The sequence below is a fragment of the Haliotis cracherodii genome, unplaced genomic scaffold (genome assembly GCF_022045235.1).
Source record: "Haliotis cracherodii isolate W230 unplaced genomic scaffold, xgHalCrac1.p SCAF_2, whole genome shotgun sequence".
NCBI classification, from domain to species: domain Eukaryota; kingdom Metazoa; phylum Mollusca; class Gastropoda; order Lepetellida; family Haliotidae; genus Haliotis; species Haliotis cracherodii.
Genome location: NW_027266275.1, coordinates 54,286,026 through 54,349,194, shown reverse-complemented (window position 1 = coordinate 54,349,194; position 63,169 = coordinate 54,286,026). Strand labels below are relative to the sequence as shown.

At 40.8% G+C, this 63,169-nt stretch overlaps 4 protein-coding genes across 6 annotated transcripts in view; 2 read left to right on the top strand and 2 right to left on the bottom strand.

Moving 5' to 3' along the window:
- The window catches only part of LOC139469272 (ribosomal RNA-processing protein 7 homolog A-like), an 8,502-nt gene extending 90 nt beyond the window's left edge, over window positions 1–8,412 (top strand). The window contains exons 2-8 of the mRNA XM_071251415.1: window positions 701–837; window positions 3,214–3,339; window positions 4,158–4,284; window positions 5,519–5,616; window positions 6,546–6,695; window positions 8,131–8,179; window positions 8,327–8,412. Of these exons, the coding sequence (XP_071107516.1) occupies window positions 701–837; window positions 3,214–3,339; window positions 4,158–4,284; window positions 5,519–5,616; window positions 6,546–6,695; window positions 8,131–8,179; window positions 8,327–8,412 (773 nt within the window). The remainder of the gene's footprint in view (window positions 1–700; window positions 838–3,213; window positions 3,340–4,157; window positions 4,285–5,518; window positions 5,617–6,545; window positions 6,696–8,130; window positions 8,180–8,326) is intronic.
- A 724-nt stretch (window positions 8,413–9,136) lies between these two features.
- On the bottom strand, window positions 9,137–18,020 carry LOC139469270 (integrator complex subunit 15-like). Its single transcript, XM_071251414.1, has 7 exons — window positions 17,817–18,020; window positions 15,659–15,867; window positions 14,065–14,274; window positions 12,976–13,144; window positions 11,907–12,371; window positions 11,080–11,131; window positions 9,137–9,950 (listed from the first exon to the last, which is right to left on the bottom strand). The coding sequence occupies exons 2-7, from the start codon at window positions 15,848–15,850 to the stop codon at window positions 9,890–9,892; spliced, it is 1,149 nt and encodes a 382-aa protein (XP_071107515.1). The 5' UTR covers window positions 15,851–15,867; window positions 17,817–18,020; the 3' UTR covers window positions 9,137–9,889.
- A 2,540-nt stretch (window positions 18,021–20,560) lies between these two features.
- On the top strand, window positions 20,561–29,301 carry LOC139468247 (uncharacterized). Its single transcript, XM_071250090.1, has 2 exons — window positions 20,561–20,590; window positions 24,390–29,301. Exon 2 carries the CDS (start codon window positions 24,473–24,475, stop codon window positions 27,635–27,637), a length of 3,165 nt encoding a protein of 1,054 aa, XP_071106191.1. The 5' UTR covers window positions 20,561–20,590; window positions 24,390–24,472; the 3' UTR covers window positions 27,638–29,301.
- Window positions 29,302–31,377: 2,076 nt separating this feature from the next.
- LOC139468246 (LIM domain-binding protein 3-like) lies at window positions 31,378–62,271 on the bottom strand. 3 transcript variants are annotated; one of them, XM_071250087.1, is made up of 7 exons: window positions 61,979–62,271; window positions 38,843–38,991; window positions 37,746–37,766; window positions 36,130–36,163; window positions 34,733–35,303; window positions 33,712–34,210; window positions 31,378–32,578 (listed from the first exon to the last, which is right to left on the bottom strand). In XM_071250087.1, exons 1-7 carry the CDS (start codon window positions 62,090–62,092, stop codon window positions 32,290–32,292), a joined length of 1,677 nt encoding a protein of 558 aa, XP_071106188.1. In that variant the 5' UTR covers window positions 62,093–62,271; the 3' UTR covers window positions 31,378–32,289. The 3 variants fall into 3 exon arrangements, with proteins under 3 accessions (XP_071106188.1, XP_071106190.1, XP_071106189.1); XM_071250089.1 differs by having other exon boundaries at window positions 33,916–34,210; window positions 61,979–62,267; XM_071250088.1 differs by lacking the exon at window positions 37,746–37,766 and having other exon boundaries at window positions 61,979–62,268.
- Between the last annotated feature and the right edge of the window lie 898 nt (window positions 62,272–63,169).

Genomic DNA, 63,169 nt, shown 5'->3' with positions numbered 1-63,169 from the left:
CAGGCGGAGGAAAGAATGCATTATACCGGACACATTCCGCCATATTCTGCCTAGCACCAAAATATGCGATCATAATATCGGCACATCATCCATTCGTAGTCGATCTGTGAAGATCCAGGGTAGAACTAGAATAGCTCTTCAGCAACACCTGCCTGGCGTAAAATGCTTGTCGTCAGAGGTGACTAACGGGATCGGGTGGTCAGGCTCGTTGACTTGGTTGATGCATGCCATCGTATCCCAAATCAAATGTGTACATCGATGCTCATGGTGTCAATCACTGGTTTGTCTGGTCCAGACTCGATTGTTTACAGACCGTCGTCATATAGTTGGAATATTGCTGAGTGTGGCGTTTAACAACAAACAAACAATCATACTCTCAGATATCAAGGACACCACATTATCACAGTAATCGCATTATCCACACCTGTCGGCTGTTTACTATTGCAAAGATAAGCACAATACTTCATCGTGTGATGTAATACTGGACTGCTGTAGAATGTCCTGTACTTGTAAATAAACATGTATCTTAAATTGTTCATAATAGTTTCTGGAATATTTTTTTTTATATCTGACCCCGACACTACCCCTATATAGTGTCGTGTCTGTGGTATAATTGAAATACTGTTCAAAGTGGCATTAAACTCACTTACTCTCTCACACTCTCTCACTCATGCATTTAGAATACCCATTTGTTTTTCAGTTGTTCCCTTGAAGTTCAGTGAAGACAAAACTGCCCACTGCCTCTATCTGAAGGAACACAGTGTCAGAGAGAATGATTCATCACACCCACGGAATAGAACTCTTTTTGTGCTCAATGTGCCACCCTACTGCAATGAGGTAAATATGACCGGAACAACGTATGTTTACTACAATTGATTAAACCTACTGTACAACCTTGGAACCTGATGTACAACCCGTTGAAAGGAATAAATAATGTCAACAACAAAAAATAATATGACCAGAACTATATTTAGTGAAATTATTAGCAGAATATCTCTCACTCATGAGAGTAATTTCATTAGAAGGCAGTTTTTAGCATTGTGCCAATTTAATCAGACTCAAAGATATGGTGGCGTATGGGTCAAGTGTATATATAGAACAGAGATGTAATACACTGGTAGAGAATATAATCACTTCATTGTGAAATGTTATATATTGAATTAATTTACTTAAAGGGGCACTGATCTAATGCAATTCCCCGGGACTGGTTGTTGCCTTTGTTATTGTTTTTTCCCAGTGAGTACCTGGATGTATAGCAGAAATCTAGACTAGTTTGCAACCTCTGCTGCGCCATTCGTAAGCGCATTAGTCACTTTTATGGGTAGTAATAAGGGCGTATGGTCACATTGATCAACAAAATGAAATACAGTTTTCGAGATAATAAGGAAATGTAGGTATCTTTGCGGGTAGCATCGGTAATGGTGACGAAATTTTGATAAGTCACTTGCTTGGTAATTTTGCGATTTTTGTTTACACTATTTTGACTTGCAACACAAAGTACATATTTCACCTGAGCATTGTTTTTTTTTATAGTGTGTATATTTTTTTACTGTCAAAATGTGTAACATTTTCAAATTTATTAAACGCCTAAATATTCAGTTATTTTACAAAGTGACTGAAAAAACATTTCCATCTGTATTATTATGATAACGAATTCCAAACATTTTGATGTTTAATGTCATCACCAAGAGACTGAAAATGTTACGTTGAAAAGTACATTTCTATGTTGTTTGGCTTCTGATCCAACATAATAATCTGTTGTGATGTTGTTAGGCCCTTTTGATCGTCTTAATCAATTTTAGTCAATCTGAAGAATTTCCCAACCAAGACGTAGAGGAACAAGAATGAATCGGTTCAATGCTACAGCGAATGAAGGAAAACAAAATGCAAATACCATAATTACAACCTACCAAAGTTATGTGTATAAATTTTGGGCAGCTTCCTTGTTCGAGGAATGTATCCGTGAATATCCACACAAAGGAACAATATCCCACTCGTCTGCAGCTGTACAAAGAAACTTATTCGATGTCACGTGTCTCTGTAACAATCAAATATTTTTAAAGATATATATCGTTTCGGGATATCATAACCCGTGTTCCTTTCTCAACTGATCACTTAGATTGTTTCAGGTGTTTCACATAGGTGTCAAGTCTCAAGGGTCGGCTGAGAAAGCCCACGTGACAACTATTTTCATAACGTCCACGGTTCCTAAAAAATCCATTGAGTGATAGATAACAATGAGCAACCAATCAACATATCATTAGTTAACCCTTTGAACAAAGTATGTTGTTTTTACATCGACACTTCACGCCATGATATGAGTGTATTCCCTTTGTTTGAGTAAACCTAGACATGTAAACACTCCCTTTTGACATATCCGCTGTGCAAGATAACAGTGATTAATCAATCAACATATTTTCTGTTAATCCTTTGATGACTAGGAACGATCCGTTGATTTACAAAAAAAGTAAATGAACTGATCATTCATCTCTTGCTGGGCTGCCACGTGCATATTACATAACACACATTTCACTTCACTTCAAACCTGGATTTAGATTGAATAATTACCCCAGACACAATAAATGCAAAATGGGAACCTTTGTCAGGTAATCTAAGTGGTGCTACCACTAATTGTACCTGTAATACATTCATTAACAGAGCATCAAGTGAATGACGACAAATACACAAGTGTAGGGTTATACCAGAAAACGTGGATGACAACAAGTGAGTAGTAATCGTATTATCGACACAATCCGAAATCCGAAAATGCTTTCACTGCATGGATACTTTTTTTTTATTATTAAACTATAACCATCTGGGGTATTTCCAAATGATGACATACGATGAGCTCTGCCGTTCTGTTTGTCTGTTTTTTAGGCTGAAGAAATTAATTAACATGTCGAAATCTTTATAGATCACGGTTAAACTAATCAGTGTTCAAAAATGTGTAAAACAAATATTGCCTCCAGCCTCCAAGTTTATTTAGCTGTCCTTGCAGACGGTAGCCCAGTCTCTGGTCACACTCAGTTGCGTTGCGTATCATCCGGGTACTCTCGGGGAAAAAACAATAACAAAGGCAACAACCAGTCCGGGGAATTGCGTTTGATCAGTGCCCCTTTAATCATGTTAATTGTGATGGCCGAGAATGTTGTCATTTTAACCAAATCTCCTGACTCCTTCCACTGTTTTCATCTTTTGCTGTATTCGTTGTAGGACTGTGTGAAGCAGCTGTTTACACCTTGTGGGAAGATAGTGCAAGTGTACCTACATGACAAGCCCACATCAGCAGCTCCCCCTAGTGGTGGTTCTCGGTACTTCCCTGTCGGCCTCACTACCCCAGTATGTGTCCATGTGAATGTTGCATGCGTCCTACCAAGCACAGTGCAGTGTGTACAATGTAGCAATAATACTTAGGCAAAACAAAAAGATACTTGTGTTTCAAATAGGGTTCTTGGCTTAGGAAAGAAAATTGTTTTCAGTGTGTGGGTGCATTTGAAAATGTGTTTAATCAATAAAAAAGACTGGGCTCATTTTATTTGTAGTGGAGGTAGAAATAGTTACATGTACTAACATTTTTGTTTGAAGCATGTTTTTATATTGACCACTAGACAAATGTCAGTAAACGGTTAACGCAGTAATCTGGACCAGTAATGTTAAAATTAAGATGATTTGACTGATGGTGCAAAATACATGTAGTACAGGGATAAAAATACTCTTAACATTACTTCAACTATTAATTTGAAAAGTACTTTCAAATGCATAAGCTCTAATCATGCTCATTGTCATTAGGGCTAGGATGTAAAACACCAATTGTGCGATCCGATCCATATCACGATACTTGCATGTGCTCTTATTTGTGGTTCGTAAGCCTTTTCAATAGACAGGATGGCCAAATACCTGGCACACTAACGATTTACAGTTGGCAGTGTCAAGTATGACGCAATGGATGAAAATACTTACATTTTCACTACTAACTTTCACTACGAATTCATGTTTGTGTAACCGTTATTTAAGAACACATTGAAGATAAGAATCAAATTGTTTACTTAGTGTGTGACTGTGACAGATACATAAGGGGTATTGTTCCACTACTAATTGTCATACACCAAAGTTTGATTGACCTTGCAAGTACAGTTAGTACACCTTTCTTTCTCCAGGGATTCAAAGTAGCCTACATTGTGTTCAAGAATGCCTTAGCAGTCAAACATGCCTGCAAACTGTCCTATGAGACACCTTTAGTTCTCAACACACCAGAAAAAACAGTCAGCAGTACTGGACTTCACAGTGAGTATTCTATGATGTTAACAGTGAAGGGTTTCATGTCTTACCATCCCCATCTTCCCGAGGCAAGAGAGTTAAGTGACTTTAAAAGTCCAGTTTCCACCCTTGCCAAACTAGGCTTGGAATTCCTGGGCTCAATTGTAGGGCCACCAGTGGCTTTTACGAGAAAGTCCCTTCTAAGCCTCTCCTGTGGACCAATCAGATTCTACTTCTCGTATCACTTGCATTTGCTTCAAACAAAATGGCGGCACCTTGTGAGGACGATCTGATCGATAATCCAGATCTATATTGTGATAAAACGGGTCTTACATCGCAAAATGCATCAAATCATGTGAGCACCTTGATTTAAAACATGAAAAGATTTGGAAAAAATCTGTTGACAACAAGTTGGCGGTGCACATGCTTTGCAAATCCTGCAGTCGACTGAAATCTGCTCAACAGATAACGAACAGGATTTTGATTTCGATTGCACAGTTTTGATTGGACTATGCATAGACTCGTTATTCCAGTCAAAATGTAACTCCATAATACCAGCCTAGTTCGGCAAGGGTGGATACTGGACTTTTATAGTCAGTTAACTCCCTTGCCTCGGGAAGATGTACCATCCCTTGGGGATTCAGGTTAGAATGGGTCGTCAAAAACCTGTGACTTAGTGGATCGGGTGGTCAGACTCGGTGACTCGGCTCATTGCATGTCATCGTACCCCAACAGCATGGGATGTTTGTTCTAGTCCAGGCTTGGTAATTTATAGGCCACAGTCATATAGCTGGACTTTTTCCAAGTGTGACATTTCACAAAAACAAATCCTTCAGTTCCATCAACATTTGAACTGAGGTTCTTTACCCTCTCTATCATCTGATGTTTATTCCTTGTGTTTGTTCTTAGTAAGCGCCCCCTGTGTCAGATATCTTAATGCCCAGGATTCGTATTATGGAGAATGGTTCCTCGGTACATACATGGAGCCTCAGTGGGATCAACTTGTCTCTGGTGCTCCATGGTGAACCTCAGAGAAGTCATCAACTGGCCTAATGAACAGATCCACTAACCCCCCAAATATTGACTGGAATTAGGGAAAGTTCAATATGACGAGTGCAAACTAATATTTGGATATTGGATATGTTTCTTCATTTTCAGGTATGTTCCAAATGGTATGTTGCTATGATATGTTTATTGTGACGTATATTATGTACATATTAAAGTTGATAAGGTTTCACTATATGAGATTCTCTGTCAACAGAATGGTGCAGACAGTACGCAGCAAGGAGGGTGGACGTCAAGGAACTACAGGCAGAAATAGAAGACTACATGGCCAAGTTTGATACCAAACAAGAGGAGGTATGTTAATCTCTCTTCCAGTACTTTATGCTGATCGTAGGGGTAGCCTAGTGATCAAATCATTCAGTTTACCATGCCAATGGCCTGTGAAGCCCATTTCTTGTGATATTTTTTGGAACATTGCTTAGGCAATCCATATTATTTATCATCTCCAAACTCAACCAGCAAGAGAGCAGGCGGTTGAAAAGTTTTAAAAAATTCAAAAATTTAAATAGTGTTTTTCACTTAATGTGTAACTTATTTCGTGACATTTTAAAGTTTAGAACACTTTGTAACAGTCCTAAAAACATTGGTTGAGTTGCTTTGCTTTGGAAGCAAATTTTTAATAAATATAGCCGAAGAAAGATCAAGCTGACCTGGGGGGTTTTAATGTGCAATTGTAGGAGTAAGCAGAGAGGAAATATGAGATGAGAAATTCTTTTCATTATTTCTGTCAGAACGAAAATTTAGGGTGGGTGGGAGAAGGGAGGCAAAGAACAGCCTAAAACATGTTAAGGTGGTGTTAAATTCTAGTCAGTCCTCCATGATGGTCGTTCTTGTTTGTCCTTTCCAGGCATGGAGAGTACAATTATAGAATCGCTGTGCAACAAACTGCAAAACACCGAATTTGGGTGGAGTCATGAAAATTTGTGATCCAATGGGCATTCATCATTTGGGTCGTGTGTATTACAATTATATCCTGATTATGTACCCCAACACTTTTATGTCCGCTTCCCCTTCCTCTTTGTTCTTGCTGGTGTACCTACCTGTATATATGATATCCCTCACTGCAAATAGCAACAATATTCACTCACTCCTTAATATCTTGAAAGAGTACTGTCATGAGCCCTCCATTGCATAACATGGGAAATTGTTGATTAAACTTATGGATTAGACATATCCATCCCCTGAAGTTATTGATCAGCTGATGGATGATGTCCTTCTTTCAGGAAACACAACGTCTGAAAGACCAGGAGGGGGTTGCTGATGAGGAGGGCTGGGTCACTGTGACCCGAGTTGGCAAGAACAAAGGTACCCCACGTACAGAGGCCCGCAAGAAGCATCTCACAAAGAGGGAGACGAAGAGAAGGAAAGAGAAGGTGTGTACAATGACAAGGGCCTTACACTAACCCAGCCTTTCACACAATAACAAGGGCCAGGTTGTTGTCCCTTCCTCTTTGTTCTTGCTTTTGTACCTACCTGTATGTATCCGTCACCACAATTAGCGACAATATTCACTCCCCTTTCACACAATAACAAGGGCCAGGTTGTGGAGGTATGCTGACAGATATCTGTCAATGGCATTAAACACCATTCACAGGAATAGAAATTAACCAAGAACATCTACTAGCCCGAACAGTGATAACATAGAGCAATACCCCCCTCCCCCACCAAATGTTTGAAATTCTACTCACCTTTAGAATACCTTTAACATAAAGAAAAAGGTCCAGGCTAGAGCTAATTTCCATCCCTGATTTACTGAATGGCATCTTTCTGAGGCAAGGGAGTTAACTGACCATAAAAGTCCAGTTTTCACCCTTCGCTACAATTAGGTTATGTTTTGGTGAACTTATGAGTCTATGCATAGTCCAATAAAAACAAGACATCTGGTTCGTAATCAACATGGATTTCATCGTGCATATTTCGGTCGACTGCAGGATTTGCAAAGCATGTGTACCGCCAACTGGGCATCGACAGATTTTCATGCTTTTAATCAAGGTGCTCACGTGATTTGATGCACTTCGCGGGGTAAGACCCGTTTTATTACAGTGTAGATCTTGATTATTGAGCAGATCGTCTTGACTGGGCGCCGCCATTTTGTTTGAAGCAAATGCAAGTGATATGAGAGATGGAATCTGATTAGTCAATAGGAGGCACATAGAAGGGACAAAACTCATAATAGCCACTGGTGGCGCTACGATTGAGCTGTGAAATTCCAGCCTCACTTTTACCCATGTTTGCCATAAAAGGCGACTATGTTTGTCGTAAAAGGCGACTAACGGGATCGGGTGGTCAGGCTCGCTGACTTGGTTGATGCACTGTCATCGATCCCAAGTGCTTGGATTGATGCTCATGATATCAATCACTGGATTGTCTGGTCCAGACTCGATTATTTACAGACCCCTGTCATATAGCTGGAATATTGCTGAGTGTGGCGTTAAACAACAAACCAACCAAGCAATCCAGCCTCGTTCACCAAGGGTGGAAAGTGGACTTTTATATGCCTGAGGATGGCTATGAATGGTCATTTCTTCAAATGTTTTGTACCCATAAGAATTCATTTTATCTGTAGGTGGCATAATCGTTGAAGACACTGCAGTTCTCAATACAGAGTTGTGTCCCTTTTGTGGCCAGAACTCCAAGCACTGTACCCATCCATGCACATGGGTTTCATTAAAGTGGCCAACATTTAAGGCCTGCATAGATTTGAGCGTCCTCCCACCTCAAGCTGACACATTGTGATATGACTGAAATACTGTTCAACGCAGCATTAATCCAAACTCACTCTCTCACTCATTTCTTTTATTTTCACAGGAGCTGCTGAATTTCTATGCCTTTCAGTTCAAAGAGACAAAGAAAGACCGTAAGCATACTTCAAATCTAAAACCCTGTTATCGTGTACTATGGGTGAATGAAAGAAATTTCCCATATCATTGACATGATTTAAATAATATAAACTCTCTCTGTGTCTCAACATCTAGAATTTAACATCTTGCTTGTATCTTTACAGAGATTGCTACTTTGAGGAAGAAATTTGAAGAGGACAAACAGAAAATATCTGTGATGAAAGCTGCAAGAAAGTTCAAACCCTACTAGTGTATAGTGTTTGTAAATAATATGTTCATAAAATGAAAAACATCTTATTACTTGAGGTTTGTTTGTTTGTTGATCTGTGAATAATCAAGTCAGGACCAGACAATCCAGTGATTGTTTTTATGAGGATCGATCGACTCTAGGCGATTTGCTGTGGGGAGTTGTTGAGGTTAGACATGCCGTGATCCATTATTTGAATCCCAGATTCGCCTTCATAATGATGACAGACTTGTCTGTACAATATATGTGTTCCTTTCCTTCAACAAGCTTACAGGTCATGACATAAATGAAATCCTGTTCAAAGCGGCTTTAAACCCATCTTCCCGAGGCAAGGGAGTTAACTGACTGCAAAAGTCCAGTTTCCACCCTTGCTGAACCAGGATTGAATTTCATAGTTCGATGGTAGGGCCACCAGTGGCTATTACGAGTTATGCCCCTTCCTGGACTTATATAGTCAGTAAACCCCTTACCTCTCTCACTCACTGCTATACCACATCTTTGATGTCATAGCACAGGAAAAAGAAATACTTGCGGGTTATCCCAGGAGCACAAAGGTGTGACCTTGACCCTGCTGTGTGACACTGCTCTGTAAAGGCTCATCAGATATTTATCATATGCAGTGGAATAATGACGGGAAATATGACTTTATACACCTTTATCAATGGTTACCTTCTAACAGCTTACCGGAAAAACAGATCTTGAATTATTTCCGCTTTCATTTCCTGTAAAATGTTAGATTCCTGTAATCAGGTAGTAGATCACAAACACTCCAATTTGACAATGAGTTTATATGAAAATAATGAACGCAATTACATCTCTGACGACGTAGCAATTTGATTGCTATTTCATAGCAATGTATCAAAGGTGTTAATTAACAGTACTCAGAAATAAATATTCCTGACCAAAGCTTTTCCTCAAAACATCAGGGAAAAGATCCATCTTTTCTGTGTAAATCCTGAAATACTTATGACAGTCGAAGCCTGCTCTTCCACCTATTGCTGTTGAATGCACAAGTTTATACACTCTCAAGAAAATGATATGCCTTTAAATGATACATCTCCAGATTTTGAAAGTACTGTGTACATCATAAAATCCATGATCAAGTTGCAGTGAGACTAATGAGTTGGTCACATGATCATAAGACACATGATCACACGATATCAAGAGTCCCTTCAACGCAAAGATCTTGTAGAACATGACAAGACTGTAACATAATCCACTGCAGTCTCTTCTCCTGCAAGATGATATCGAATGTGGTCACAAGGTCATCACAAGACCATCATATGATCACCTGATATCCATCGGAGTCTCTTCTTCAAGATGATACCAAACATGGTCACAAGGTCATCACATGATCGAGAGACCGTCACATGATCATGAGACCGTCACATGATCACCTGATATCCATCGGAGTCTCTTCTTCAAGATGATACCAAACATGGTCACAAGGGCATCACATGATCACTAGACCGTCACATGATCACCTGATATCCATCGGAGTCTCATCTCCTCCAAGATGATGTAGAACCATGTGAAGCAATCTGCAACAGACAGGAGAGTTATTAGTTCACTATACACCAGATCTTGATTCTCATCAACAGGAAGTCAATTGGTTCTACTATTACAGCAGATTGTTGAGTTTCAGGTATCATTTGACAGTATGTAAAAACTGCTAAGACCAACAAACTTTCACTGAGACGTGTTTGACTAACCAGTGTATTATATCTCCATACTGTTGATATGATAACGGCCTTGAAACTATTTGCTACAAAAGCTTAATTTGTTTGGGAAGTGATTTCATCATCTCAATCACCCTCAAATATTCTCTAGCATATAGGTGGGGGGCACGGGGGGCCCAGTTCTCTAAGGCGCTGCGATTCGCTGTGCAGAAACCTATGATTGTGGGTTCAAATCACGGTTCACCCCGATTAAGTTTCTAGGTTTGTCAGCACCATACCCGTGCTTGTGGGTTTCACCGAAGTGGTTAATGTCTGAAACCTGCATCACTTCAGGCTTTCCTCCCACATTAAGCTGACACGCCGTGGTATAACTGGAATACTGTTAGAAGCGGCGTTAACTCAACTCACTCACTTACTCACTAGCATATTGGTGTAATTTGACTGGATAACAATTATTAGCATCATGTCATTTAAAGCAGACGTGAGTTGAGGTGAGGTGAGGTGAAATGGTGTTTAATGTGGTGTTCAAGATTATTGCACTAATGTCACATGTGTGACTCTGTGTCTGTCTGCTTGTACAAGTGCAGACCTATGCCCTTTTAATAGTGCTTGCCATGCCACAGTTTCACATGGATACCCGTCTCAGACAGAGTATACCAATTCCCAGCCAACCAGTCCTTGTTTAAGGCCAGGCAGTGTACAACAAGTCTCTTGGTAACCCATGACCTTCTGCTCTCTGGGAGGATGCTCTATCCATAAGACCACAAAGGTGGTCTGACACACATTAAAGCTATGGTAGCAATGTGTTCAGGGTTTATGTATATTAAGAAAGGAATACAACACTATATGACGGTGAATTGCATAATTAAGCATGCCTTAGAATTTTACAGGCAGTTAATGGCATCATTTATCAGTTTCCTGTTAGTTCAGACTGCCTGTGTGGTCAATGATGGTGGCAAACTCCTGGCACTTGACACAACTTTCAACTCACCGGTTTGGGGGAAGATATGTGGACACTATAGATCTCAGTTCTTGGAAGTTACCTGTAAAAAAAGAAAATCAGTTTATATGATAATATCAATGACAGCTTAAAATATTTCATAAACATGATAAATAGGTTGATCAAATGTAACAAGGACAATCTTGTTTGATATGTTTAAATAACTGCATGTTTTTATTTCTTATAAATCCAGCATATACCAACCAGGCAGTGCACATAGGCAGTTGATGTAAAACTGTGGCACTATGTTGTTGTAAGTAAACTGATCTAATAGTGGTTTTACCTCATTATCACAGCAGCATGTAAAGTAACTGCACCTTCACAGCCTAGTGGTCAATAGAGTGAGCAGACACTTCATTAGACATAGCCTCATTCCAGCAAGGTGAGGTTGGTTGAGATGAAATGGGGTTTAACCTTCAAGATTATTGCATTTATATAGCAACAAGCATGCACAAGTGTGTGGATGCTTGTACTAGTCTAGGCTAGTGCCAGTTTTAAAGTGCTAGCCCACTGAGTTATACTGCATGAATACCCAACTGAGGCACAGTATACAAACTCTGAGACGGCAGGCAGGGTAACAAGAAGTACCACCTTTTTTACGTCTCCTGGTATGACGAAACCAGGGATCGAACTCCCAACCTTCCGCTCTCTGGACAGATGCTATATCTACTAGACCACGGAGGCTGTAGCATTGGCCTCTGAAAAACCTAGATAAATCCCTGCTATTTTACTTGGAAACCTCAAACTGTCCATCGTTGGATAAAATTGTCAATTGCAAACTTTCCCTAAAATATAGGAAGCTGACCATGCTGACTTACCTCTATCCATTCTGAGACAGCCACTAACAATAGCAACCTGCATCACTTGTGCCAATCTCTCAATGGCAGTGTGAAGGTCAGGGTCATCAGCTGCAAGCCCCGCCTTCTTCTGCAGGTACACCACCGAGTTGAGAATATTCATCACATCTCCTACTGTCAACAGATACTGAGACATATGTGTGTTTTCACAGAACTGCAGACTCTGAAGCAGCCCCAGATGCAGTTTGGAAAGTATGCTCAATGTTTTGGTAATATTCTCCTGCGAGATGTTGCGTGGTTTACAGTCACGCAGCATGTTGAAGATGATTGGACCCCGCACACACCAGCCTGTGAGTCCTGGGATCGGGGAACAGTAGGTGTTGTGGATGCTGACTTGTCGCACCGACTCGCAACACAGCGTGCAGTCCTCCGTGATCCACTCCGTGACATGTTCCAGCAACATCTGGGGTAGGATCTTGGTCTTGTCTGAAAACAGAGGAGTCCTGGTCAGTTCATTGTGCTTAGAAAATAACAGCCACAACACAGGAGCTATGCATATGTTTTGGTTTGGTTTGTTGTTTAATGGTCTGTAAATAATCGAATCTGGACCAGACAATCCAGTGATTGACATCATGAGCATTGATCCACACAATTGTGATACGATGACTTTCATCAACCAAGTCAGCGAGCCTGACCACCCGATCCCCTTTAGACGGATTATTGTAACGGTAGGTCAATTATCAGTAGAAACAATCAATTAGATATAGGGGTGACATGAAAAATATCAACATAATTTTAATACTATTTCCTGCTTGAAGAAAGACAAGTTCTATGGATGAACAACTTCTTTATTACAATTAGTGCGACGTTTCGGTGTAGATCCTAACACCTTTATCAAGCAAGTGCTTGTTGGAATCTACACGGAAACGTCGCACTAATTGTAATAAAGAAGTTGTTCATCCATAGAACTTGTCTTTCTTCATCACACCAACTTCTAAATGCCACTGAAAGAAGTTATTTCCTGCTTGTAAGAACAATAGGGTCAAGCCGCTGTCATCAGATCCTCAAGAGTAGACAGTACAGTACTTACCTACAAGGGTGTGTATGGAAGTCACTGATGCTATGAAGTTACAGACAAACAGCGGGGAGACTGACGGGAGTTTGAGGAAGACTTGAGAGGGACTAGGGAAGAGAAGACAGTAATCCTCCACAACCCTCTGACTTAGGTCCAGCACACAGGGGCTGTCTGCGCCTCTCTCCTGCAATCACAGACAGGGTCATCAGAACTTCACAGATTTGTCTTGATGAACTAACAATGAACAAATACAATACCTAGAATACAGAGAATTTGATGTAACTATTGACTCGCTGACAGATCTATTCTTGTTTTAAAGATGGGTCTGACCTAAAACATAACCCAAAAAAATTAAATTTAAAAAAATGCTACTGAATCAACATTTTTAATTTTTTTACATGATTATTAATAAAGTGCAACATCACATTACAAGAGACAAAATAAATAACTTAGGATCATATTAATTCCAATAGTTAACCTTAAACTATATTGTATCCTCAACAATGCTCCAGAGATTCACACAGCACTGAAGGCTGTGCACTAACAAGTGCTTGTTCTCTCGCAGTCGAGATCTGACAAACTCTTCATAGGAAGTCATGTCAGGTGAATCCTGTGTCAACCATCCCCAATGAAGTCCATGGGTTTATGAGTCGATCAAATGTCAGCTTTCTAGACCAATGGTTCATTTCTTTAACCACCTATTTCTGATTCAGAAAGTCTGGTCAGTACAAAAGAAACCAACATGAAATACACCCTATTTCGTGTAGAGGTCATGGTCCTCATGTCCACCACAAAGTCAGCCATTATTATTCTCCACATTCAGAACTGCCTGACTACATTCATTTTTGGAGAAATCTGATATATGCTGCTCCTAATGCTTTAACCTTGCTTTTCCCAAATGCTTATCTAGCTTGTCACAATAATTTAGAAGCCTCAAGCATGTAGGACTGATTTGAAAGCTAACCTTTAGTGATTTCACAGAGAGATCTATCAAATTGGGGTAAAAAGATTTGATTTGATTGAGACCGACCAAGGTGAGGTTCTTGAATCACCAGAACTGTCTATTGGTCACCAATCTATTTACAAGTAGAAGGAAGACCTTACCTGCATCCAGATAGCAGCACAATCCAACACAGGGCTACAGCTTACAGATAGAGCCATAGAAACCAGCTTTGTCAGCAAAGTGTTGCTGGAGTTGTCACCCCTACCCCCGAAGATCAAATTGAAAATATGATATTTGCTCTTCGTTGGAGTTTCTTTGAAGCATGTACACAGCATCTCTAACAACTGGAGTTCCTGAATGGCACTTAATTTCTGAAATTTAAATATTCATTCATTAGAAAATCTACCATGAATTTTGAAAATACTCCATTAGCACAATAACCACTTGTCATTTACAGAAACTGATTTGATGGCCACATAGTCATGTAAGCTAATATTCATAGAAAGCTACTTCTTTCTCAATGATTGTCCATATGTACAATTACAGGTTACAAGAAGAGTTGTAGTCTCTACAATTCAGAATATCTAGGGCAGCACATTTTCAGTGTGCCATTATATCATGAGCATAAAAAATGAGCGGTGTGACAGCACAATGATTTTGTGCGGTGTAGAACTAAATCATGTAGGGCCTGTTTGTTTTCTTTAGGGGTGGCCACTTCATGTTGGCCTGTGAAGTAGCTGTGCTACACACCTTCAATGTCTATCACTGGAGTATAACAATGGAAGGTACAAGGATGGAAAAATATATTTGAGCATATAATATCCTATATTTTGTTGTTTGTATTTTAATGCAGTAGACAGCAATATGACCACAGCCTGAAAATAATCTGGACCTGACAATCCAGTGATTGATATACGGACCAACTAACTGTGATTTAATAGCGCTAAACCTTACGTTCGATCCCCATGGCATGTTTATCTCCAAATTATTATCAGTATTTAAAACCTAACTGAAAACATCAAGCAATCATAAAAATTTCAACATGTTCAATAATAATGAAATATTTACATGAATGGAGTAAGTGTTAACACATTTACTGTAAAGAATGACAATGCTAAACTTATCAACACATTAAGACATGAAAGGTTTTCATTCAGACCCGAAAGGCTGTACTGAGCAGTCTCTTAATCTTTTATATGGTTTTTATCTTAATAATATCCATGAAAATCACCCTCAGGCCTTTGTTTCAAGTCAAAACCTATTTCGTTTGCCTGCAGTCAAAAATTGAAGAAATGGGAAGCCAACACTGTTTATTACACACAGGCAATTTCATTTCACATATGGCTCATTACAATACCTAGTGGGTGAGTGAGTTGGGTTTAACACCGCTTTGCACAGTATTCCAGTTATATCATGGGGTGTCAGCTTAATGTGGGAGGCAAGCCCCAAATGATGCAGGTTTTAGACGTTTCGGTAAAAACCAAAGGGGGTAGTATGGTACTGAAAAACACAATCGGGGCAAAGTGGAATTCGAACCCATGATCAAAGGTTTCTGGCATGCCCAAGAGACAACTCTGCACAGCCAACTGCTGCACATTAGACAACTGGGTCACCCATGTCCCCTACAAAACCTAATCTACTAACTGAGCACAAGCATCTCTCTGAAACAGTACCAACACTTTGACCATGTGTCTGGTTATCACAAATCCTACACATGATTAACAGATTTTTAATCAATTAAAACAAAATATGAACCTTTTTCTTCTTCCTCGTCCTGAAGAGTATGTATTCATTGCAAACATCAGCAGCGAAGTTCTCGGCCCCGCCCCCGAGGCCGGGTATAGCAGCCCCCTCCTGGGAGGAGAAGCATGTGGCCAGGTAGGACAGTGCTTCACGAGTACAGTCGGGGAACTCCAGGTACTTCAGCTTCTTCATTATTGTCGACATGTTGGAAGAACATTAAGCTGAAAAACAAGCACTCATGTGAAGTAATAGGCATTTAGAAGTTGGAGTGAGTGAGTTGGGTTATTCCCCAATCATCTTCCTGAGGCAAGTTAAGTAAGTTACATGAAGTACAGGTTCCACTCCAACCGAACTAGACTGGAATTTCGTACAGCCACCAGTGGCCATTTTCTGCTTTAGTATTTGAATCAAGGGATCCCGTAAACATTAAAATAAATGACAAGGGCCCTTTCACTTCATTTCAAACACTGATTACCATGTTGAGATCCCGCCAAGTCAGATCCATTTAGTTGCCTCTTGCAACCAGTATCAGTTGCTTTTCTAATCCAGAATCCCTTGGTTTTCCCAATATGTATTGTATTTACCTTTTCTTAACAATAGCATCAGTAATTGCAATGAGTATTGATAAATAATGTAAAATGAGGTACTCTGTTAATTCTGCATGTATTTTTCAAGCTGCTTTTAGCAATATTCCAGTATTATCATGGTGTGGGGACACCAGAAATAGGCTTCACACATAGTAACCATTTGGGGAATCGAACCTGGACCTTCGAGATGATGAGCGAAATGCCTTAACCAGTAGGCTGCCCCACTCCCCTAAACTCCACCAGTATAGACACTTACCACAGTACAGATGTACCCATGTGAGTGAGTTGATGTTATTTTATGCTGTAGTCAGTAATTATTCTGACATAAAGTCCACCCAAGCAACTTCTAGACAAATCTGTAGAAGCTCCAAATACTAAGACCAAAAATTTACATGACAGCTCCTACATGCATTTTACAGAATTTATTCTACAGAAAACAGCAGTGTAGAAGGGGGCATATAATTGCCTAATAACTATAGTTGAAAACATTTCAGTTTCAGCTACATTTGAACTAACTTTTTAAAATATTATCCGATCTCTGAAAATAAAACTAACTCGTGTAGGGTTTAATAAGTGCCCTCCTTGACTTGTTAATTTCTTAAGCACCCAGTGTGCTTATTATGGCGAATACAGAATATCATGGTAGACTGTAAATAACTAAGTTGAGTATTCAGTGACACGTAATCAGACAGTTCTCACATTGTGACCACCTGATTATATGATTCCATGTTTTGTTAACTGAGTTCACGACAAGCATTGGGTACTAAAAGAAAGACTAAGTTTGTACAAAGTTTCCATCCAAGCCAAGTCATTCAAACACTTTATATGCCTGCTAAATCAAATTGTATGACATATATTTAACCTAACAGTAACAGAATACCAAGGGTCATAATCTCAGTTTCTCAAAGGGCAAATATTTCAACATTAACACCTCAACTGCAATTCACCATAATGATAAAACTAATCTGGACAGACAATCCAGTGATTGACCTCATGAGCATCAATCTATGCTGTTTAGGATACGATGACATGCATCAAAAAGCCTGACGAGCCTGACCACCTGATAGTCACCTCTTACGACAAGCATAGTCTCCTTTTACGGCAAGGGGCCACAGGTGGCCCAGTCGCCTAAGGCGCCGAGATTCGCTGTGCAGAGTTGCGTCCCTTGGGCACGCCAGAAACCTATGATTGTGGGTTCGAATCCCGGTTCGCCCTGATTATGTTTCTAGGTTTGTCAGCACCATACCCGTGCTCGAGGGTTTCACCGAACTGGTAAACATCTGAGACCTGCATCACTTCGGGCTTTCCTCCCACATTAAGCTGACACGCCGTGACATAACTGGAATACTGTTAAAAGCGGCGTTAAACCCAACTCACTCACTCACTTTTACGGCAAGCATGGGTTGCTGAAAACCTATTCTACCCTGGATGCAACATTAAAAATCATCCTTGATCATTGTTGGAATTTGTACTTTGTCACTTTAAAACTCACACTAATGTGACGTATTAACTCTTCCAAAATAACTCACAGCAGTCTGAAATAAGCAGAATATTCCGAATCAGTGCATTAAAAGTGTTTGTACCTTTTGTTAAATTGAATAACATTCACCGGCTTTTCAATCCTGTAACTGATCAAATCCAAGCATGTGTCCTTGACATACGTGTGCAAATAAATCTCATCCCTTTTGCCTCTGGAAAATATTTTCTTTAATGGAATAACTTTAACTGTTTGTTATTGAAACAGTGAAGTGCATTTAGTTTAAGGAGGACAAAATCATTCTGTTTCTTCCATGTGCTCCTTGTGAAATACGTCACAGTTTTCGATCTTCTTAAGTTTCCGCGCACTGACGATATGGGAGTCGCTTAGCATGAACAAAGCAGCATGCGATGTTAGGAGCAATTACCGTTGTCGTCTCACTAAAATGCTTTGAGCGAGTTGATATATCTGTCCATGTATATGGTCTCTGATTTGTCTTACAATTTGGATAATTGGCACAAGTGCGTGTAACTCAACAATTAGCAGCTACACGATACATGGTGTCAACTAGTGCCGGTGTATTCGAGCTACGGACATAGGCTGTGACCATACATCGTGTGAGGGTGCAATCCTTCTACAGGGGCTTGTATGGTAATGCAAAAAATCACATCCAGTGTCAGTATACATGTACTATATAAAACGATAGTATGCTGACACTGGCTATTCTTTGCGTCACAAGCCACTGTGCCCCCTTCACCCGAATACCGAATACTATCTATTTTGTCACCCCGAGTTTTATTGCTCAAAATCTCCACTACTACCTTACACAAATCACAATTAAATTACTGAAAGAAATATCGAAAAAAAATATATAAAGGACATTTTTACGTCCACATTATGTTTTTAAAAATGAATCTGTGTACCATATACCTTTTCTTTGCGTCCGCAAGTTCTGAAAACCCCTGTAATATTTGTTTGTTTGTTGTTTAACGCCTCGCTCTGCAATATTCCAGCTATATGAACGACGGTCTGTAAATAATCGAGTCTGGGCCAGACAATCCAGTGAGTGATATGAGCATCAATCCACGCAATTGGATACGATGACATGCATCAACCAAGTCAACGAGCCTGACAACCCGATCCCGTTAGTCGCCTCTTAAGACAAGCATAGTCGCCTTCTACGGCAAGTATTGGTTGCTGAAGACCTATTTAGTCTAGGCAAAATAATGTTTCACTTGGAACAAATTGCAACAGAATTTATTTCACCACAATGCATTTCTACAAGGTCCCCAAAACAACATACTAAAAGTCCCAAGCAATCCCAGTTTGGGAAATATGTCATTTTTGCATAATCCAACATGGCCACCAATTATCAATATATCTTCCATATTTTAGATGAGGTTCAATGTTTTGATGAAAAAGCATGTGTTGTATTGCGAAATAGCCGAATTATGTTTCTGAAAAGATATTCACAACTACAGAACGTTTTCGACAATTGGCAAATCTACAAAAATTCAAGATGGCCGCCAATTTCAAGATGGCCGACATGTTTCCTAAATGTGTGTTTACACTGTTGAATCTTTTAACTCTAAAACTGTGTGCTAGGACTTATATGCATATAACTTGGCACACTAACTCACGGAAGTATAGTTAACACGTTAAGATAGAAACTCCGTCACCAGAGCCCCTTGGTGGCCTAAAATTCCAAGATGGCCGCCAAGAGTTTGATGGCTAGGCGTAGAATATCAATACACTGTTGGTCTCTAATGACATATTTGAGTGATTTGAACTTCTACATTTGGGTAAACAGACCCAAAGATGCATGTAGAATCAATCATTTGCATAAATCCAATATAACCACTAGATATCAATATTTATCTCTTAAATGACATGTTTTTGCGAGTTTAAATATCAATGTCAACCAAGTCAACGAGCCTGACCACCCGATCCCCTTAGTCGCCTCTTACGACAAACATAGTCGCCTTTTACGACAAGCATAGTTCTGCAGCCATTCAAGGACATAAATCCAACTAATGCAAAATAAAATCAAACTTTTCTATTTTTTTAAATCATCACTATTTGTTATCATCATCATTTTCAATATTATCATTATTATTATTATTATTATTATTAATATTACTTTTAAAAGGTTACGAATTCACGTTTGTAAAATCAATGATTCACTCCGAAACAGTAACATCAATAGCAAGATGAGAAATTATGGTAAATTTGAAATCCCTAATTAAAAAGCCAAATTACTTTCATAAGTTCAATTACATGCTCTGTTTATCATGCATGAGTTACCATATTACGCAAAATGAAATAACGTCGAATAGGTGTGAATAACACATCCATAATAACATGTCATGTCTTCCGTGGTGAGATTGAATATATTGCTCTGTGAAATTATTATTCAAAACTTTGAATGGCTTTTAGAATTGATACACACAAGGAAGAAGAATTATGGATGTCAAATTCTTTATTATAGGTAACTCAACGTTTCAAAGTATATACTCACTCTTTTATCAAGTGAATGTGAATAAATGTGTGAATGCAATTATTATTGTTTTAAAAAAAAACATCATAGAGAATCCATAAAATGCAATTTATGCCATCTGTCTGGCAATACAAAGAGAATGTCGCACAAAAGCTTTCAATTATATCACATGCTTTTCTATGGCATTGTCCGATCGGCTAAGATTAATCATTCACCTCCAAACAGTTTGAAATACAATTCATTGAAACATATATCACGCATCTTTTTAATATCGTTAGGAAACACTCAATTGAAAGCAACACCTTTACGTGAGTAGTATATTTAGTTGACATGCACTCCAGATATGACTGTTGGGGACTTCGACCGCTGACAAAACGTTACAGGTAGGATTCATGCTACAATTACCATATGACATTGTGCTGAATGCATTTAGCCGTCTAAGTCATCGTCGACCTACCAAGGTATTGCTTTTAATACATACTTCAGGGTGAAAGACTGAATTTTCTGAAGTTGAGAAAAGTTATATTTGAGTTGCAGTGAACACTTGGAGAGAGATAGAGGGGGTGAGAGCTGGGATTCTATCGAAAAATAAATTGTCATGAGACTCATGAGAGTGATTTAATTAGACAGTTATTTTCAGTTTCGTGTTATTCGAATAGGGATTAGACAGATGTTACGGTAGTAGTGGGCCCGGGGTATTTATCATAGTTAGATTGGACATAGTATACACTATACACCGGACCGTGAACACCACGGGTTAGTATTGGTCAAAAGCAAGCCATGCTTGTCCTATAAGGCGACTAAGGGGATCGGGTCATGGTCGTTGACTTGATTGATGCATGTCATTGTATCCAAACTGCGTAGATCGATGCTCTTGATGTCAATCACTGGATTCTCTGGTCCAGACTCAATTATTTACAGACCGCCGTCATATAGCTTGAATATTGCTGAGTGCGGCGTTAAACAACAAACCAAACTTAACAAAAACCAAGTTGGGCCACGTTGAAGGGAGCGGGGTCTCTGGCTACACTCTCCGACCTAGAACATCCCGCAAATGTTCTATTGGGGACATCCGGGGACTTAGCGGGGCCAGTCCAATGTCCGTATGCTTTGTCGTCGGAGATAATAGGTGACGATCTTTGCACATGTAGTCTGCCATTGTCTTCTTGCAGTTCAAAATTTCTGCCTATAATTCTAGCGAATGGAACAACGACTGGAGGCAAAATTGTGTTAACGCTGCCAGTGAGAGAGAGATAGAGTTGGGTTTTTTTACGTGCGCTTTCCGACTTTATGCGTATTTCCGTATTTCGCACACGGGCCAGCCAGGCCAATTAGTGGTTTTACCGAGGAGGGTATGTCCGAAAAGAAAGGGCAACCTGGGGGACTTTAGGGTTGGTTATTTAATTTTGGGAAAAGTTAGAATTTGGAAGAATGCCGTGCTATAGGTTGGGGAACTAAAGGGAGGGGGGGGGGGGGGGGGGGGGGGTAGGGTTTTAGCGTGGTATAGAATGATTTTGTAGTTTATTAGATGCCGCCTAGTAGACCTGTTTTAATTAGGAAAATGCCTTATGCCATGAAGTTTTGTAGGTCGTTTAGTGGGTTTAGATTAGATGCCAGAGACATTTGTTTGTTATAGTTAATTGTGGATTTGAGGGTTGTTCTGTGTTGTTGGCGGTGTGTGCTGTGTAATCGTGCGTGTTCAGGTGTTTCACCTGTTTGGTGGTTTCTGATTCTGCGAGGGTGACAGCTTAGTTGTGTGTGCCCTGTCTGTAATTTGATTATTGCCCTGTCGATTTTTTTGGAGTTATGAAGAACTTTTGGTTTTTTTGAGTGGCGTTTGGAGCACCTCTTTCAGTTTACAGTTTGATTTCTGATATTGGTTTTGCCACTTTTGGAGAAGTTTACTCTTAGTGATACTTTTAATCTCGACTTTAGATATTGGTAGGTTGATGCTTATCTCTTCTAATTTTAATGATGCTTTGGCTACTTTGTCGGCGCGTTCATTACCAAACACGCTGACGTGGGCAGGGATCCACACGAGTTCTATTTCTTTACCTAGGTTGCGGAGCTTGTTGGAGCATTTGAGTATCTGTTGAATAAATTTAGGTTGATTTTTTGTCTTTCTGTTTTTGATAGCTTGGAGTCCACTTAGAGAGTCAGGAAGGATTAGGGTTTTTTGGTGTTTTTTTAATTTGGGGGTTATGTAGAACTGTGGCCATCCCATTAATTCGGCCGTGAAAATTGATTGATTATTTGGGAGCCTATAGCATTTAGTTTCTTTTGTGGGTTGGTATACATGGATGCCGAATGCTGTGTGTTTCGAGGCCGGGTCGGAGGACCCGGTTTTGTGGTAAGTCTCAAATCGTTTAGGTTGTGTATGTTTAAGTAGTTGAGTGTGCGTTGAGAGATTGGTGTTAATAATGGGTTTTTCCGTGTTAGTGCTTGGTGTTTTAGGCTTATATTGTTTTTAAGGATGTGTTGTATTAGGATGTGTTGTTTGGTTGAGGCCCAGAAATTTATTGTTAATTTTCTCGGCGTAAATCCAGAGGGATTTAGCCTGTTAGGGCCTGCAGTGAGGTAAGCGGGGTGCCCTGTTGTGTTCGTGTAATTATCTTAAGTGCTTGGTATTGGATTGAGTTACGTTTATCGTTTAGTGTTGTGCTTAAGGTATTGTATATTGGACATCCATAGTCTATTTTTTATCTAATTAATTATGTGTATTGTGGTAGTAGGGTCCCCTTGGAGACCCCCCAAATAGGAACCTGTCAGGCAGCGTAGTGCATTTAGGTCCTCACTGCATCTATTTATTAGGTTTTTAATGTGAGCACCCCAGATTAGATGTTTATCAAAGATTAGTTCTAGAAATTTGGTCTGTTTTTGGAAATGTATAGGATTATTATAAAGCGGCGTTGAACCCAACTCATTCACTCACTTCATTGAGATACTGTCTCGGACACTAAGCTCAATTGCATGAGTGATTGTGAGTTGGCTGCTGTGTGCACGTGCATCACGTGCCTTCAGAAGCAACGCGACAATATTGTATATGTGCACCTCAACCATAGCTGCACTCATATTTTTAGGTCCCTTTTTTTGTGTCGGTAGTATGTTTTTTTTCCATTACAAGTAATGCAGATTTGAAATTAACCAATTGAAATATTCGGAGCATGTGGTAATGACAGAGAGGATACACGCGGCACGCAGAACCTAAGGAACTTGTTTTAGGTTGTCACCCCTAAAAGGCGGCGCTATGTTAACACACATCTACCACATGCTTCTGAGTTGCTGATATGTAACATGAAGTGCTTTCCCAAGTCAGTATATTGACAATTTGATTTCCCTTAACAGCCCCTAATGCATTATGGTCGGAAATTACTTTTAAGTGAGTGATTTGGGTTTAACGCCGCTTTTAACAGTATTACAGTTATATCGCGGCGTGTCAGGTTAATGTTTGAGGAAAGCCCGAAGTGATGCAGGTCTCAGACGTTTACCAGTTCGGTGAAACCCACGAGCACGGGTATGGTGCTGACAAACCTAGAAACATAATCAGGGCGAACCGGGATTCGAAACCACAATCATAGGTTTCTGGTGTGCCCAAGGGACGCAACTCTGCACAGCGAATCGCGGCGCCTTAGACGGCTGGGTCACCCGTGCCCCCAATTACTTTTGAACCCAGTTTGGATGTGCAGAGGATATGCCGACAGCGTGTAATCGAGTCTAAACCAGACGATCCTGTGTCTGATACTTTGAATAAAACCTCTGATGCCGTCCAAGTACGATGACACGCTATCAACCAAGCGACCGCCCCTGACCCCCAGATACATTGCCACGAACATCGGTTGATGGTGACCTGTTCTAATCGGAATCTCCACGGAGGCAAAGTAGAATAGTAGCATAGTAGCACAGCAGTGCGGTGGCTCTTCCTACATTCGATCCATGTTTCGATTCCAAACACAATACATTGTGCGTTCACTTCAAGAAAGTACATTTGAGTGTGAATGTTGTATATCGACGCAGCCATCACTAATCCAGGGACATCTGGCAGTTTGTAAATAAGCAAGGGCTCCTTAGATAATAGCGAAGTGGGTAATCAAACACTGTTCCGTGACAGGGACAGAACGTTCTAACCACTAAACTACCATACTACTCCTGAACATGCGTAATACGTTTACATTCTCTGTGTAGGTGACAGGCGATCAAGAAACAGAGGTCTCTAGAATAAGGCTTGGTGGAAACAGCCGAACGTGAGATAAGAATCTCCGGCAGACATGCATCAGCTGTGCTTAAACGCGGCTGTAGTCATCCTGTGTCTTGCTCCGACGCCAGCCGCACAAGGTCAGCCAACGCCCCATGAACTTGGTCTGCAAACAGATCCTGGAGCAGCGGACCCATTCAAAGGAATATCGAAGTGGATAAAGGTTCTCCACGATAAAGGAGTCGACTTTCAAACGCTGTTGAGGGACCCGTTCGGCGTACAAGGCAACCATGACCCCTTCGCTGAACATTGCGGTCGCGCCATCATTTACGATAAGTCAATGATATGCAGATTTCAAAGCATGTACCCATCCTGTCAGATCAAGCAGATAAGAACTTCAACCGACATGGGCTTTGCTGCAGAGATATATAGATATAGTGGTATATCTCATATCAGTTCCCGTTATCACTCTTACCGTCCCCCATTTAAGGACCCTATTCCTGAAATGATACAAGAATGTAAAAACCCTAGTAATGCTGATAAACCCTCATGCCAGGTCATAATGCTCGTTGAGTTTCGCGAAAAAATCCTGAAACAGATTGTGAACTTTGGGAAAGCAAAGAGGCTACAAATGTCCAAATACGTCACCCAAGCTTGGTACCGTCATCCGAAGCTGAAACCTGTCTGTCGAACCCGCCCTGATGAATTGGTGAAATACGTGACAGAACTATCCAAAATCAAAACACTCAAAGACAAGATTGTTCCACTCTTAGACACAAACGTGTGGCCTGTCAACATAACTGCCCCCTTTAGAGCCGAGCTTGACGCCGTGTGTAAAACTAACCCTAATGACAAATTTTGCATGTACAAGAAGGTGTTCCTCCTGTCTGAGCCAATACGAGAAGTGAAAAAAATAGCTGACAAATATACATGGGAAAGTGAGGTAGCACAAGCAGCTATGGCTGCCCTCTCCATGCAGTTCAAAGACTTCAAGAAAAATAGTCCAACTGAATTCAAGGACATTCCACCCTTGTCCGAAAAAGCACTATATGTGGAGAATACTCGACACATATTTGCCGTTATCCAGGAAAACAATTTCGTTGGACTAAATGCCCTGATGTCCCTCTATAGTAAGTTCGAGGCTGCCTATTTCGGAGAGAAGAGTGTGAGTGGAACAACGGAACAGGTGCTCCTCTACAATCTGCATAAACTTGTGGAACAAGCTCGTCTCATTGTTGACAGGCACCAGCAAGCGCTAAACACCAGAAAAGTTCTTACAACTGAAGTTGATTTAAAGGTTCTGCTTCTCAGCTCGGAGATGAACAAGATCCTCGATTTTGTTAAGGGTCAAAAATCTGATTTGTTAAACATCGCTAATTATCTCACTGCCAAAGTAGGTCAGAGCGTAGCCAGCCAGTTCGAGGGACTGAAAACATATTTCACTAAAGTGGAGTCTTTCAATAGGGATAAATCAATGGCAGATATCAAGTACGTTAAGGGTATGTTGGACACATTCACAAAATCCTCTAAGAAATTGCAAGGGACTGTCAATGATAACATAGACAAGATCGTTAAGTATGCTCTACAAACAGCACAGGCACAGGTCGGGGAGCAGGCAGCCATGTTAGCACTGAGGATAGCGGAGGCATGTAACCCAATGGACTGGCTTCTAAATGGCGGGTCTGCCAGTGAAATTATGGAGACTGCATCACTTTTAGCAAACAGTATTGCAGATTTGGCTGTGGTACAAAAACTGAAGTCATCAGTATCAAGTCTTATCAAAGAAACAAAAGCCTTATCAGTTGGTTTTGCTAAAAACAACGACTTTCTGAAAGTTATCCGTCGGGTTATCGATAATATAGATTCTCCCTATTCCAGTTTTGAAGCAGATAAAACATTTTTCTTAAGCAAATACGCGGATTACCAGCCGGGAATTACACGACCTCAGCTAGTAGGAGTTGAAGTATTTTGGGGTGTCGTTGTTGACGAAGCCTGCACCATCATCGAGAATTCGCAAGCATCAGCTTCAGCACATTTTAAGAGAATGGTCGGGAAAAGCGGGATATGCTGGAAGACCAAAATTGAAATTGCAAAAATGATCGAGACCTTCTCCGAAATATACGACTTTCAGTTTGATTTAGTAGCAGACATGGCGTCTTATATGAGAGCCCAAACTGCAGTAAATGCCGCACAGTCTATGAATGCCAACTTTGATGCGATCACCTCCAAGGCAGGAGCTGCAGAGGACAAGCTGATGGTGATGGAGCAAATGTCCGCCATTATGGTCGTCACCCACAAGGTTCAGACGTGGGTCATCGTAGATCAGTATTGCAATATCCTGGAGTACAAAAATGGTGGACGGAGGCCTGCCGTATGTAAAGGTGTGAAATCCGATGTTCCGGCTCTTCTTGCGCATCCAGAAGCAGCCTGTGACAATGAAGTTCGCTTGTATGTCAATATCCCTACCGTTCCCTCAAATAGCTCGGACAAAGCCTACGTTAACATTACGGATCTATATGCTGGTAATGAGATCACATTTAAGATCGAGAATCAGCAATGGTTGAGGGATAATGGTTGGATTGGGGTGAATGATAGAATTATTGCATCATATGTTAAAGATTTCGAAGTTTATGCACCAACAAAAACGACGACTTACAGGCGTGTTAAATCATCAGTTATTGGTTTGTTGAATAACGAACTTATTCCAGGCCAAACTGAATATGTCATAGTCCCACAACATCCAATGGTATTTGAGTACCAAGAAGGGCTATTACTGCATAACTGTCGCAAGGGAAAGCTTCAGAACCCATACACCACCTGCACGAATGATAAGATCTCGTATATCTGCCCCCTAAGCAACGATCTGACAACCTGCGAGGAACTCAAAACCAAAACGTTGCTGTTTCCTTCCATTTTCTCCACCTGGAAGATCCAGCTCCATGGGTTTAAGTTCTCGCCTGTTCCTGACCCAGCAACCGAACTCCCCATCAAAGTTGGAATACTTATGTGCACCATGTACAACAGGACTGCCGAAAGGCAGATAACTCGACGGGATGTCCGAGACACGCCGTCCCAACATTCACTGTCTGTACGAAGTGGCGACAGGGCAGGTTGCGATAAATCCTGCTGCCCCGCGAACCAGTACTTGTCCCAGAAGACCTTCACTTGCAAGCCATGCCCAGCTGGGTCCGTCTCTGCGCTGGGCGGGTATTATTGCCAGAAGGCTCCTACTGAGTGAGTGAAGTTTCGAAGTAAGATGGGGTGCTGTAATAGCACGTGGACATATAGAAGATAATAAGGGACTGGCCAGTTTGTATTTGGTGGGATGTTCCTTTGAATAGTTCTGGAAAAGAATAATTTTCTTCCGATTTTAAAACTGGACATACTGGGTGTCAGGAAAAACGTGTGCTAAACAAGAAAAGATCTGCTCCTCCTTTTAGAGTAAAAAAGTATGTCTTGGAGAAGTGGCCGAAAATATATTGTTTTACCCCCAAATATAGGCCTTTAATTTATTATTATATAATCAAGAAAATGTATACAATATTTTGCTGTTATAAAATCAAGAGATATATAATCTTTTTCTATTTATATAATCAAGAAGATATATACAGGAATATGCTATTATAAACTGTCTGGCAAAGTATATCTGAAAATAGGATTTAACCAAATCATTACGAACGTTATCAAAACGTTACTAGACTGAACACATTAGTTCTAAAACATAACTATATACACGTATCAAAAACATCACCCTCGACAAACCATTTGTTTTTGTTTCATTTTAGCCACCATGACTAACAACTCTTTTGCCCGACCGTTTATAATCAAGATGACGTATCAATAAGTGTGTTATAATAGAATCAAGACTATGTATACATGCTTATACCTATCTATTATCAAATTTCTACGTGAAAGCTTTTGTTTGCTTGTTTGTCTGTTTGTTTTTATATTTGTTGTTTTATATCTATGTCAATGGATACATCGTTGTAATCACAGGGGGTATTGCATTCTATATAATTACGCACCATTGTTAAGAAATAATAGGACACAATTAGTAATACTAAAACTAAATGATCATCATTTTTAAGATACTTCTTGAAACCCATTAAGCTTTCGCTAAATATGTCCCAAAGATCAGATACATTTATATTGAAAGTCTAACAGCTTAACGTCTTTTGTACATCTGTATTGTAAGAATATAAACATGTTCAAGTTTATCATTCTAAATTCCCCTTGTCATTAATACTTTATTAAGTCTATTCTTTTAATTTTATCCGTCTGATCATTCAAAATGAATTAAAAGAATATTCTGTCCACAACCCCTGGAATTTCTGAAGAAAAAAAGATACGACATGTCCGTTTTGAATAACACATCCGAAGAATAGCTGATTAAAATATTTACCCATTTAATCAAGTAAGGAACAAAGCCATATATTTCTAGAACAGGAAGTATAAATGTTTTTTTGATAGTACCAAATGCTTTTTCAAAATTAGTTAAGATCAGCATGTCAGGTTTGTCGAACACCGTGCAATATCATATACCAGGAATTATTCCTGTCTGTTCTCTTTGTGAAACTTTATGCCTATGTATATCACGATAATGTGTGACAGCTTACACCTAAGTATTATTATGTTTCTATGTGAAGGTTTCTGCCTATGTATTATCAAGATGTGTGAAGGCTTATATAATACAAACTTGTGGTATTACATTATCAAGATGTGTGAAGGCTTATATAATACAAACTTGTGGTATTACATTATCAAGGTGTGTGAAGGCTTATGCTTCCTTCTAATCAATGTAATCTGTGAAGGTTTATATTATACAAACTTGTGGTACATGTATTACACAATCAAGAGACGATCTTTTTTTCATTCTATATGCATTGTTGAATAAAAGCTTTTCTCCGCACAACTACTCGAACCTCATTGTTCATAGTAAAGGTGAACCACCCTCACGAGCAGCAAGGGGCGGTCGGGTGGCCAAGTGGTTACAGCGTTCGCTCGTCACACCGATGACCCGGGTTCGATTTCCGACATGGGTACAATGTGTGGAGCCCATTTCTGGTGTCCCCCGCCGTGATATTGCTGGAATATTGCTGAAAACCAAACTCACTCACTCACTCAAGAGCAGCGTCATGAAGTGTCCAACTATAATTAAAACAATATAGAATTAACAAAAAAAAATTCTATTGATTGTTTACCCTGTTCTCTTAGTCCCTTGAGTGAGTGAGTGAGTGAGTGAGTGCTACCCGTAACGGCACATCACATCTGTAAGTGAACAACGATCTATGTCTTCAGTATATTTACGTGCAGATCCAAAAATAAGTAACTAGGACAAATATCAAAGACTCAATGATGTAATGAATTATTTTCGTTTTGTGACCCGCTTTTTGATGAAACTTCAGAGAGAAAAGTGTGTCTAGCTTCGGGCACAGAAATGCTCATACTACCCTGTTCTCACAAACAGGTAGTTAAGATGTGGATCGAAAGGATAAAATGGTTGCTAAGAACTGGTATCAATATCACATCCCGTGAATACATACGAACGCTATGCGGTGTAATATAATGATAACGACACGTGTTTATTTTCAGCCAGGAAATGGAATGAGACAGTGTTCAGCTGACAGAAGTTAAAAGAACCCTACTCCCTACATAGACTGTGTGCGAACCCTACCGTTGCCTGATATTGAAGCAATGTGTAGAGCAGATAGCCGCAAGACTATGACACGTGTTGCACGTGAAATACTACCGATCGTGTCATCAGAGGGTTCATGGGTCCGAGAGCTCGCTGATTTCCCTCGCGCTGTCCATACCCAGGACTTAACTGGAATCCGTTGGTTACAACCAGCGATTATGTACAAAGCGAAGCGGCCGTATGTATTCACGGATGATAAAGGAACGTAGAGCATAGAAAACCCTTGACGTTGTGACGATGCGCTCTTTGTTCCCAGAGTGGGATTACTACGAAACATCTAACTGTTGCAATGTTGCGACACTGTTGTAATAGAAATACCACAAGTGCAATGCTAATCACTTGTGATGGTTGTACGAGTAACTTCCCGAAATGTAGATTTTCTGGCTTTAACCCAGCCGGCTGTAACGGCCTAACGAGAACGCTGGAGTCGTGTTGGTGATGTATCTCAAAGCATCGTCGGGGGCACGGGTGGCCCAGTCGTCTGAGGCGCCGCGATTCGCTGTGCAGAGTTGCGTCCCTTGGGCACGCCAGAAAACCTATGATTGTTGGTTCGTATCCCGGTTCACCCCGATTATGTTTCTAGGTTTGTCGGCACCATACCCGTGCTCGTGGGTTTCACCGAAGCCGTTAACGTCTGAGACCTGCATGACTTCGGGCTTTCCTCCCACACGCCGTGATATAACTGGAATACTGTAAAAGCGACGTTAAACCCAACTCACTCACTCCAAGTATCGTCCGATTTGAACGGGTCCTGAATAGACACAAGGGTGTCGTTGGCGCTACGACTGTCATGAGTCTATGTTAAGGTACGGGAGGTACGACCACCTTACCGTTACAATCGCTTCGTACAACATCACCCTGGTGTATTTCAGATAAAAGTGATGAGGTACTTACTACAGGTGTGAAATTTTAAAAGGTCAAAATAAATTCATTATTAAATTCTCTTCCCCGATCGCCTCACTTCATCCCACGTAACATAATTTCATTGTCCCCGAATGCCTTCAAATGTTTAATACTGTTTCTTGAAATCCAGAACATACTTAGTCCTTCATGTGAATCATCCATTGATGCACAGATGCCTTGAGCAGTTCGTTTAAAACATTTCATTGCGCGTGGGTGAAAATTTATTGTATTGTGACCTAATGCTTCCACATAATTTCAATCACTGATGTCTGTTACGATATATCGTAACTATCGATAGTCGTGTGCGTCATTGCCAACTCGTGTTGCCAACATTCTCACAGGAAACTGAACAAAACAACTCAAATCCCGTCAAATTCCAATGGATCACAGTTTATTCCTTGAAGGACGGTAGAGACTTAGCGAGCGGTGGAACTTACTACAACATTTTGTTAATACAATATATTCCAGAGTATCCTGTCCTGCAACCTCTTATGATAAATACATGAGTAATATTACATAGTCTTCACACAATATATAACAAATCACCAAACAAGGCACCAGCATGGTTTTGATCACCTATAGGACTACACAACAACACTCCAAAAATATCGAAAACTCAGACCAGGTTCTAAGATAAACCACATGGTTTCATCAAAACGACCGTTGAGGTTAGTAGTTGAAGCCAGCCTGAATGACGAATGGCATATAATTGGCATGGTACATGTTCGATCTGTGTTATAGCTGCGAAAATGTTAATAAAACACATAAAGCTTAGTCGTTCCAACCATGGAATGCCGTTGATTCTGCCAGCGCTTTAATCAATGTTGCTGACCTTGACCTTGAGTTTGATGTTAAGCGCCTTCATCCGACGCGATATATTGTTACCATCTGGCTTCATTTATACTTTGTACAATTGGAACACATTGTGGTATCATTAGCATGGCGATCAACTCACCTGTGGTATAATGTACAAAAAGGTCTACCTTGCCAAGGGGACTAATAAATAAAGGGCATAAAACCTCATATTGCACTTGTGTCCTCGGCCCGTAGTGAATAAATTAAACAAAAAAAGGAACACCAAACATTGTATAATCGTATTCTACACCCTCTACTTCAATGACCGGCTGTGTAGCAGTAGCTAGAAGTACATGTGACTGAGAACAAAATGACTCTACCATCACAAAGCCAAAATGGGTCTGCCTGGCTTAGGTATGCCCGCCATTAGTAAGTGTTTGGAACATGTACAGCAAACTTCTTCCAACGTTCTTGCCCCCCGATCGTTATCTGCAAACTTAGAAATCAGACACCCCCAATTCGTCTTCAAAACTAGGTGCATTGAATTGGGGAGGTGCGCTGAATTTGGCAGATGCTTGGAACTGAGGGGCTGGTTTGGGGGCCGGGGGTGGTACAGGAGCACCCCTGGCAGGGGCTGGGGCTGGGGCAGCCCTTGGTGGACCTTGACCTGGCCGGCGCTCTTCTTGTTGGATCATCCTAAACACAGCCGACTGGTTCCAGTCCCGATCCCCTTCCTTGGCTGGTTTAGCTTGAGAAGGTGCTGAGGCAGGAGCCTGTGGCTGGCCGCTATCAACAGGGAAGAGAAGGTTAGATTGGATGTCTCGGATTATTTTGATGAACGATTTCATATTTCTGAATACGTTTGCCTAAGTTTCAAATCACTTATGTCATCACTGATGGATTTCACTATACGATTTTCTCATATTTCCAAATGAATTTAAGTTGTGAAGTTGAAAAAATAACATCATCGCACCCTTTAAATAGCATCCTGTTACTAATGTATATGGTGCATTTTATTTATGAATTATTATACTCATAAATATAGATAATCATATGAGTTAAGTTTGTGCAGATATGGGTCAAAAGAGAACAGTCATGCCTCGATTTTCAAAAGTTAATTATTGACGAAATGACAATAAACAAATTAGTCAGAACGTTAATATCGAAAAACAATAGATGAACGTTATGGATCTTTGAAATAAGGTTAAATGAAATCTGATGACAGTTTTATTACAATTAGATATTCTTATCATGGAATCTGATGATGCATTCAATAAAATAAACAAACTCATTCAATGCTATATACAGGATAAGGTTGGCACGTGCATTGGTGGGTGACACGTCATATCCGGTATGTGTATTAACCAATCAGAATTGACCAAGACACTAGGCTAGGGTTCAGGGGTTGCTATATTCCAAATATGACTGAACCCTACATAGAAGAACTTGGACATGGTGTTGGTACAAGACCAGTAAAGGCAGGTGCTTGGTATGTCGCAGTTATCTCCCTTTACAAGGACAAGGACAAATGACCAATGTTATATTTTTGTCCATATACGGTTCGATACGGTTACTAATTAAATTATCATAATTGAATTTGATCGTGACAGTTAATACACGTGTTTCAGAAAAAAATGTTTCATGTGCAATGATGACTTTTACTATGAAAACTTGCAGTCAACAATAAGCGTGCAGTTATCTCATAGCCAATGTCTACCAGCGTTAACGCGACTGATTCGACCATAGTATAGCTACCAGGGAATCTATATAGCGCTTATATAGACTCCCTGCTTATACCAAGCACTGGCTTTCTACATGGGTACCGAGAGGAGCTGCCGAGACCACAGCAATAAGAGGACATGCAGCATCTACACGACGCCACTCTCCACGCGGGCAGGGGCGGACAAGGAGTAACTCACAGCGTCGCTTTTGTCTGACCATCTTTTGTTTCCTGTACATTTTCCTTTGAATACAGGCCCATAGGGGAGTTATATTGCAGATGGACAACCTTTGGGCCATTGACATTCTCCCCCTCACCCTGCTCCTCCAGAGTTGGGGCAGCAGGGTTGGGGTTGAACTGAGTGGCCGCCTGAGGATCGCACAGGGGATGAAAAGCTCCAGACCTTGGGGTAGGCTGCTGGCTGGTGTAGTCCAAGTCTACATCCCAAGGCTTTACTCCGGTCGTTCGTAGACTCTCTCTCCAAGGAGCTCGGACCTCGGGCTCGTTCTGATAGCGTGGTGGCTCTGACTGTACGGGCTGCTGATGCTGCCTTGGGGGTGCCTGCTGAGGCGTCCACTTTAGGCTGGCAGACCGAGAGACTGGTGCGGAGTAGTCTATCCCAAAGGAAGGCGCATCCGGTGATTTCCCCGCGGGTCTTGGTACTTTTGGTATTGGAGTTGCCCTCACCGATGTAGTAACTGAAAATGTTCAAAAGGTTGTAGCAGTGCACTACACTATTAAAACACTAATTGCTTTAGATATGCAAGGAAGGGGTTTGTAAAGTATGGCCGATAACGTCACAGGTATAAGATAACACCATAGTCCCTCGTTATCGTTTGTGACATGATGGCCCAGGGTTCTCAGGCGCCGTGTCTATCAGTAAGAGCGTCCCTTGGTTGGTATTCGGTTCGAAATCCATATTCGCCAAGATTATGATCCATTGTTGTACACAGCATGTCCATCTATACTGACATGTGGCAATATAACCGAATTACTGTTCATAGCGGCGTTAAAGCTTCCAAGCGAAAGGAGAAATCATACATACATGTATCTAAAGAAGCACATCAAGAAAGCTTTGGGATACTTCATTTCAAGCACCTTGGATATAAAGATATTTAAGATAAAGAGATTTTTGTTTGCTTCTTATGTTTCAACCGGCCCTTAAGCAACCATATTGTTGTCCTTGCTAGTGCTTCCATTCTTGTTGGAACTATTCTCACCTGACGGCCTCTGGTCCTGGAAATTTTTCCTTCTCTCCCACACAGGAACAAAATTCTCTTCCTCCTCCGCATATTGTCCACTGTCGATCTGCTCGAATGTTGGTCGGTAGCCTCCCCCTGGGGAGACGGGACCTCCCATTGACATATTGGGCAGGAAGGGTGGTGGCGGGGCAGGTTGCTGGTAAGTCTGTTGTTGCTGAGTAGGTTGCTGATAAATTTGTTGTTGTTGTTGTTGTTTTTGCTGCTGCTGCTGCTGGCCATAGAAAGGAGCAGGTTGATAAGGGTCGGGGGAGCGCGGGGAGAAGATGATGCTGTCTAGACTCTCCTGGACCTTGTTCAGCATTTGACCTTGACCTCCAGCTGGACGGTACGATGGCCTAGAAGATTGTTGAGGAGCCTGGAGGTGTGGACGCGAGAAGTCGGAACCAAAGTCCGGACCGCCACCACCCAAGTTGCTCAAGTTAACCTTCTTGGGTTTGTGTCCGGCCGAAGAGCCGCCGCCGCCGCCATAGGAAGGCATTGCTTTGGGCGGATTGGTTCGTGGTGCGACAGGAGCTGGGGTACGAAATGTCTGTTAAATAGAATTAAACCGTTGATTGCAAAGAATGTTTCTATATTTCTAACTAGATATGTTGAAACATATGAATTTGCGAGTGTGTCCTTACCCCGTTGAAAACAATTAAATTTCGTTGAAATATAATTACCATTTATAATATGTAAATTAATATCCATGATCAATCTCCTTCAATGTTTGATATAACAGTAAACTACGTTTATAACGAACACGCTTATAACGAACTGACGTACGTAACGAACTGTTTAACTTGGCCCCGGCAATTTGCTGTATATATGCTGTATACATGCTTATAACGAACTACGGTTATAACGAACTAGAATTCGTTTTTCCCTTTGAGTTCGTTATATGCGTAGTTTACTGTATGTCCAAACATTGTTCAATTAAGCTAATGTTGCTATGCTTATAAAACATTGGGGTGGGGGTCGGCAAGGGTGATCAAGTCGTCTAAGGTGCTGCAATTCGCTGTGCAGAGTTGCGTCCCTTTGGGCACGCCAGAAAGCTATGATTATGGGTTCGAATCAAGGATCGCCCCGGGCATGTTTCTAGTTTGGTCAGAACAAAACCCGTAGGTTTCACCAAAGTGGTAAATGTGTGAGACCTGCATCACTTCCGGCTTTTCTCCCACATTCAGCTGACACGCCGTAATGAAACTTTAATACTGTTGAAAACCCAACTCACTCACACTATAAAACACAAATTCTTGTAACTGTCACATGATTCCGAATTTACATGTTGCATACCGATGTCTATACATCGTGTATGATATTACAAATTACATACCGATGCCTGTATATCGTGTATGATATCTCAAGTTACATACCGATGCCTGTGTGTCGTGTCGCCCTGGAGGAGGTCTGAAACGAACAAGTCCGGTCACTATTTGATAGTAAAACATGGGTAACGTTCAACATTTTACGGCAAGAGCGCTATACAAGCGTCAAATAATGATACAGAACAATGGCCAACATGAAACTTACAGGACGGGTGTTTCAATGAAAACAATTGCTGATATGAGTGGCTTGGGTATAACAAGGTTTAGGTTATAAGGTTTAGGGTATTCCCCATTGAGCTACCCTCAAAGTAATAGGGCGTATACAGTCTGAACGTATAGGTCTACTGTGGTCCTTATATAACATTAATGGAACGTTATGTGAAGGAGTAATTAATATTGAAATATGGATCTATCTACAGTATGTTACTGTTGTTGGGAGATTAACGATGACAAGAGGTGCAGGACTACAACATGCTTTTTTCCAATCAACAACATATAATCTCCTTGTTATTGGTAACCATAGAGATTGATCGTATTTGTTTATTCAAAAGCTTAATTTGCTTCCATGGGTACATTTTCGCATAAACGACTGACCATTCTGCTGAGGGTGAGGGCGAGGATGTGTTTGTGAGTCTGGGTGGGGTTATGACATCTTCCCCAGGCAAGGGAGTTAATTAACTAATAAAGTCCAGTTACCACCCTTGCCGAACTAGGCTGGAATTTCCAGGCTCGTTCGTAGCTCCACCAGTTGCTATTACGAGTTATGCCCCTTCTATGTCCCTCCTATTGAGAAATCAGATTCCATCTCTCATATCACTTGCATTTGCTTCAAACAAAATGGCGGCGCCCAGCCAAGACGATCAAGAGTCAAGAAGATTTATATTGTAATAAAACGGGTCTTCCGCCGCGAAGTGCATCAAATCACCTGAACACCTTGATTAAAAACATGAAAAGATTTGCAAAATATCTGTCGACGCCCAGTACACATGCTTTGCAAATCCTGCAGTCGACCGAAATCTGCACGTTGAAATCCATGTTGTTTACGAACCGGATGTCTAGTTCGTTACGCGATTTTGATTAGACTATGCATAGACTCGTTAGTCCAGCAAAATGTAACTTCGGAATTCAAGATAAGTTCGGCAGGGTGAAAACTGGACCTTTATAGTCAGTTAACGCCCCTGACTCGGGAAGATGGGTTATGAATGTGGTGGAGGGAGTTGTCATTGTTGCTGCAGACAGAGATTTTAAGGACACTGCTTCAAGACACGTTTTGTGAAAGGAGGAGCAAAAGAATTAAACCCACATGCAAACTTATTGTTCACAGTATGTTCTGGAACGATATTTTCTTCAAAAAGGTCCCAGGCACCAAGAATATTTAATGGTCAGTCCTTTAATATACACAATCGATAAATTACACATGGAGATCGGTATAGAACATGCTTACAAGGATGACAGAGAATGGAAACAGTGCATGAGATAAGGACATGTACCTATCTAACTCCACGTGGCAGAGCGGACAGTGCGGACGGCTAGCTACGTGGCATACTTACGTGTTTCAGTGTAGACAGTGTGCATTGTAGATATATATACAGGCAAATATCCACCATGTCCACTTTCGTTGCAAACAAAACATAGAGATTACCTATCTACACATATATACTTACTGGGTGGACTGACTACCCGTTCTGGAAAAAATAACAATTTATTGAAGTCATAATTGACCGTTTTCTGGTCAATGATGAGTTGGCCTTAGAGTTACTTCCCTTTGTTAAACTGTCGGTTTTATAATCTCAGTTGTCTCAAGAGTTGCTTCCCTTAATTTACCTTAACTGTCTGTTAAACAAAATATCTGTATCCTTCGTACCTAAGGACTTAGAACATGGCCTAAACGATAGATAGGTCCATCTGCTTTTATTGTTTTCTGCAAGAGAGCAAGGAGAGTTTATGATATCAAAATCTAATTCAATCTCCGACATGAGGTCAGTTCACTTCGGCAGCGTTAAAAAATAGCATTTAAAGCCTAAATCTGGATTCATAAAAATATGGTAAGGGTCTTCCCCGTGTATAGTGGGGCAGTTGGTTAGCCTAGTGTATAACGAGTTCGCTCGTCACTCCAATACTTTAACATAGGCTTACGATAGTCTTAGCGTTAAGATCGCTTTGTGCAAGTGGGCCCTGGGTTGGATTTCCTTTACGTGGATAAGCTTAGAAAATAATGTCGATGACCCTGGTTCGATGTGACTTCTAAGCATCTGATGTGGTCAATGAGAGGTCTTTGACATATAGTCAATAGCGAATATATCCACTGGACCATCAACATCACCTATTACTTAAAAATAACAAAGAGTTCGAGTTATTTAGGTAAATAGAAACACTAAGAGAAAAGCTGGTTGGTAATAACAACCTTTCATATAGCCAAGCTCCCTCTTTAAACAACCGGGAGAATAGATAATCAGTGATATATCTGACAAAATGACGTACTCGATTATCCAAAGTACTTTTTTATGTGTTCCGATGTGACCCATTCGCTAAAAATAGACGTCCAGTCAAATTAAAACGACCCCATTTCGAATGTAAGATCTAAGATGAACGTGCGTTCAGAAGAGGCAATTTAATTGGCGGTTGTTGTCATGAGCGAAGCACATATTGATGACGTCACTTCCGTAACAATGGCGACTCGATCCAGGGTATTTATCATAAGAAAATGGAGGTCAATACACTGGATAAACGAGGATGATAGGAAACATCTAGTGATATAGACCTGGTAACGACGAGGTTGATCTGTCCTCCGCCTCCCTCTATGAGGTCCTTTGCTTGCTTGTGTGTCAACTCGTCGCTGTTCCTGTTGCCGATTGAAACAATGACGTCACCTCTCTGGAGCACACCTTCCGCAGGGCTGTTGGAGAACACCTGGAAAGGAGAAAGCAACGTCATGTGATTCTACGTCATGGAAACAAGGCTTCGACTGTCGACTTTATTACGCTCAAACCGAAACCTTCGGCATATGACATAAAATGACATTATGTACATATAATTAGTGATGGCGAGTTAGCCGGAATATTTTACAAGTTTCATTATCAGACAACAGAATTTACAAGGTTCCTCTTTACAAATAAGTTTGAACATGAAAAAAGTGCATGGAATTGTGAGATATTCGGTCTTAATAAATATGAATTTTACAATTTTCTTTCTTTTGTAAAATATGTATTTTTAAAAATGATTAAATTTTTCCCTACTATCATCTGTACAACACAATTTACATTTTCTAACATATAAAGGTATCTTATTCCATCCGCCCTCTTCAATAGGTAATTGGTGCCATGCTGATCGGGAAAAAAATAATTGTATTTCTATATTGAAAGGTAAGGGCTTTGGATAGTTGTCAAGGTTAAATTTTGGTTTCACGAGGAAATAGGTTATCCTCTTACTTGGGTTTGCCATATATGAGCTCCAGTTTTGTTAAGCATTATCAGTTAGGGTACGACGAACATTGTTTCAAAGCTAGGAAGGTGCAATAGAAGACTGTGTAAGCCACATATAGATAATTAAACACGTTGTGAATGAAGGAAAACCAGTGCAAGTTGTAAGGATTTGTACAGTAAAGTCTATATACAATTAATTTCGACTAAAATTTAACATACGGAATTTTACGTCAACAGAAAGTGGAACTCGTCCTAATTCGACATGAGTGAGTGAGTATGGTTTTACGCCGCTTTTAGCAATATTCCAGCAATATCACGGCGGGGGACACCAGAAATGGGCTTCACACATTGTACCCATGTCAGGAATCGAACCCGGGTCTTTGGCGTGACGAGCGAACGCTTTAACCACTAGGCTACCCGGCCGCCCCTAATTCGACATGAAGCATAAACAACGGAGTACTTTTCTTTAAAGGCAATGTTTTTCTCATAAAACATACATGAACATTCAGCAACGTTCAATGGCCGCTTCTTCACCACGAATACCTGCAATGTTGCTGATTCGGCGTTGAGCAATAAACACTCACTCACTCCTGACAGCGTCTTACCACTTCATCACGGTGGCGCTCACTACAACGCGTTCAGAATATCATAACAACACAGATATGTCTTCCAGGAATACTGAAGTTTAAGTTCTTATATCTTCTATTACGAGCGTAGAAAGGGACGCTTCATTATCACAAACTAAAGAAATCTAGACTTTCCAAAGATTTGTAGACTTGCCTGGGTTTTCTTTAACTTTCAGTTGGGAGAAGAGAGAACTGAAGAAACCCAACCGGTCTCAGTGTATGGATGAGTGTATCTATCTACCTTTAGACCGTATATTACACATTGCACTATGATAACCTTGATGTAATAATATACTTACAGTAGTATCATAAGTCTTCCCCCCACAATCCTCCCGTTGTTTTGGATACCTGACCCCTGGGTTCTTAGGCAGGATGTTCCAGACTGTACGAACCCCTATCAAGTGTCGGTCCATGTACTTCACTGGTACTAATAAGTCTTCGTTGAGAACACACGGACAACAATTTGTTCCAGTACATCAGTCATGTCAGTGGGTAAAGGAGGATATATACTACTCAAAAAAGTTAAGGATCACCCGATTCTTTCCCATTACAAAAGTTAATCTTGTCATGGAATGACAGCTTAACTATAGTAATGTGAAAGATTTGGATGATCCTTAACTTCGCATGGATGGGTGAATGATGTTTAACGCCGCAGTCTGCACCATTAGAGTTATACCACGATGGTAAGAAAGTGCTTGAGTCTGGACCTGGCAAGTAGGTTGACAATGCGAAGTATGGTGTTTGCCATCAGGGTACGATCCCTGCCCGATATCATTTCTCCGACAGATGGGATGACATTTTGTTCCAGAATGCTAAGCGTGAGACATGGAAATACTTAATTGTTTTTGTTGATAATATATGCGAAAGTTTCGCACATATAAACACCAAGTCTTCCGCACGAACCTCCCAGTTTCCATTTGGATGACCTCGCTGACCTCTGAGATAACGAGATAATGTTTATTCCAGCGATACTAAAGTGTGGCTTGATGTTGATTGTTCGGTGATCCGATGCCATAGATGATGCCATAACATGAAGGCCGTGTGGTGTACACATTCTTACACGGTAGCAGCGAAAACATCATAACACCATGCGGTCTAAACATCCTTACATAAAGACCATGCAGTCTAAACACCATTTCATAAAAACCGTGTGGTCTAAACATCATCACATAAAACCATGCGGTCTAAACACCATTTCATGAAAACCGTGTGGTCTAAACATCATCACATAAAGACCATGAGGTCTAATCACCATTTCACGAAAACTGTGTTGGTCTAAACATCATCACATAAAGACCATGAGGTCTAATCACCATTTCATGAAAACTGTGTTGGTCTAAACATCATTACATGAAGACCAATACGTCAAGACAATGCTAGGAAAAAAAAATACGATATTACAATGCTGGGTAAGCACCAATACGTCATGACAAAGCTGAATAAACACCAATACGTCAAGACAATGCTGGGTAAACACCAAAACGATATTACATTGCTGGGTAAACACCAAAACGTCATGACAAAGCTGAATAAACACCAATACGTCAAGACAATGCTGGGTAAACACCAATACGATATTACATTGCTGGGTAAACACCAATACGTCATGACAAAGCTGAATAAACACCAATACGCCAAGACAATGCTGGATAAACACCAATACGTCAAGACAAAGCTTGAGTAACACCAATACGTCAAGACAATGCTTGGTAAACACCATGGTCTCGAGTTCGTGTGGTACAAAATCCGAATGTGATTCTAATGTAAAACATTTGTCATTCTATACACCAGTAATACCTTCCGCAATGGCGTAAGGAGTCCGCTGGAAAGACTACTTAATTATCCGGCATGTACGACTGACAAGGACAGACGGCGTCTGACAGACCCCGGGCTTGTAACAGGTCGGTATGAAGCGAGCTCACGCCCACAGAGCAATTTGTTGACTGATCTGGTAAAGTGATTATGGAGTTCCCCCAACACAGGCGTCCTCGCCGTCAGGAAGCAACAAGGCCTAGCCCGATATGAATAGAACACGATGCTTCTAACGAGAACGAAGCCCTGCATATACCAATCAGGAAAGTCTTTTTGCATGCACAGGAATTCTTTAGATACAACCTGGAATAGTATTTGTTTTGGCAATAACAGTGACTTGACGGTGCATTTAGAATATGAAACACGTCAAGTGTTGAGAAAACTGCAAGGTAGTACAAGTTGTTTTGTAATCAGGTATTTATTGTGAATTCGGTTAAAGGAAACCCTACAGTACATATATACTGTTAAAGGCACGGCCTACCTATATACGGGGAGACCTCAGTGCCAGTGTTGGCGGGTTCGGTAGTTCTTTAATAACCTTGAGCTAAAATGATTCTACTGGAAGATCATTGCGTTTTTTCTCCCCAACACCACCACCTGGGCATGTGTTCTGAGTGTCTGTGAACATCAAGGGCGTATTCTCTGCATGAGTGCCAGCGTACTCAAATATTAATTTCTGGTGTCCTCCGCCGTGACATTGCTGAAATATTGCCAAAAGCGACATAAAACCACACTCACTCACGCACTCACTCACTCAAATATTAAAAAGATGAAACGGTCAAGTGAAACCAAAATTATGGGTTCTCTCTTGTTGGAATTAAAAGCGACAAAACCCTTTCTAAAACCCCCCAGACCTGAAACCCATTCCATAACCCCACTGGTAGTCCGTCGTACAGACCCTGATACAAATATGAATCAAATATACAGCCCATGCAAGTCTATAATGTTTGGCAAGTCTAGATTACTGCAGTTCAGGAAAATATCAGCATCTGAAAATGAGAGTCTCTGGGCTCCCTTTTATTATATTTTTATTAAGATAATTGGACAGCTGTTTTTTTCTGTACGATATGTTCATTTCAGAGACTAGATGTTAGTCTACCCCACTGGCAGAAAACCTTTTTTCAAACCAATCCTCTAAGACTGAAATTCACTTTCATCCACATAAGACATTCAGTTTTAGTTCCAGTACCGATGGCGTCAAACCATTTGACGATTCCTTGCACCTCTACTTGCCCGCATGGTGATGCTGAGTTAAGGATGGTGAAGTGTAAGTCATCCTACGACCACAGTCTGGTGCGGTTACGATGCGAGGACCAGCTTTCCTTTGGAATCCCGTTTTGTGTCTGAGAAAGCTACAGTACTGGACTATATATTATCTAACGATATTAAAAGTTATAACTATCACAGCCATTTTTCGTCATGTTTTATGAGAATGTGTGCGTGAATTGGGTCCAGTCACTGAGCTGGGTTGAAATCTACAACCTTTTAAAACCCATTAGTGTAGGTAGGGTGCTTACAGACCAAGGTTCCAGTGAACATCCGGGTTAGAATTTGTCTTCAGCTACCCATATATATAAACTGGGATTCGAACTAACGACCTTGCTAATAAGAGACGCAACTGCATAGCAAGTTGAGTGGTCTAAGAACCTCTAAGCCCACCGTGCTCCTCTTTTTGTTCCAAACAGTATACTCCATTTCTGTTATGCAGAACAAAGGTACAGGAAACAACATATGTTTATATCGAAGTCACCTCAGATCCAAAGTGTGCCCGCGTATTGTTATATTACTCCTTGTATCTCGAGATCCGATTACTCCAAAACTACTCTTTGTCAATATCATTATTACAGACGTTTATTTCAGAAATGGATTTGTTGAAAGGTTAACGCCTTGACAATATATATACACACATGTGTGTCTCGTCCGAAATAATATTTATAGATGCCTACACCCTTGCCATTACTCAGATTTAGGAGAAGGGTGATAAAATTCTACAAACAGCAAGGGATCTGATAAGACTCTTATCCCTGCCTCCATCACTGATGACTACAGTTGCTGGTGTCATAGCCCCAGTGTACATCATCAGTGACTGGTGATGTAGTGCATTTACATGGGGTTTTCACCCCTTACTATCAGTTGGTAGAACCTGTAGACTTTACTTCACCAAGTTCTTCATATGAAAGAGATCCACATGCTGTTCATCACAGATTTTACATGACAAACACGGTTAAGCTCATTTCGGAATTCGCTCTGCATAGTTGCTGATTATCAAGACGATAAGACTTGAGGACAACAACAATTTTAAAAAATTGGTCAACCACTTTCACATTAATATATCGAGTATCTTGAGAAATTAGAAAGTGTCCTCAATCGATAATGGTCCTCTTATACATTTAAAGTTGAAACTGCAATGAGAAGCTATGTTTTTTCACAGACAAAACCGTGAAAAAAGGGACAAAACCCTCTCCATAACCCCTCTGACAGGAAACCCTTTCCATAATCCAACTAAAAAGAATGCCTTTCCATAACCCCTCGGACAAGAAACCCTTTGCATAATACCAGTGTCAGGTAACCCTTTCCATAACCCCACTGACAAGAAACCGTTTCCATAACCCCTCTGACAGGAAACCCTTTCCATAATCCAACTCAAAAGAATACCTTTCCATAACTCCTCTGACAAGAAACCCTTTGCATAACCTCTCTGACAAGAAACCCTTTTCATAATACCAATGTCAGGTAACCCTTTTCATAACACCACTGACAAGAAACCCTTTCAATTACCCCACTGACAGGAAACCCTTTCCATAATCCCTCTGACAAGAAAGCCTTTCCATAATCCCACTGACAAGAAACCCTTTCCATAAACCCTCTGACAAGAAATCCTTTGCATAACCCCACCGACAGGAAACCCATTGCATAACCCCACTGACAGGAAATCATTTGCATAACCCCACTGACAGGAAACCCATTGCATAACCCCCTGACAGGTAACCCTTTCCTTAACCCTTCTGATGTTTTTTTAGTGACTGTTTTGTCTTCTGTAAACCTCTAACACATAAATGTGATTGAATTCTCCCTTTAGTGTCATCAACCGATCAATATCGAACGAAGCTTGATCAGGGTATTCCATTTGTTTGACCAAACGAAATTGAATATTCCCAGTAACCCCCATTCTCCCTTTAAGCATATTACATGTATATCCAATCCAAACAGATGCCATTTTACAGGTTTGCACTGGCCATGATTTATTCCGTACATGCATCCTCTTATGGTCCAGGAAGACAGGGGTGGGAGGGAAAACCTTGCCGCAGACCGAGGCAATCAACACGGCTCATCTTCACCAGCAGTGGGAACACTGCCAATGTTCTATCTTCAACGTTTATTCCATCCTACCGAATAGCTTATACCACCATCCACGGGATGACGGAACAAGTTGGATATTATTTCAACACACGCAACTTCTTTAAGGCGGCAAACTTATCGAAATATGTCTGATAATCACTTTTCTTTCAATTTGTTGGGATCCCAGTAGGCGTTTAAGTATTCTGTGTTATCTTCGTTCTCGGTTCGTACAGATAAAGCAGTTTTGAGCCTGTGAAATGGATAACTCTTGACTTCTTTAAACCTCTGATGCAAACTAAGTATTATAATAACTGCTGCAAAGTGGGTCTGAAACACCAGCTGAATGCGTTTGCGTAAAACAGGAAATCCTTAAAAACAACGAAACCAATATATTGGTACCAAGGACATTGAAAACAAATTGATTCTTAAACATTTAACAGGTTACACGGATGACCTAGATGTCTTTGGTGCCGCAAGGATCAGTGTTGCGGATCCGTTAAAATGGTTTCGAATTTAAGATTCATGTTGGTTTTGATGGTTATCTGTCTGTAAGTGGCGTTAAACCAAGCTTACACAATTACATTACAAAAACTGGAAACTCAGTTTCTGATTGGCATCAACGTGATCACATCTTCTACGGGAAATAATAGTATACATTGGTCGATTCGAGAAAATGCTTTCCTCGGTTTTGGCTCACCAATAGACTAACGCCTAGTCACTGAAAATATATAATTTTGAGAGAAACAAATAACTCCTTTTAAATTGAAAAGGAGTCCCATTGAGGTGGGAGATTCTGAGGTAAATCTAGACTTGCTTCATTCAGGGCTTTTGCATTACAGAAAGGACTGGGTGGAAAATAATATGTTTTAGCAGAGACCATATTATATGGTCTCTGGTTTCAGGGACTGTGAGACATACAAAATAATATGGCTCAAGGACTGGGAGACTAGCTCATTAAATTCAACAAACATTTTTTAAAGTCTAACGATGGACCCATCCATCTAAAACCTGGTGTTTTAACCTCGGTATATGCCAGCATAAATAGGGCATAGTAGGAGCATCGTATCCATAATGAACAAGGCACAGTAATGAATACTGAGCCTATTCCACAACATTAACACAGATAGCACAATTTAAAATACATGTAGATAAAACTTTTATGCAAACAAAAGAGTAACTCCTGAACACTTCCCAGTGACAGTGTTAATTAAAAGTACCCCTTAAACCTCTTCAAAGCCCGTCCGACCAGAGAATACCCACTGTTAGCACTCGAGATGTTTCGTCAAGCACGCGCTCGCACCATACATCAAAGAAAATCTGGAAACTTTTTCCAGCGGTCCTTCCAGTAATTGGTTAATTTAGGTCCGTACCAGATGATAGTTAAGAAGTAAACATGGACGTGATTAAGGGTGCCATCATGCCAGGCATATCTCGACGGAGATTACACCATAGCCGCGGTCGTCCCAGGTCAGCGTTGAAGACAAGAAGGCAACGATAACACAACAGTTGGAGTTTGTGTCCCTCAATTAGCCATTCAAGTACTTTCAGGTAGAAATGCATTCATTTCGAAGTATAACCACTTCACGTCAGCCTACCGATTTGTTTAAAAGAGCTAATGAGGTTTATAAAAAGTAAGAGTAACACATTTCACCTGGCGTTTACGTTTTATTAGGGGGAGGCATATTAGCACGATTTACTGCTTGGGAGTGTATTTTTAAAAGTCGTATTTAGAACAAATGGCAGAATAACAACCAGGGAACCGGTTCCAAACCGTTTGATGGTAACCGAATGGAACTGTTTACATAGTTCACCAGATCCGGATAATTTGTACAATACCATAGAAAGAGAGGGGTTAAAGAGAGGCCCTTGCTGAACTCATGTGTGATGAAATGCTGTAGTGGAGTCTTCACGTTACCTTTGGAGTGGGTGAGTGAGTTGGGTTTAACGTCGCTTTGAACTGTGTTTCAGTTTAATCAAGGCGTGTCAGTTTTTGTCAAGAAAAGGCCACAGTGATGCAGATTTTAGATGTTGACATTAGTGTAATCCACGAGTAAGGGTATGGGGCTGACAAACCAAGAAACATAATCAGGGTGAAACTTAGATTCAAACCCACTATCATAGGTTTCCGGTACCCCTAAGGGACGCAACCCTGCACACCAGATTGTGGCGTGGAGATTGTAAAGGGGAACCTACATATGACGTTAATCACTTGTTACACACACAGGATAATCCCATTGGACATTTTTTTGGTATTTGGGTAAACAGGACAACTTTCTTAGCTAGGAAATACATATCATCTTGTATGTTGTAACGTACTAGTATTCAAATTGTTGATATCTTTTTCCTAGAAAATTTCGTATAAAATGTGGAAAATGAGGTATCATAGAATCATTAAAATTTTGATTATAGCACATCATAACGTAGTCACTTAGACAAACTTACTCTTTCGTTTGTATCCCCAATATCTGCTACCAATATCTTATAGCTGTACTATATTTGATTTCAATCCTACATTGCGTTATTGATAGTCATTTCGTTGATCAAGCCAAACTTCTGTACTTGATGGATGCAAAGATATCACGATGTAGACCCATTACTATAGAGAAGCAAATGAGCAAATTCAGCGAAATCATAATAAGTAATAGTAAATTCATTCTATAAACATATACTGTTTTCCTTCATGACTGGGGCGGTCGGTAAGCCTAGTGGTTAAAGCGTTCGCTCGTCACGCCGAAGACCCGGGTTCGATTACCGACATGGGTACAATGTGTGAAGCCCATTTCTGGTGTCCCCCGCCGTGATATTGCTGGAATATTGCTAAAAGCGGCGTAACACCAAACTCACTCACTTACTCCTTCATGACTGTTTTATTTAAAACCAAACTTTTAAGATAAAACTATACTTAGGAACTACAGAATTAGACATGGCAGACTTTAACATAGTTTATGGAATACAACTAGGCCTATCATTATATATTTTACACCACAAAGCGCCAACACAAATGCATTGATGATCCCCCATATAACCACAGCGCTAGGAAGCCTTGTTCCACCTGCTCAGAAACTGCCGAGGCAGCAGCATCGCTATAACCTTGGAACCAATGCCGCTACTGCTGCAGGCGGCGGTGAAAGTCCCGGAGTGTATAGCTGCAGCCAGTACATTGGAGGTCGGTCTCACCTTACTGTTGGCATCTTACCAAATCCCACATCTTGTCTACCTTTGTGGAGGCAAGAAGGTGGTATATCGGCATGCGAGGTGTTTTAATAAAATGCATATATTTTAGGTCAAATACGTATTTGTTGGCATTTTGATTCGCAGGACTTTGTGGCTCATTCCGATTCCTTGCAGAAGAGTTATGTAAGGAATAGAATATATTGATTCATATACATAAATATTCATACGCAGGGTAAAACTTTGAACGTTATGGACCACGTCGAACAATCAACTTAACATTGTGAGATGGTTCGTGATTCTTTAAGCGACGCTGATTTTAAACTTTTAACACTTGGAACTTGCAGTGGAAGGTAAAAGGAATTTAAGGCGCTGTCAGCCAATGCTTTAACCCCCAAACCACGTACAACATACAAACATCAATATAATGACACATTGAACATTAATCATACCTTACTCGTCCTTCTCACTGTCCGTTTTTGGGTTTCGGTAATGGTCCGCGTTGTACGGAGAGTTCGTTTTTCAACAATCATCTTGGCAAAGGTTCCGCCTCGACTGATCCCTCTAGCCCTACTGCAGTGCACAAGGCTAGACCGTAATTATAACATGAAAATTCTGTAACAAATATAACTCATTTATCGAGTACCTAGATTCGAATCTGATGAAGAGCAGTGATAATAGTATTGACGGAGGAAAGGAATCTCAGGACCCGTCTTAGGCTAATAAAATGCTTAAATCGCAACTGCGTGTATCTTAATTCCATCAAATTTGGGCGATATGGGGGAGCGGGTTTACTGGAGAACAGAAATACTTTCGCCTCTCCTCTGACAGCTGGAGTAAAAGGAGGGTCTATGTGCCACTTGTAATTGGTATTCGCTTGGACGGCCAAGACGGCACGGCTACGTGAGTAAACCAGGTTGTTACATGATGGTGATGTCTACCAGATTGGTGTTCTTTTGACTTCAATGGCGGATGTTGGTAAATATATACATGAAGTAGAAACACTCATTATGTAATGGGTTTAAAGCACATGGTAATTAATTTTTAATTTGATTTATCTTCTTTTAAACTGGATCATGTGTAGTTAAATTTAATGTGACGTTTCACTAGGTAGTTATGTTTATGATCTGCGGGGGAATTTATTAATGTGCTCCTTTAAACATTTACCACTGCATCATCCAGTATGTGATTGCATCGATCATCCGACTCATGGATTTTTAAACTAGGTATCGCTTATGAATTACTTGAAGAACTGCCATGTCAGTTTAAGTATACATGTGTTGAAAACAAAAGACGAAGAGGCTATTTCTATGCATGTTTTGTTTAATTACCATTTCATTCATTTAAGAACATGTTGCATGTTTTCCTTGATTGTACTTTATGTGAATCTTGGTTTTTTTTTCAAAACTTAACATGGTTCAGTGTTTCTTCATCTTGTTTTGGTTAGTTTGGATTTTTTTTTGTAGTTTGTTTGTTTGTTTTTTTCTGTTTAAAGGGTGTAGAACGGATCTATTAATCTGTGCTACATACCCTGGACAAATATACCCATTACAGCCAACTCAAGTCTATTATATGGCAAGTGTAAATCAGAAAAAGAAAAAAGTCTCTTGGCCCATTTTTATTATATTTTATTAAGATACTTTGGCAACTGTCTTTTTATTAATAAAATAAGTTCATTTCAGAGACTAGATGTTAGTCTATAGGTCTATAAATATGGTCTTGTTAATAAATTTCTGTTTTAGAAAATACGGAATATTCTAATAATATTTCAAGACTGACGTATAACAGGTTCACCTTTTAAAGCTAAACCTGAAATCTGAAACCGAATGTTACATGGCAGGTGCATGGATCCCTGGAGTCATAAACTGTGGTGCTGTTCCCCTAACGTACATGATCTAGCGCATCCTTGTATGAAGCAAGTTGTTACGAAAATACCACCGACCTTTCTCTCACCACACTGTGATGTAAAGCCAGGCAGAGAGGCATCAGGCACCTTGTACATATTAGGCTGACCAGTCATTCTCTTGTACAGCACTGGTGTCTCCCATACATCATGCGGCCAGTATATATTTACTGGAGGCAGCATATTGGCAATAGGCATGCTACTGGCATATGGCTAAGTCGTATGATACTTTGTCCTGGAGATCTTGACCTGTTGTCCGACTAGTAATGTCTTGTTAAGGACCAGTAAAATAGTGAGGCTAGTAATGAGTTCCTGGTGGCTGGTAAAATAGTCAGGCTTGTCATGACATGATGTCCTACAGGCAGACGAGTAATGCATTGCTGGATGTCTAGTCTTGTTTTCTGACTAGTAATGCTTTGCTGAATATCTAGTGTTATTGTCGGACTAATAATGTCTTGCTGAATATCTAGTCTAGTTTTCGGAAGAGTAATGCCTTTTTTGAATATCTAGTGGTAATGTCGGACTAATAATGCCTGCTGAATATATAGTCTTGTTTTCGGACTAGTAATGTTTTGCTGAATATTTAGTGTTATTGTCGGAATAGTAATGCCTTTCTGAATATCTAGTGTTATTGTCGGAATTGTTATGCTTTGCTGAATATCTAGTGTTATTGTCGGACTAATAATGCCTGCTTAATATCTAGTCTTGTTTTCGGACTAGTAATGCTTTGCTGAATATCTAGTGTTATTGTCGGACTAATAATGTCTTGCTGAATATCTAGTCTAGTTTTCGGAAGAGTAATGCCTTTTTTGAATATCTAGTGGTAATGTCGGACTAATAATGCCTGCTGAATATATAGTCTTGTTTTCGGACTCGTAATGTTTTGCTGAATATTTAGTGTTATTGTCGGAATAGTAATGCCTTTCTGAATATCTAGTGTTATTGTCGGAATTGTTATGCTTTGCTGAATATCTAGTGTTATTGTCGGACTAATAATGCCTGCTTAATATCTAGTCTTGTTTTCGGACTAGTAATGCTTTGCTGAATATCTAGTGTTATTGTCGGAATAGTAATGCCTGCTGAATATCTAGTCTTGTTTTCGGACTAGTAATGCTATGCTGAATATCTAGTGTTATTGTCGGAATGGTAATGCTATGCTGAATATCTAGTGTTATTGTCGGAATAGTAAAGCCTTTCAGGATATCTAATGTTATTGTCGGAATAGTAATGCCTTTCTGAATATCTAGTGTTATTGTCGGAATAGTAATGCTTTGCTGAATATCTAGTCTAGTTTTCGGACGAGTAATGCCTTCCTGAATTTCTAGTGGTAATGTCGGACCCGTAATGCCATGATGAATATCTAGTATTTTTGTTGACCAGTAATGCCTATTTATGTTGGGGGTCGGTAAATACAATTAGTACTTACATGATATCAACTGGCACCGCGGGGAATGAAACGTTATTCAGCAATCGTAACAATTAGACTACTGTCCAGAATTATCTGTAACACAACTCCTAAAACTCAACGATAAAGAAAAGATTTTGTACTCTGGAAGAAAATGGAGTCGATGGTTTTGTCATCAGTATGACAGTAAGACGTCTGTGTACATTTGTCTTTCCTTTACACAGAGACCCCAGTGGGGTCCTCAGAGACCTGTTTGTTTGTGTGTTATCATACCCCGATGGGATGTTGCTCATGATATCAATCACTGGTTCAGACCCGAGTATTACAGACTGCCGTGGTATATCAAGAAATAATTAATCCTAAATGAGTACAGTATGTTACACAACTTTCACATGTACATGTTGAACTTCATACAGGCGCCGGGGTAGCCTAGTGGTTAAAGCGTTCGCTCGTTACCCCGAATGTCAGGGTTCGATTCCACACATGGGTACAATGTGTGAAGCCCATTTATGGTGTCCCCCGCCGTCATATTGCTGGAATATTGCTAAATGTGGCGTAAAACCATACTCACTCACTCACTCATATACAGGCATACACATATCACTTAGATACAAACCGCTTCAACCGCTTCAAACTTACAGGATATATATATATATATAACACTTGCCAATACCATGATGAAGTTGAGTTATGATCTCCTATACCCGACTGTGTAAAGCTGTGTTGACTCACCGATGCTTCTTTCGGATCAACACATCAATGTTTATAAACATATCGTACATATTTGCTTTCTAACCGTATTTCCATTAACACTGGGTTAGGGGGCAATATTGGTATACAACTCATAGCAGCGCAGTCTGGGAGCCAGGTGTCGACTGGTTAACGGGGGTGCTAACACGCGGGTGTTTGGGAATGGTGCCGCCTGGTCTAAGAGTTGTTAACACACTGGTGTCTTGGAATGGTGCCGCCTGGTCTAGGGGAGTTAATTGTGTCAGAACACAGGTGTCTTGGAAAGGTGACGCCTGGTCTAAGAGTTGTTAACACACTGGTGTCTTGGAATGGTGCCGCCTGGTCTAGGGGTGTTAACTGTGTCAGAACACAGGTGTCTTGGAATGGTGACGCCTGGTCTAGGGGTGTTAACTGTGTCAGAACACAGGTGTCTTGGAATGGTGACGCCTGGTCTAGGTGTGTTAACTGTGTCAGTACACTGGTGTCTTGGAATGGTGACGCCAGGTCTTGACGTTGTTAACTGTGTCAGTACACTGGTGTCTTGGAATGGTGACGCCAGGTCTTGACGTTGTTAACTGTGTCACTACACTGGTGTCTTGGAATGGTGACGCCAGGTCTAGACGTTGTTAACTGTGTCAGAACACTGGTGTCTTGGAATGGTGACGCCAGGTCTTGACGTTGTTAACTGTGTCAGAACACTGGTGTTTTGGAATGGTGACGCCAGGTCTTGGCGTTGTTAACTGTGTCAGAACACAGGTGTCTTTGAATGGTGACGCCAGGTCTTGACGTTGTTAACTGAGTCAGAACACAGGTGTCTTTCAATGGTGACGCCTGGTGATTGGTGACGCCTGGTCTTGATGGTGTTTACTGAGTCAGAACACAGGTGTCTTGGAAAGGTGACGCCTGGTGAATTGTGACGCCAGGTCTAGGGGTGTTAACTGAGTCAGAACACAGGTGTCTTTGAATGGTGACGCCAGGTCTAGACGTTGTTAACTGTGTCAGAACACTGGTGTTTTGGAATGTTGACGCCAGGTCTAGACATTGTTAACTGTGTGAGAACACTGGAGTCTTGGAATGGTGACGCCTTGTCTAGACATTGTTAACTGTGTGAGAACACAGGAGTCTTGGAATGGTGACGCCTGGTCTAGACGTTGTTAACTATGTCAGAACACAGGTGTCTTGGAATGGTGACGCCAGGTCTAGACGGTGTTAACTGTGTCAGAACACTGGTGTCTTGGAATGGTGACGCCTTGTCTAGACATTGTTAACTGTGTCAGAACACAGGAGTCTTGGAATGGTGACGCCTGGTCTGGACACTGTTAACTGTGTCAGAACACAGGTGTCTTGGAATGGTGACGCCAGGTCTAGACGTTGTTAACTGCGTCAGAACACAGGTGTCTTGGAATGGTGACGCCAGGTCTTGACGTTGTTAACTGTGTCAGAACAATGGTGTCTTTGAATGGTGACGCCAGGTCTAGACGTTGTTAACTGTGTCAGAACACAGGTGTCTTTGAATGGTGACGCAAGGTCCAGACGTTGTTAACTGTGTCAGAACACAGGTGTCTTTGAATGGTGACGCCAGGTCTAGACGTTGTTAACTGTGTCAGAACACAGGTGTCTTTGAATGGTGACACAAGGTCTAGACGTTATTAACTGTGTCAGAACACTGGTGTTTTGGAATTGTGACGCCAGGTTTAGACGTTGTTTACTGTGTCAGAACACAGGTATCTTGGAATGGTGACGCCAGGTCTAGACGTTGTTAACTGTGTCAGAACACTGGTGTTTTGGAATTGTGACGCCAGGTTTAGACGTTGTTTACTGTGTCAGAACACAGGTATCTTGGAATGGTGACGCCAGGTCTAGACGTTGTTAACTGTGTCAGAACACTGGTGTTTTGGAATGGTGACGCCAGGTTTAGACGTTGTTTACTGTGTCAGAACACAGGTGTCTTGGAATGGTAACGCCAGGTCTAGACTTTTTTTCACCGTGTCAGAACAATGGTGTTTTGGAAGGGTGACACCTGGTGAATGGTGACGCCTTGACTAGACGTTTTAACTGTGTCAGAACACAGACGTTTTGGAATGGTGACGCCTGGTGAATGGTGATGCCTGGTCTAGATGGTGTTAACACACAAGTGTTTGGGGCAGGAACGAGGCTACAAATCACACATCTATGAACAGCATTTGAGTACGGCGTGTCATCTTAACCATGGGAGAAAAGTCCGAAGTGTTTCAGGTGTAAGACTTTTACCACTTTGGCGAAACCCCCAAGCAAAGATATGGTGCTGACAAACCTAGAAACATAATCAGGGCGAACCGGGATTCGACCTCACAGTCATAGGTTTCTAGTACACCTAAGTGACGCACATAGCACATGACAGTGCTTTAGACGATTGGTCTGGGTCCTGCGACACCAAATCAGAATTTCTCGTTCGACCAGCAGTTTTCGTAGAGCCCTCAGTGGAGATTGAATCATCTAGCAGCTGTGATTGGATAATTTTGTGTAAGAGTTTTATGTTGTGTAAATGTATTTCTATACAGTAATTAAAACTGGCCATGTTTTTTTCTATATTTAGTGCTTTCGTTTTTAAACATGATAACCTTGCTGAACATGATAACTTTTGAAGCAAGTGACACTGCTGCGGAACTAGGGGTGGTGTGTTTAGATTCCGATACTTATTTCTGCTAAAAAGGCCAGACTGTGCACATATGTACATCTGTTGAATGCTGAGTTTTTTCACAAAAAATATAACATTACTATAGAAGTCAATGGGAAAACATTTGGTTGTCCATAACCTCCACCCATGCCCCCATGATGAAATAACAGTGTGAATTTCATCCAGAGTATCAGTATCAGTGTACAAGTCTCTCTCTACCTCCACGCCGAGGCAAAAAGAATATGTGTGTTTCCAATTTCAGCCCATCCAAAAATAAGGTAGGTAGGTCTTTGTTGTGTTGTTGTTTCTAACGCCTCTTTTATTTTTATTAAATCAGTGAGTCCAGTCAGCAATATATCAAGGCAAACACACACACACACACGCGCGTGCGCGCGCTTACACACACACACACACACACACACACACACACACGCACGCACGCACGCACGCACGCACGCACGCACGCAAACACACATACACACACATACGCAAACACACACACACACACATACATACATACATCATATTGGGGGGAAAGGGGAAAGCAGGGTTTAAACCACTTTCTCCAACTCCTCTGTAATCATAAGCTAAATCTGAACACTATCAGGGATTTACATACACGAGTAGAATGGACGAGGCGCCGCGTCTGACAGCGCCATAGTGTGTGTAAACAAATCATATTACCCCCCGTTGCTTCCATGGAACATGTGACATACTTGGATATGCCAGTCGAAATACTCATCTCATGCTTCACATATCAGCTGGGCTTCAATTTTTTAAATATAATCTCTTCAATGAGAATATGCGGAAGGAAGCTATTGAAAGTGTGTCAGTTTAAATTTCGAAAGAGTTGTTAACAAAACGGTTCAAACGTGATAAAATACAGATTTCAGTCGTTGGTCAACACGGAAATTGCTTGTTTACAGCGTGTCGGAATGGCTTCTTGGATATATGGCTATAATTATCCACATTTGAAGCTGAGAAGCAAGATTCATTTCACAAATACATGTACATAGAAGAGAAGGACAAATGTGAAACGTTTTCTGTTCACATGCAGAACTTGAGACGTGACATGTGTACATTATATACATAAAACTGGTACACATTTGATGTCCGAGAAGGAAGTGTTTGAAAAAAACATATTAGCAACACAGAAAGACTATTTTCTTACAGTTTGACGATCGTTCACAGTTTTAAAAAGTTTACAAAGTGCAACATTGTCTTGTTTACACGCGTTGTTTACATAACGAAATCATGCCTGGGCATCTATAGAAACGAGTTGGTCCGAGATTGGCATCAAGGACACAAGATGGGTTGTGGTGGAACCAACATGTGACTTATAACCATGGCAACGTGGTGCCAGTAGGACAAATGTTCACCCATGACAAGAACAGTTTGTCTGAGGATCCATCCCGACCTTCACCTCACTTGCATCCGCCTGCTGTTACCATGCCAACACTTGCACCCTGCCAAGGTTACTGGAATTCCTCCCCATTGCCATCAGGAAAAGGAGGAGGTTATAAATAAAGCCTACATACAAACAACACGGAACATGGCTCAGCTGATCAATCAGAGGGTCCACTTCCCCAAGTGTAAATCTTCGTCGAAGTGAAAAACGCATAATCTGGGGTGAAGGGGTGGGGGTGGGGGTGGGGGTGAGTGTGTGTGTGGTGGTGGTGGTTGTGGGCGAAGGGGGGGAGGGGGGGGGGCAGGGGGGGTGGTTGTGGATGGGTAAGGTTCGCACAAATTTAATGATTGCAAGTTGATTCAAGTCGTTCGGACACCACTTTGTCTGTTAACATTTTATTATCTATAGGAAACAACAGTAAAGGTTTAACCTCATTACACAAAGGGTAAGTCTTAATTTCAATCATAGAACGGACCCTCTAGTCTGTCTCACAGTCATCGAACCCTATTATTTTCCTTTTCGCCCAGCCCCCACTGTAATGCTTTGCCCTACATGAAGCAAGTCTAGATTTTCCACATGTTCTCCCACCTCTCTCGGGCTCCTTTTCAATTTTAATGAAGCTGCTTGTTTCTATCCAAACTACATATTTTCAGAGACTAAGCGTTCGTCTACGCCTGGTCAAGCGAGTGGATGCTCACTGTTTACTGATGGAGCTGAAGTGTTATCATGTCACTGGCCACACGCCAGTATCTTCACTTCGTCAAACTTTCACAGTAGTAAACACCGACGCGGGTTAGTTTATACACACATCGCGACCTGTCTCTCAATTAACAGAAGCTCCGACACAAGGGATCCTCTGTTGATGTTACCGACCTAAGCAACAAGTGTGTTTCTGCTTGGGTTGCAGGAGTCATTGACGTTTTTCCTGTTTCACCTAAATTCTATATCATGTCGTAACATTGTTTACGGAGTGGTGAGGTAGCCCAGTAGGTAACGTGTTCACTCGTCACGCCGAGGGTCCGAGTTCTTTTCCCAATGGCCACAATGTGCAAAACCCCAATCTCGCTTTGTTTAGCGATAGTGAGAACTAAGATCTGATTTTAATGAGATTGTGCGAACCCCGTCATATTGCTGGAATATAGTAAAAGCTGCGTAGGTCCATACTCACTAACTTTGTTAACCCCACTTCGTTCACACGTTCCTTACACTGACTTTGTCGTATTATTATTCTTATGCTTGCATAGTGTATCAGTAAATTATACATTTAATATTTGTGATTTGTGTATTTATAACATCGTGTGATGTTTCTTTTGCCATCATGACATGCACGCGGGCAGTTGGAAGTAAGATGTTCCATTGTCAAATAGATCCTGCACCATGACTGTGGAATATCTGTATTTAATATAAATTAAATTTAATTGATATCTGGATTTTAATTCAAAATAAATGAAATATAATATTCTCACAAGTAACTCATTTGTTTGGGATTATATTGGAAAATAACAAAAGCATCAATTTCGTTGAGTGAGTGAGTGGTTTAACTCCGCTTTTAGCAATATTCCAGCACTATCATCTTGGGGTACACCAGTAATGGGCTCTCCACTTAGTACCCATGTGGGGAATCGGTACGGGCCTTCGGCGTGACGAGCAAAAGCTTTAAACACTAGGCTACCCCACTAAAGTAATTGCGATGACTTAAAATACAACCAGCAATAGAACTTAGACAGTTTTAATGGCTTTAGATTCAAGCACCTCATTCATAAGCTCAGGCTTTATAAACAACAGTTGAAAAAACGACCGGCTCTTCGCGACATTTCTGCGGACTTACATACAAGAAATCTTAAAGGAGAACTTGGATCGGGGTAGTGTGTGTTGGGGTACGGGGGGGGGGAGTCTTCCCAAGCAAATTACGTTAAACAGGCAACAATCTGCGGAGCATACATCCTAGACTAACACTAAGTCAATGAATACTTGTCTTTAAAATAATAAAAATATTTTTTCGAAAGAAAAACACATACCTTAATAACATAAATTCCACGATGCAGGACTGCATACATCCCTTAAATCCCTAAGACCACTGTAATGTGGTTGCTGAGAACAGTAACATAATCTGTCTACTTAAAACATAACGGTATAGGTAATCATTTGACACACATCTAAACACAATCTGGATACCCCAGGCTACTGATGCTAGACTTATTGCAGTCAATGGTGTGTTGAAGTAACAAACTTCAATTTAGCACATCCACACACCCCACACCCTATTTTCCAGACCCCACCCCCTAGCGTGACCCCCATCACTGCTTTTCCCTGCTCACCGCAAGAGGGCACCACTCTGCAGTAGGTGAATCTAGTATTTCCACCGTGCATCCGCTCCTCGCACCAATTACCCAGCGTCTTAATGGTTGGCACATTGAAATAAATGACACAATGTGCTATTTGTTTACCTTTACCATCCAGGCATGATATGCTGAGCGAGCAAGGATGGGGGATATCTCCATATATCCCGTTAGAATACCATGCTAACAGCAATATCTCTACCGGCTCATTCTTATTGCATACGTCTCTCGATGACGCAACACAGTGGCATACGGAATGAGGCAGCACTATATGGCCATCGCATGCCTTGGCAGGCTTATCTAATGCTACAATGTTACAAGTATAATTCGCCATCTCAGTATCAAGAACACGTGTTTCTTAATAGATTCCAAAAATATCCACAGGTAAGAGGCAGAGTTACCGTATACTTAATAAATAGCGATACCTGGTGCGCTGACACTCGCGATAAATGTACCAGAACCTTTTCCGAAACGTCGCATTGAAAGAATAAAGAAGTTTAATCCAATTCGTCATTGATACTTCTGTTTCTAAATTGTATTTTAAAATATCTAAAAACGTTATAAAGACATGAAAATTGTTTCGAAAGTGCAAAGATCACTTCGCGCTTTGATAATGGAAACGTCACATTGCATCTGAAACGTCATTTCCATAACGTATAGCAATATGGCGCCAATGTGACACGGGACTACAACTACACCTTCTACGGTAGCAGTGCCCTTGCTAGAGAGTTCTCTCTGTCCTTTTGTGTATCGCAAATTTCACATACGAACAAATGGTCTTAAACAGAGAACTACAGAGAAACCTGGTTAACTCGAACTCCCTTATCTCGATATACTTTTTGTCGCCGTATCTGCATTGTGATCTAATATCGGTACGCCTACACCGAAACCTGGTTAACACGAACTCTGTTATGTTATCTCGACATATACTTTAAGACGCCCTTAATCTGGTATCGGTACGCCTCCAGTGAAATCTGGTTAACAGGAACTCTGTTATCACGATACATCGTGTTTTGCATTGTCGACATTGTGGTCTAATATAAGTGCATCAACAGCGAAACTGGGTCACAAAGATTCTGTTATCTCGACATATCATAAGAGACGCATATGGCCTAATGGTACTACTCGACATATAGACAAAGACGCCTTCTCGACAGTGTTGTCTAATATTGGTACCCTACATTGTAACCAATTTGATACAATTACATTATCTCGAGATATCGTTGATATACCATGATTACGTACGGTCCGGGTAGAATAATTATCGGCACCATGGTCTAACATCGGCACTCCGCTTGTCTCGAACTACGGGTAAGACGACATACATCCGGTGGTACTCGGGACTTCAGATACAACAGCCAGTAGTGTACACCTCCATTAATTCACCATTATCCATTATCATCAGTAACGTCATGTACAAGTGTCGCAACAAACACTAAATAAAATATATTGAGTTAATTTACGTGGAGTACGATATATGTGTTTGACCTTAAAGCCTGCCTTTGGAAATAACAAGAACTCATGAAATGAATATAAAAAATATGTTTGTTGTATTATTATATATTTCATTTGAAAATATAATTCATATCAACTGAAGCATATATAACCCCATCGCAATCATAACTAACTTGGCTCAAAGAAGACAATATATAGGGGACACCTCTTCCTGCACGTCTTATGTATCCACCAGGGGAATATAAAAGCATAGACGCCATCACAAAAGATAAAGATATCAAAAAGTGCAAATATTGATGTTTCAAAAAGAAAATCTTGTTTTGAAATTTTTGATTCCGAGCTATATCGGGGGAGTAAACCCATCCGTATGTTTTCGCGGACTGACCTTTAGATTTGACCTGACCTGGCCTAGTTTTGCAAATGTCACCACATACGGTTTGCACATGTGACCTACAGGTATATCTCAAATATACTAAATCTGTAATTTCTTTAGAACAATCCTTCTCAACTGTTATAAATACTGTTTTAATGAGTTTTACTTGTAAATAACTACCCAATAAACCGAGTGTTACATACGGTTTATAAAAATAAATTAAAAAATAAAACTTGTTCTAAAAATATTTATTTGTAAATATGAAACTACGCTGCGATTCATCTTAAAATAATACAATATATGTAAAACCGTGCAACATACATAATGGTTATAATTGAATCATATCAATTTTAATTTAAAAAATAATTTTCAATGTTTACAATCTATTTAAAAAAAATATTTACTTAAACTTTATTTAACTTGACATTTCCCTTCAGAAGAAAAAAATCGTGATTAATGCTCCTGACGCGAGTAGAGTGCCCGGATAGACTCGGTGGCAGAAAGGTGTGAGATGGCATTTATGAGTGAAAATAAATCCCCGTCTCCCCGTCAGACAGTAATCAGATGAAAGAGTAACTGAGGGTACTACCCATCGTTCACCAGAACCCCATAAGGCTGTGATTACCCCACTCTGTAAGACAAGAAAAGCTGCCATATCCCAAGATCGTACATAGATACCGATCTACCTACTGTCAATATCTGAAAGGTCGTCCAATGTCTTAGTGGGTCATCTGCTACAAAGCGGCAGCTTGGTCCTACCTTCCAATTTGCCAGACTTACAGATGGCAGCAAATAATTGCCCCACAGTGTTTCGAATATTCTACAACTCGTGGCGCTAGGCTGTCAGATGTACCCATAAAGCTGCGATTGAACAGGTGTTATGTTACTGCCACATTCAGAAAGCGCTACCTGTTTAAATATATCTTTCCAATTTTTTTTCATAAACATATATGATATCAAGTTGATCAGCTGACCATACTCCTGTCCGGTTAAAAAATGAAGGTCAAAGCATGACGGATGACCTTCCATCACAGGTGAGCACTTACCTGCAACCGGAACGCGGAACTCGGGAAAATTGGAAATGAGGCTGAGAGTTTTCTACTAATCCGGGAACAACACACGTATGTTGACGGGTTTTTCCGTCGCTCATTAAGCTTTGCACACCGAGACGTCTGCTACTATAAAAGGTAAGGGGTTTGTATTCTGTACACGTTCACCTCACTTGCGCACACGGGTAGCAGACGAATGGATGCACTTACCCTTTGCACGATCAGGGCTTGATTCAGGTCCTTCCCACCCTGAAGCCGAAAGCCCCACGGAGTGTTGAAGGAATCTCTGAAGAGTCGAACCTGGAATTTGCTAAAGCCCGTCATTTTGTCTTTCCACTACGCCATCATTGAGGTGAATCGGTCGGCTGCAGGCGACAACTCGCGCCACAACGGTGATTGGTACCTAGCGATAGTCTCAGGCCGAAATCAGCCGAGATACCTCCGCCACTTTTCAGAGCGAGGCACAGACACTCGGAGAAATGGAATCTCGCGAATGCCACTCTCCTCTGATGAAGAAAGCTGGGAGCTCGCGAAGATGTTCCTGAGCCAAATATACTTCACTAGTGACGCGGAGGGAGAAGGATCGGATGTCTTACCATCGCCCAACTACCGCGCTGCGCTCGGTTCGGCATTGCCCAATTTAGAAAGTGTGCCCACGTGGTAGTGAAGGGAACATGAGCGCTGCAACACTCAGCACGCAGCATGCGGGCCACTACATGTGCAGTTTGGCGATAGTCAGATAGGATCTGTTTATGTCATTTACTTTTTACTATTTCGAAATTTGCGGCAACAACGGCTAAGCCTGAAGAGCAGAATTTGAAACCTGAGCTTTGTAAGATCTTGTAACATCTGCCCCAGGCAGATAAACAGTGTTTAACAGGTTACAAGTGGAGTGGAGATAGGTAATGTTATACCTATACCCCCCGTGTCCCCCTCCACTCCCGCCACCACCACCACCCACACATGTGTCTTTGACAGAGATGCTGAGAACGATGAACCGCGTGTATCTTCAAACGGTCGATGTAAAAGATGCATAACAAGGAATTTTCAATTAAAATAGCAAATACTACAAGGTGACCGTATTGTTGCCATGTCCGCGTTTTCTTGTTGCTGTTGCAAATGACCATGGCTAACTTCAGCAGGCTAATTCCTGCATCTAGGAATTTTGCTAGAATCAGTGTAGTTACACATATATTGTTGTATAGCGGTGGACACACGATTTCTGGCACGGGCTCGTCTTGAGAGTTTTTTTGTATCTTCATCTTCAGAACTTCAAGATCAACAATACAAAAAGAATGTTAGCACGTAGAACCAGTTAAGCCTGGAAGATGGCTGGTATTCTTCGTGTCTGGAGCTTCTTTAAGTTCAAAAGTGAGAGAGTGAATGTTGTTTAACGTCGGC

Bases quoted from the DNA above. Each gene is read 5' to 3' on its own strand.
- LOC139469270 (XM_071251414.1), bottom strand. From the start codon at position 15,850: ATGTCGACAATAATGAAGAAGCTGAAGTACCTGGAGTTCCCCGACTGT. The intron at 12,372-12,975 runs GTAAGTACTGTA...CTCTGTTTTCAG, and splicing joins TTCCATACACACCCTTGTAG to ACAAGACCAAGATCCTACCC. The intron at 11,132-11,906 runs GTAAGTCAGCAT...CTTTTTTTACAG, and splicing joins CTGTCTCAGAATGGATAGAG to GTAACTTCCAAGAACTGAGA.
- LOC139468247 (XM_071250090.1), top strand. From the start codon at position 24,473: ATGCATCAGCTGTGCTTAAACGCGGCTGTAGTCATCCTGTGTCTTGCT.
- LOC139468246 (XM_071250087.1), bottom strand. From the start codon at position 62,092: ATGACGGGCTTTAGCAAATTCCAGGTTCGACTCTTCAGAGATTCCTTC. The intron at 38,992-61,978 runs GTAAGTGCATCC...TCTCCTTTCCAG, and splicing joins AAGCCCTGATCGTGCAAAGG to GTGTTCTCCAACAGCCCTGC. The intron at 32,579-33,711 runs GTGAGTTACTCC...CCCTGTTGATAG, and splicing joins GGTCAGACAAAAGCGACGCT to CGGCCAGCCACAGGCTCCTG.